The sequence below is a fragment of the Nicotiana tabacum genome, chromosome 11 (genome assembly GCF_000715075.1).
Source record: "Nicotiana tabacum cultivar K326 chromosome 11, ASM71507v2, whole genome shotgun sequence".
Taxonomy (NCBI): Eukaryota; Viridiplantae; Streptophyta; class Magnoliopsida; order Solanales; family Solanaceae; genus Nicotiana; species Nicotiana tabacum.
Genome location: NC_134090.1, coordinates 139,174,620 through 139,246,708, shown reverse-complemented (window position 1 = coordinate 139,246,708; position 72,089 = coordinate 139,174,620).

The following is a 72,089-nucleotide window of genomic DNA, read 5'->3' as shown; positions in this document are numbered from 1 at the left end:
ATTCGGGATAGGCCGTTTATTGAATTTCATGGCCTTCTACAAAAATAATAACGCGCTAGACTCTTTAGGCGCGGCTTAATAATTTGACCTTCTTAAAAACGGGTGCACATTGATGTGACCCAAATCCAAATCTCAACGGAGTCAAAATGTGTCGACAACCACGGGTGCATTGATTGTGACGTGGTTCGAGATGCATTTTCACGACGTTGCAATTCTATAAAAATAAATGATAATAATAAAAGCGGTTTAAACTTAATAAAGGCACGTAAGTCATAACATATATTTAAATCAGATATTTAGCCATTATAACAATTTAAGCGACCGTGCTAGAACCACGGGATTCGAGGGCGCCTAACACCTTCCCTCGGGTCAACAGAATTCCTTACTTAGAATTTCTGGTTCGCAGACTTCATTTGGAAAAGTCGAATATTTTTCCTCGATTTGGGATTCAAGATAAACCGGTGACTTGGGACACCAAAAGCCAAACCTTTCCCAAGTGGCGACTCTGAATTAAATAATCCCATTTCGAATATTGTCACTTAAATTGGAAAAACTCCCTCGCGCATTTAATCCTTCGGGGCGGGGCGCGCAAAAAGGAGGTGTGACAGCTCTGGCGACTCTACTGGGGAATAGTTACCCAGAACCTCCGGTTCAGTGTTCAAGAATTCGAGCTTAGAATAATTGTTATATTTGGCTTTATTATCTGATATTTATTACATGTTTTGACATAACGTGCTGCACTGTTTGTTTTTTTTACTGCTTTGATATTATCTGAACTGTATATAAACTGTGCCGAACCCTTCTCTCTTCACCTCCAGGGAGAAGCTCGCTGGTCGAGGCTCCCTATTCTATTAGTGTCGATACATGAAATAAGAAAGAGGACGGATAAGTTATGAAGCCGGACGACCATTTGGTTCCCGGTAAGTTGCCCCTCCTCGACTCGAGTTGTCCGCTCGGGTACACAGTCTAGAACATCTACCCAGGTTATAAACCTAGTATAACGAAACCTCATGCCGGATCCCTAGTAGGAACGCTTATCTGCATCATGTTGCATTTGACATAGGGGACTCAACACAGGGGTTGGGTCCGTCTAGGACATGCAACCTGGAATGAAAAGACCATCCTGCTGCATCCCGTTTGTTGTGAGCATCTATTTGCTTCAGATCTGCATGTTGACCGGTTTCCGAAAAATTTTCAAAAAAAGAATAGCAGGATAGGGAGATAATTACTTATTCTTTTGAAAAAAACCATGTCCGAGTGATGTCAAACCTAACCGGAATTTTCTAAGATAAAAAAAAAAAAGCTCGCCTTTCAGTTTGACTATTCCTTTTAATCACTTTCAAAATCCAAAAAAAATATATAAATAAAAAATCAAAAAATATTTATTGTTTCATTTGTAGCACCGCTTTAAATGATTTTCAAAATTTCATTAAAAAAAAGGGAAGTTTAAAATGTGTAAATATTTCCTTGGTCTCTTTTCAAAAATAAATAATAAAATGAAAAACAAAACATATAACAAAATTTCAAAAAAAAAAGGTTATTCTTATTTTCTTTAAAGGATTTTATTTTTGTTTCCCCAATTTTGATCTGACTGAACTACGCCGGCTTGATTCTCGCACGGGGTGAGATACGTAAGCAACCCTCGGCGGGTCCAACCTCCCGTTTTTGCAAAAAAAAAAAGAGAATCTAGATAATTTTAATTTTTGAGTCTAATAAAGTTTATCACCCTAAATAAATGTGCAGGATGAGCACGATACAAAACGAACCGTTTTCAATAATGACCAAGATCCCTTTTGAGTTGCGATTATGGTGGAACGACTTAGGCAAGGAGGGGCAAGGCAAAGTGAGGAAATATCTGAAAAATCTCCCGGATTTACTAGACATTCAGCCTCGGGGCGATATTATCATATCATTGGTCACTTACTGGGATTCGACGCACAATGTATTCCATTTTTCAGACTTCGAACTCGCCCCGACATTGGAAGAAATAGCGGGATACATTGGGGGTGATGAAGCTCCGTTAAGGTTCAAGTACTTGATTGCACCTAGGGCCGTCACGATACACCGGTTTTTGGATTTTCTGAAAATACCCCGAACATTTCACCATCCAGATCTTGCCAAAGGTTTCTGCAGTCTCCATCTCATGTATGCTAGATACGGTCATGAAGGCGGTTTCAATAAGCCGGATTTCAAACTATGTAGTAAAGGCAACCGACAAAAGTGGGACGAACACAGGCAGTTAGCTTTCATGACGGCCTTCTTAGGTCTTATAGTGTTCCCGAGGAAGGACGGCAACATCGATCTAAAAATAACTGGGGTTGTCAGTACTTTGCTCACCCAAGATAAGAGTACTCTAGCGCCTATGATTATGGCTGACATTTTTCGGGCTCTCACTGCTTGTCGAGCCAGGGGCGACTTTTTCGAAGGATGTAACCTACTGTTGCAAATATGGATGACCGATCACTTATGCCGCCGCTCTCCGCTCTTGGGTTACGGTTCGCCTGAGAAGACTTGCATTGGAGAATTCTACACTAGAGTCAAAGGTTTCAATCTACCTGAGGGCGTCACATCATGGACCTCATTTTTCCGAACTCTCACTGCTAGCCAAATCCAATGGATGCTCGGATGGTCGCCTGTTGAGGAAATCATATACATGCCAGCAACCAGGCCCCACTTTCTGTTAATGGGACTTAAAAGCATCCAACCCTACGCCCCATATCGGGTTCTGAGGCAACTTGGGAGGTATCAAGTGGTGCCGAAAGATGAAGATCTGAGTACCCAAGTGATTGAGATCAGTCCAGATGGTCGTTTCCCCGAAGAAGAAGTTCGCCAAATCTGGAGTGAGTGCCAACATCTGACGGCAAGAACTTGTGTGATGGATATAGCAAAAGGGGAAGTTGCCCCAGGGTATCACGCTTGGTTCAGAGGCGACCTGTCTTGCGAAAGACCAGCTAAGAGACCGCATCTCAAAGACTTTGTAGAATCATCCCAAGGGCAATGGAATTGGTTAGCGAAAGAAAAGGAGTATCGGGTAGAGATCGGTGATTTGAAGCTACAAATTGACAGTCTGAAGTTCAATAACAGCATACAAATCGCGGCGGATCAAAGTGAAAAGAATAAATTGGTCCAAGAGAATGAAGAACTTAAGGCCCAAATCCAAAAATTGAGATTGTCTCTTGATGAACAGCCCAGAAGTCGATCAGACCAGCAGTTGATTAAGGGTTTAAAAAGAGAAGTCGCGGAGTGGCGAGATAGTTTAGAAGAATCGGGAAAGATTATGGCAAAGCTCAAGGCACAGTGGGGAATAAGAATAGAGAAGCATCGCCGACATTTGAACCAATCGAAACGCGACCACGAGAAAACTGTTGCCAAAATGAAGAAAGAGATGGCTATACTTGAGATCAAAGCAGCTGATCAGGCCAAGAATTTCCAAATTGAGAGCAGATACTGGTATGACTCATTAGCCGAGATGAAGTTAGAAGTACGGCGACTGAAGAATCAGCATATGCAGGATGCTCAGGTATTCAAGATATGTAGCGATCAGATAAAATGCCTACTCGTAGAGAAGAAGCAAACCAGGGATAGGATCAAGGCCATTGCCCATGCCATCACCAGACGATGTCTACGATGTGAAAACATGACCAGCGTTACCTTCCTCTCGGCGGTGATGGGTTATGTCAAGCAGACTATGCATGAGTTGGAACAACTTGAGAGGGATCTCACGCCTAGGACCGCGGCGAGGCCGAACGATGCCCCGCGGACGCCAATTTTCAAAACCATAATGCACTCATAAGTCAAGTTTGTATCTTAGCATCTTCTGCCTGTTTTTCCCATCAGGGTGATTTTTAGTCTATTTTGAGTCTATGTTTATTTTCAAAGTTTGCTCTTTCTTTTGCAAAATGTAGTTTGTAATAGACCATTTCAACAATAAAGACGTTGCTTCTTTTACGCTCATTTGTGTTTTTCGAACTACGTAATGATCTGATTCACGTAGGCATCGTGATACGTAGGCAATCCTCATCGGATCCGGTCGCATTTCCTTTACTGCAAAATAAAAATAATAATAATAAAAAAAAATAAGTAAAAAAAAAAACTAATAAGAGGAAAATGCCGGAATGACGCATGCTCTCGTAACAAACATGTAGTAATCCACTTAACTGTATAGGTGCATCATGCCCAACGTGAGATTGACTATCTGTTATTTGTTGCAAATTAACCGTGCGTTTGTCGTTGAGTAATTCAGGGTTTTTGAAAAGACGGTTGGTTTGGTGAAAGTCTGGCCTCGCACTCATACTTCACGAGGTCAAGAAGAAGTGTTCAACTACCTGTTGTTAGGACCAGAAGCAGTACTCACACTTACTTCACCAGGTCAAAAGGAAGTGTGGAAATGTCTTCAGAAATTCCATTGCAAACAATCCCTATTTCCGAGGAGAGCTCGATCTCAGCCGTCCTCACACCTGAATCCGCAACTGCGGAGGAAAATAGAATCCTACGGCTCCGCATGTTGGAAATGCTGGACGACTGGAATAATGGGAAAGAGCCGCCAAGTTGTCGTCCCCGGGTTCCCTGAATTATTCTCTAGGTCAAGTGGGACTTCTAATGTCCCCATAAATTATCCTGCTACCCCATTCGGGTACCCAGCCACCTCAGCCTTCTCTACTGGATCGCCTTCTGAGTCTCATCCCCGAATGTCAGCCACCGATGCAAGCATGAACATCTTTACTGCATCACTTTGCCCGATTACGGCACAGCCTGCCCCGTACAAACCAAACTTTGACTCATCCTCTTTTACATTCCAAGCACCATCGTTCTCAATGGAACCAACTAGGTTCGCTACCAGCACTAATCCTCTACCGCCTCAGTGCGAGCTTGCACCCGGGCAGGATCAGAACCCCAGAATTGCAGAACAAAATGAGATTGCCAAGAGAATGAGAAGCCTTGAACAAAGTTTGAAGAATATGCAAGGATTGAGCGGACAGAAGAGCATCTCTTACGCCGACCTATGCATGTTCCCTCACGTGCACCTGCCAGCGGGTTTCAAGACCCCAAAGTTCGAGAAATACGATGGGCACGGTGACCCCATTGCACATCTTAAGAAATACTGCAACCAATTGCGGGGAGCCGGCGGAAAAGAAGAACTGCTAATGGCATATTTTGGGGAAAGTCTAGTAGGGATAGCCTCGGAATGGTATATGGACCAGGAAATGTCCCGATGGCATATATGGGATGATCTCGCCAGAGATTTTGTGAAACAATTCCAGTATAACATCGACATTGCGCCAGACCGAAATTCTCTGTCGAATTTGAAGAAGAAACCGTCAGAAAGCTTCAGAGAATATGCTATTAAGTGGCGTGAACAGGCGTCAAGAGTGAAGCCTCCCATGGATGAAATGGAAATGGTCACTACTTTTCTCCAGGCTCAAGAGTCTGACTATTTCCAAAACATGATGTCAGCCATGGCTAAGCCATTCGCGAAAGCGATCAAGATTGGAGAGATGGTGGAAAATGGTCTGAAAACAGGTAGGATTCTGAGTCAAGCAGCCATAAGGGCAACCTCCCAGGCCGTCCAAAGCGGGTCCGGAGGAATGACAAGAGGGAAGAAGAAAGAAGAAACGACTATGGCAGCCTCGGAAGCAAGGGAGTATCGTCATCCCAGGCCCCGTTTCCCGGAAAGAACCCCACAACACTACTACCCCCACTCAAATTTGGCATATGCTCATCAACCTTATATGGTCATGAATGCCCAGCCTTATGCCCATCCACCACAACAAGCCAACCGAGGCCCAGCTCCACCTCCCAGAAATCAGCCTCCTTACCGCAACCACTATAACCCACAACCCCCGCAAAATAACTTCCGCCCTCAAGAGCCACCCCGAAGGCGGACTTTCACGCCCATCGGTGAACCATACTTAACTTTGTTCCCAAAGCTAGTCCAGTTGGGTTTCTTGCAACCAATCCCTCAAACAAGGCAAAACCCGACGTCACCTTCTTACAAAGCTGGAGTCAGATGCGCCTATCATTCAGGGGCCGAGGGACATGATACAAATGACTGCTGGTCGTTGAAAAGAGTGGTCGAAAATTTGATAGAGCAAGGGAAAATAGTGCTAAGGGACGAGGAGATCCCGAATGTAACTAACAATCCATTACCTGCTCACAATAATGGGCCGCTGATCGGAATGATTTGTGAAGACAAAGAGTTCGACCCTGCTCTGAAAGCCATAATTGCCATTGTCGACACGGGGAAGAGGCCCGAAATAGACCAGAAACTAGAAAAGGGGGAGGAGGCCAAAGCTATAAAGAAAGAGCCTGAAAAGAAGGTGGAGAAGAAAATGTTATCGGTAAAGGATGGAGTTCTTTACATACCACGAGGTCGAGCTGAGAAGACGCAGAACTTCGGAATCAAAAAGATAAAACCTATGTACGTGCCGAAAGGGGCCTATGTGGTCCAGGGGACGATTCAACCACCTCGGCTGAATGAGCCAGTGGTTATCGGACGCGTGCCACAAAAGCCAATGACCAACCCGTCCACAGTGCCGTGGAATTATCAAAAGACTTTGGTAATGTACAAAGGTAAAGAGGTCATGGGAGAACTTCCAGAAAATACTTTCATTGGAAGGTATTCAAATACCCAAGAACTGAACAACGCCACACAAAGGCGCTTCCCGCCAAAGAAGCCCGTAAGTGTTGAAGAAGCGGAAGTGTTCTTCCAACAAATGAAAATGCCGGATTACGAAGTGATAGATCAACTGCACAAGTACCCCGAGCAAGTGTCCATGTTGTTATTGTTAATGAGGTCGACCGAGCATCAAAAGATCTTACTAAAGACCCTGAATGAAGCATATGTGCCAGTTGAAACCTCGGTAGAACAATTAGAGCGGATGACAGAAAGATTCTTCGCCGTCAACCAAATCTCTTTCAGCAAGAACGATCTACCCCCGGAAGGAGCGGCACACAACAAGGCTTTGCATCTAACAGTTAAATGCGAAGACTATTATGTCAAGCGGGTAATGTTGGATGGGGGCTCAGGCGTTGACATTTGCCCGCTCTCCATGCTACAAAGAATGGAAATTGGGACCGGAAGAATCCGACCCAACAATGTCTGCGTATGGGCTTTCGACGGCATCAAGAGAGATACCATGGGAGAAATAGACCTGTTGTTGGTCATAGGACCAGTCGAATTTCAAGTAACCTTCCAGGTGCTCGACATGGATACATCCTACAATTTTCTCCTTGGCAGACCTTGGATCCATGCGGCAGGAGCCGTGCCTTCTACTCTTCACCAGATGGTGAAGTTCGAGTACGAAGACCGAGAGATCGTGGTCCATGGGGAAGATGAGCATGCCATTTATCGGGACCCATCCATCCCATATCTGGAACCGAGAGAAGGGAGCGAACATACGGTCTATCAAGCTTTTGAGATTGTACTGGCAGAGCAGCACGAAGAGGGAATACCCTTCCCCCAGCCTTTCTTGTCTAACGCCTCGGTTATGGTGGCCAAAGAGATGATCCGGCACGGATTTAGGCCAGGAAAGGGGCTTGGACGAACCCTTCAGGGAATAACGGAACCCATTACCTTGCCAGTCACCAAGAAACGTTTTGGACTAGGCTTCAAACCTACTCCAGCAGACGAAGAGTGGGCAAAGAAAAGGAAAAATTAGGGTTGGAGGTTACCTCGACCATTGCCGGATTTATATGCAACTTTCATCAGGCCAAGGTACGCTGAAGAAGAAGATGATGAGGTCTTCACAGCTGAGGGAATCGAGGAGATATGTGGGGCGATGAGAGAGATGCTCTACGAGGTACACATGGTTCAACCAGGTGAAGGCACAAGCATTGCTGAGATGATGTACGTGGGGCCGAACGCCAAACTTCAAAACTGGGAGGCCACTCCATTCCTGACTAGACGGAAGTCCGGGTAGACCTGTCCTGCCACCTTTCCTATGTCACAAGTTATCTCCAGGACATAATTTGAACATTTTCTTCCTTTCAATTGTTGTTTTGAATTCCTAAGTTATAAACATTGTTGTCTTCCAACTTTCCAAAGAAAATAAAAAAATCATCATTGCTTTCCCATTCTTTCTTTTGTTCTGATTTTTGTTATTTTTCCTTTTATCTTTCTTTTCAGTTATAATAATGCGGCTTTAAATATGACATGCTTGCAGACTTCACGCCCAGATCACAATGAGCTATTTAACTGCGAATTAATGAACCCAGAACCAGAATATGATGCGGAAGAAGCTTTTAGGGAAATAAACCGAGAGTTGGAATATTTTGAGAATAAACCTAAGCCAAATCTAAATGACACCGAACCGGTTGATCTAGGAACTCCTGAAGAAATCCGGGATACCAAGATAAGCATTCACATGGACAAGAAAACGCGAGAGGCGATAATTCAACTTCTTTTTGAATTTAAAGACGTGTTTGCTTGGTCATATGATGACATGCCGGGACTAGGTGTTGATCTAGTGGTTCATAAATTGCCGATTCATCCTGATTGTCCTCCAGTTCAACAAAAGCAACGAAAGTTCAAAACTGAGGTCAGTGACAAGATTAAAGAGGAGATCACCAAACAACTGAAAACGGGAGTGATTCGGGTAGTCCAATATACAACATGGTTGGCGAATGTGGTTCCAGTACCAAAAAAGGACGGGAAAACTCGGGTATGTGTAGATTACCGAGATCTGAACAGAGCAAGTCCTAAAGATAATTTCCCGCTGCCCAACATCCACATCCTCGTTGATAATTGTGCCAAACACGAGATACAGTCTTTCGTAGATTGTTACGCTGGGTATCATCAGGTATTGATGGATGAAGAGGACGCCGAGAAAACTTCCTTCACCACGCCTTGGGGCACCTACTGTTACCGGGTCATGCCATTTGGTTTGAAGAATGCTGGGGCTACTTACATGAGGGCCATGACTGCCATTTTTCATGACATGATGCATCAAGGAAATAGAGGTGTACGTGGACGACGTGATAGTCAAGTCTAGGACGCAGGATAATCACATCCAAGACTTGAGGAAATTCTTCGAGAGATTAAGGAAGTATGACTTGAAGCTGAACCCAGCCAAATGTGCTTTCGGAGTTCCGTCGGGCAAACTTTTGGGCTTCATCGTAAGCAGGAGAGGTATCGAGCTAGATCCAACTAAGATAAAATCCATCAGAGATCTGCCTCCCCCGAGAACAAAGAAAGATGTGATGAGTCTGTTGGGCAGGTTGAACTACATCAGTCGGTTTATTGCCCAGCTGACAAGCACGTGTGAGCCCATATTCAAGTTGTTAAGGAAAGATGCGGCTATTAAATGGACAACTGAGTGTCAAGAAGCCTTTGATAAAGTCAAAGAATACCTTTCGAATCCCCCAGTCTTGGTCCCTCCAGAACTAGGGAGGCCACTTTTCTTGTATCTGACAGTCTTGGAGAACTCTTTCGGTTGCGTCCTTGGGCAACACGACGTAACCGGAAAGAAGGAGCAAGCAATCTACTACTTGAGCAAGAAATTCACCGGCTACGAGGCCAAATACACTCTGCTGGAAAGGACATGCTGCGCTCTCACGTGGGTTGCTCAAAAGCTGAGACATTATCTCCAAGCCCACACTACGTTCCTCATAAGCAGGTTAGATCCTTTGAAGTATATATTTCAGAAACCAATGCCTACTGGGAGACTGGCTAAATGGCAAATCTTGCTTACGGAATTCGACATAGTCTATGTCACTCGCACGGCAATGAAAGCCCAGGCGCTAGCAGATCATTTAGCCGAAAATCCGGTCGATGAGGAATACCATCCATTGAGTACCTACTTTCCAGATGAAGAAGTAAACACCGTAGAGGTGGTCTCAGAGGACACTCATGTTTGGAAGATGTTCTTTGATGGAGCCGTGAATGCCAAAGGTGTAGGAATTGGGGCAATTTTGATCTCGCCTTCCGGTCAGCATTATCCCGCCACAGCTAGACTGTGTTTCTTTTGCACAAATAATACAGCTGAGTATGAAGCCTGCATCATGGGCATGCATATGGCAATCGATCAGGATGTCGAAGACTTACTGATTATGGGAGATTCTGACCTGGTTATCCGACAAGTCCAAGGTGAATGGGAAACTCGGGATGTCAAACTTATCCCATACCGACAGCATGTGGAGGACCTCAGCAAGCGCTTTACATCAATAGAGTTCAGGTATATCCCGAGGTGTCACAATGAACTGGCAGATGCACTTGATACTTTGGCTTCAATGCTACCCTACCCGGGCAACGCCCACGTCGATCCTTTGGAAATCCAAATCAAGGAAAGACACGGTTACTGCAATGTAATTGAAGCGGGATCAAATACGCAGCCTTGGTACCATGACATCAAGAGGTTCCTGAAGACACAAGAATACCCCGAGCATGCTACTGGAGATCAAAAGAGGACCATTAGGCGACATGCAAGTGGTTTCTTTCTGAGCGGTGAATTGTTATATAAGAGGACCCCAGACCTCAATCTCCTAAGATGTGTCGATATCGAGGAAGCGAGGAAGATCATGCACGAAGTACACGCAGGTGTGTGCGGTCCTCACATGAACGGGTATGTCTTAGCGAAGAAAATCCTTCGAGCAGGCTATTACTGGATAACCATGGAAAAGGATTGCTTTAGCTTCGTTCGGAAGTGTCATCAATGTCAGGTGCACGGTGATCAGATTCATGCACCTCCCACAGAACTGCATCCCATGTCTGCGCCTTGGCCATTTGTCGCTTGGGGCATGTACGTCATTGGACCAATCGAATCAAAGGCTTCGAATGGACACAGGTTTATACTGGTTGCCATAGACTACTTCACAAAATGGGTAGAGGCTGTCACTCTCAAGTCGGTCACTAAAAAAGCTGTAGTGGATTTTGTACACTCAAATCTTATCTGTCGTTTCGGTATTCCTGCGACTATCATTACAGATAACGCAGCAAACTTGAACAGTCACTTGATGGGAGATGTATGCGAGCAATTCAAAATAACGCATAGGAATTCTACTCCTTATCGGCCAAAGGCCAATGGCGCTGTAGAAGCGGCAAACAAAAACATCAAGAAGATTTTGAGGAAAACGATCCAAAGTTCCCGACAGTGGCATGAGCAGTTACCATTTGCATTATTGGGGTATCGCACTACGGTACGCACATCGGTAGGAGCGACTCCTTATCTTTTGGTTTATGGGACCGAGGCTGTAATACCGGCAGAGGTAGAAATTCCTTCGCTTCGAACCATTGTCGAAGCGGAAATCGAAGACAGGGAGTGGGTCAAGACTCGGTTAGAGCAATTGACTTTGATTGATGAAAAGCGAATGGCCGCGGTTTGTCACGGACAGTTGTACCAACGAAGAATGGCCCGCGCTTACAACAAGAAAGTCCGACCCAGGAATTTCGAAGTAGGTCAGCTGGTACTGAGGCGTATTCTGCCGCATCATGAGGAAGCCAAAGGGAAGTTTGCTCCAAATTGGAAAGGCCCATACATCATAAGGAAGATATTGCCAAGAGGAGCGTTGTATTTAGGTGATATCGAGGGAAATGACCCCGAAACAGTAGTAAATGCAGATGCAGTCAAGAGATACTACGTCTAAATTATACTCCAGTGGTCCTGACACATTTGAAAATGACGAAGGTTTTATTCCCCACTACTCCCAAACACTACCCAATTCTCTCTACAAACCTTTGGCCGTTTACGAAAAAAAAAAAAATTGATAGAGGCCTGAACTACGTTTGACTTGATTCCGAAAGGATACGTAGGCAGCCTCTCCCTGAGGTTCAGTCACACCAACAATAAAATCCCATTCACCCTGAAATTGAAACCGGGGCACGTCGAGCAGTTTAGAAGTTAGTATCATCTACCTCCCTTTACCAAGCACAAGCCTTCAGATCAATTACCAAAGATAGTGGGAAACCAATAAGCGTCACAAATGGAGACCGCCACACTCTGAATTGAGAGAGATAAAATGAGAGAGTCTCGTCGGTGAAAACCTTCGGGCAGCACGAGGCGACGGGAGTAGAGAAACCAAAATGAGAGAGCTTGTTTAGTAAAAACTCACAAAGAGTGCTATCAAGCGATGACAGGAAGAGAAATGAAAGAGGTCAGCCGGCGAAAACCCGCAAAGGGCGCTGTTGGCCGAAAGAGTGACCCCACCCAAGGAGGTTTCGGCAAAGTTCCACCAGGTTTGGAATCACAGATCCGTTCTGGTTGAGGGAAACGCAAGCTCATGGAAAGTCAGGCGTCCAGTCCAAAGAGCATGTCATGTCATTTAAAGCCAGCATTATCTTCTTCAGATAAGTCTTTCTCATCCCGAAGGGGGCACTCCTTTTCTGAAATTCATTTTATCTTTTCTTTGTTTTTCTTCGAATCTCTTTTATGTTTAAGCCCAAGTTCAAGATGTACCGGAAAGGACAGGTGGCAGGTTTGGTTGCACGGAATTCCGTTTCATGAAGGAAAACGCCTCGTTTCGTTGGTACGTTTGTCCAAGCCTGATGAATCATGATGTTTGATGGCGTTCAAAGTAAAGAGGAAAAAGAGAAATTTCCCCAAGCAAGTCCGCCTTCGGACAAATCCCCACAGAGTCTCCCTTTGTACAATCCCCCACAAAGTCTCCCCAATATATAAAAAAAAATAAAAAAAAAATACACGTTGGAATTTCCCCAGCACATCCCCAGCGAGTCCATTTGTAAAAATTCCCCAACAAGCTTACCCCAACCAAGCCTAGAAAGCCCGCTTCGAAACAAATCACCAGCATGCCCCATTGTACAAAAATCCACACAAAGAATCCACTTTGTAAATATTCCCCCATAGGGTTTCCTTTGTACAAATCCCCACAGAATACCTTCAATAAAATCCCCGTTGAGAACCTCCAAGCAAAACGGGACACAAAAAAAAAGAGAAAAGAAAAAAGAGCCTTACGAGGCTAATCATCACAGAATCTGGAAATACAAGCCTGAGCGGTCTAAAGGGTTTCGGCATATGAATCAAATCAATGGCGGGACTTCGCAACAGAAATGTAGACGCAACAAAGCAACCGGGAACGATCAAGGTCACCAAACCGACCGTCACTTCCGAACTAACAATTGTTCTTTGTCTGAAAAGTTGAAACAGGTGTAATCCAAGACAACCGTGCAAGAAGCAGGTGTCGCCCAAAGAAGAAGGTACATTGGTACAAGAAATATTTTGGCAATAAGGAATTCACTCGAAAGGTAAGTTTCCACGAAACTCCCTTTTATTTTCTACTAAAACAAGAAAATCCAAAAAAAAAAGGTTAGCTAGCATTCTCGAACTTTACCCCCAACCAGTCAGCAATAGGGTTTTAAACCCTAAACTGAACTTTTTCAGCCAGCATTAGGGTTTTAAACCCTAAACTGAGCTTTCCCATGCAGTCAGCATTAGGGTTTTAAACCCTAAACTGAACTTTTCCAATCAGTCAGCATTAGGGTTTTAAACCCTAAACTGAACTTTTTCCTTTAATCAGCATTAGGGTTTTAAACCCTAAACTGAACTTTTCCTTTTAGTCAGCATTAGGGTTTTAAACCCTAAACTGAACTTTTTCCATTCAGCCAGCATTAGGGTTTTAAACCCTAAACTGAGCTTTCCCATGCAATCAGCATTAGGGTTTTAAACCCTAAACTGAATTTTTTCTTTAATCAGCATTAGGGTTTTAAACGCTAAAACTGAATTGTTCCTTTAGTCAACATTAGAGTTTTAAACCCTAAACTGAACCTTTTTCCATTCAGCCAGCATTAGGGTTTTAAACCCTAAACTGAGCTTTTCCATGCAATCAGCATTAGGGTTTTAAACCCTAAACTGGATTTTTCCTTTAATCAGCACTAGGGTTTTTAAACCCTAAACTGAATTTTTCCTTTAGTCAGCATTAGGGTTTTAAACCCTAAACTGAACTTTTTTCCATTCAGCCAGCATTAGGGTTTTAAACCCTAAACTGAGCCTTTTCCTGCAATCAGCATTAGGGTTTTAAACCCTAAACTGAATTTTTCCTGCAATCAGCATTAGGGTTTTAAACCCTAAACTGAATTTTTCCTTTAATCAGCGTTAGGGTTTTAAACCCTAAACTGAATTTTTTCTTTAGTCAGCATTAGGGTTTTAAACCCTAAACTGAACTTTTTCCATTCAGCCAGCATTAGGGTTTTAAACCCTAAACTGAGCTTTCCCATGCAATCAGCATTAGGGTTTTAAACCCTAAACTGAATTTTTCTTTAGTCAGCATTAGGGTTTTAAACCCTAAAACTGAATTGTTCCTTTAGTCAGCATTAGGGTTTTAAACCCTAAACTGAACCTTTTTCCATTCAGCCAGCATTAGGGTTTTAAACCCTAAACTGAGCTTTTCCATGCAATCAGCATTAGGGTTTTAAACCCTAAACTGGATTTTTCCTTTAATCAATACTAGGGTTTTTAAACCCTAAACTGAATTTTTCCTTTAGTCAGCATTAGGGTTTTAAACCCTAAACTGAACTTTTTTCCATTCAGCCAGCATTAGGGTTTTAAACCCTAAACTGAGCCTTGTCCTGCAATCAGCATTAGGGTTTTAAACCCTAAACTGAATTTTTCCTTTAATCAGTTTTAGGGTTTTAAACCCTAAACTGAATTTTTTCTTTAGTCAGCATTAGGGTTTTAAACCCTAAACTGAACTTTTTCCATTCAGCCAACATTAGGGTTTTAAACCCTAAACTGAGCCTTTTCCTACAATCAGCATTAGGGTTTTAAACCCTAAACTGAATTTTTCCTTTAATCAGCACTAGGGTTTTAAACCCTAAACTGAATTTTTCCTTTAGTCAGCATTAGGGTTTTAAACCCTAAACTGAACTTTTTCCATTCAGCCAACATTAGGGTTTTAAACCCTAAACTGAGCCTTTTCCTGCAATCAGCATTAGGGTTTTAAAACCTAAACTAAATTTTTCCTTTAATCAGCACTAGGGTTTTAAACCCTAAACTAAATTTTTCCTTTAATCAGCACTAGGGTTTTAAACCCTAAACTGAATTTTTCCTTTAGTCAGCATTAGGGTTTTAAACCCTAAACTGATTTTTTTTCTATTCAGCCAGCATTAGGGTTTTAAACCCTAAACTGAGCCTTTTCCTGCAATCAGCATTGGGGTTTTAAACCATAAACTGAATTTTTCCTTTAATCAGCAATAGGGTTTTAAACCCTAAACTGAATTTTTTCCTTTAGTCAGCATTAGGGTTTTAAACCCTAAACTGAACTTTTTCCATTCAGCCAGCATTAGGGTTTAAACCCTAAACTGAGCTTTTCCATGCAATCAGCATTAGGGTTTTAAACCCCTATGCTGAGCTTTTTCCTTGCAATCAGCATTTGGGTTTTAAACCCTAAGCTGAACTTTTCCCCCAGCTAGTCGGTATTAGGGCTCCAACCCTGAATTGAGTATTTTTATCTTCCTTCATCAATTTTATGAACTTTCTGGCGAATAATTCACGAAATTTTCCTAGTGAAACTGGGGCAGAAAATTTCGTTCGTTTGTTTGTTTTTCTCCCGCAGGTCTAACCTCGAGCCACACGGATCGAAACGACCCACGAAGTGAGTCTCAACTCAGAATCAAAAAAGAAAAGAAAAGAAAAAGACAAAAAGAAGATGTCCCGAGATATCAGAGTTAAATGGAAGGCGGATCGACTACAACATTGGATTAAGATTCAGAACTCTGACAGTCACGCCTCACTCAGCATCCCAGAGAATAAGCAAGCACCTACAACTCGCAAGCATCAAGATTCGGATCGAAGTCTCCAAGCAAAATCAGCTAAGACCCATGATCAGGTCGCAAAAGAATCATAGATAGGGATCTTGTAACTAGCAGTTGACATGCATATAAGTATTTAAGTTCAGTTTCAATTTTTCTTTGGTTGTAATAAGGCGGTCAGTAAAGCAGTGGTGACTACAGCAACAACAGTAACAGCAAGCATTGCAGTCCCATGGTAGTCCCAGCTACCGAAACTTCCCGAACTACATTGACCTGATTCCTGTTTAGCCCGGGATATGTAGGAAATCTTTGAAGCAAGATTCGGTCAAAACTTTCAAAACATGCTTCACACGGAGTAGTCCATAGGCAAAAATCGCTTATATCCGCTCACTTTATCTTTGCACGAAAACTCTTCGTGTTTCCGAACAAAGAGGGGCAGCTGTGAGCACGTGATTTTTGTTTTACGCGACAATCGCTCCAAAAGAAATAAAAATAATAACAAATGGTCCTATTGTACAATTTTTGAAATTTTGCATGGCACTTTGTAATTATTTATGATATTTTTGCCCATTTTTTATTTTATTAAAACAAAATACAAAAAATGTATGTGTCATGCGTAATTTGAACCGTAATCCGGTTGTTAAATGAGAAAACCATAAATAGGCATTTTTGTCCATGATTGTTGTTTTGTTTGATTTTACCTGCTTCAAATATTTTAATATGTGTGTGCAAATAATTGTATTAAGTGTCTATTTAATTTTAAATTTGATTTACTTAGTCTTTGTTTTTTTAAAAAAAATGTAATAATAATAATAAAAGATAAGTGTAGAATTGGTTTGAAAATCAGTTTGGGCTGATTTTCATTTTAATTCAGGGCCCAAACGAACAACCCAACCCAAATTACCCGGTCCAGTCCAGTTCAGCCCCTAACCATCCAAACGACACCGTTTAATCCAGTATGATCTGGGCCGTTGATCTCAGATTGATCAATGGCCAAGATCTCACACCCCATAACCCACTAATGAACCCGACCCATTCCACCCGAACCAACCCTGACCCTTACTAAGCCAAACGACACCGTTCCACTTAAGCCCTCAGATCCAGGCCGTAGATCTCGATTGATCTAACGGTTGAGATCAAGCCATCCACCCCGTATATAAACCCTTCCCCCTTTCACCCCGCGCCCTAATCCAAACCCCCCTGCCTTAGGTCATCTTCACCAGACCCTTCCCCTCCAAACCCTAGCCGCCCCTGTATTCTTCACCATGAAAGCCGGCGGTATGAACGCCGGTGACCTCCACCTTAACACCATAGAACCTCCCCACAACCCTGAACATGGATCTATCAACCGCATAACTCGAATCCCTTCCCACCTTCTCGAATATTCATTTGAAGATTCAAGTCGGAACCTAACTTACACCGTTTGACCCCAGTTTCGCATCAAACACTCCCCAGACCCCCCTCATGACCAAACCATGCTTGGTTTGGTCCGAATCTGACCAGGGAAGCTGAATCCCGGATCTAATTTTTGGAACCTTAGGGTTCCTCGTCACTGGTCCGTGTCTCGTTTAAACCAAGAGATTAAGGTCTAATGGACCTTAATCGAAGTGTTTCTCATCTGAGAAACACTTCGATTAAAGTCCGTTCAGCCTTAAGAAAGGTCTGTTCGAGTCCAAGCTAAGGTTTTTGATTTTTCGGATTTTAAGGTGAGTTTTGCTTTCTTTTCTTTATTTGTTTTAGTCCATGTGATTGTTTAAAAGGCTGTTCATGTTTTGTGAAATTTGTGTTTCGAATTTTACCAACTGTGTCCTGTCCACCTTTCCTGAACCTCTGCGTTTGATTGAGTCCTTCTTCTACTTGTTCTGATAATGCGTATGTATGTATGTGTTGTGCAATTAGCTGAATTTCAAATTTGAACCGATTAACTGACTCCTCGAGTACAATTCTGTTTGGTCAGTACAATTCAAATCATGTGTCGATACTGTTAAATGTCTGATTTTTGGCTACGATTGTGCATGTTATGATTAATATAGTCGAGTCGACATGTGTCGTCAATTAGTTTCAACTGTCTGAACAATAACAAATCGATTTGCTTCTGTTAAACATTGCCTGAATCAATTAAGAACTAAGTTTAGTTACTTATAGTTGTTAATTTGATTTCAGAAACCTAAGGTTTGGTCTGTAATTGCAATCTGAATTGATGGCATGTGCACTTGTGCACAACATGTGCATAAAAGCCCTTTTTGAATTAAAATAGTTTTGACAGCATATGCTGTCAGATTACATTCTGCTGCCCATATTCTGCTTTAGTTCAGAAATATTAAACCTTACTTAAAAGTAAGTCTGCCAGGGAATATCATGGGGTTGTGTTATTATTTAAATAGTAAGTGGAATCTGAAAATAGGATAGCACGTGGGAGGGTGTTCTGATTGTCTAAAACAGGTTGTTAAAAAGGTGATTGGAGGCTTATAAAAGGGAGGTCTTCCATCAGTTTAAAGGGAGGAGAAAGAGGGACACCTGATATTAGAGAGACATTAGGAGATTTGAGAAGAGGGAAAGGATAATATACAGACACACAGAGAGATTGATAAGAAAAAGGGGGAAAGAAAGATTGTTGAGGACACACACACAGACAAAAATAGATAGAGAGAGGCATAACACAGGAAAGAGGAACTGCATTTTTCGTCTTTGTCTTGATTCTCACTGGCCTGGATTTCCCTGTTCCATATTGATTTCTTCTGAGTCCTGTTTGAGATTGTTAGTTGTGTGTAGCATCAGTGCATTTCTAGATCTGTTCTGCCTAAATTCTGATTCATATTACTGGGAATTTGCCACACCCTGCCATTTTTTATTGGCTCCAAACTGCATCTTGCACTGGGATTTTGTTTCTATTGGTTACCTGCTGTTGCTGTTGCTGCTATTCTGCCTTCTGCTGCTGCCGACCTTTCTGCTTCACTTCTTCTTTGCCTTTCAGTATTCAGGTACACATTTTGAGTCCCATTTTGGTGTCAACTGTAACAGTTCGAAAGCATGAAATGAAAGGAGTTTGAAGAAATTTAAATGTCTGTTTGTAATGCTCATGGTATATTGACTTATTTTGTATAAATTGATTAGTGCGTAATTCAGTAGCGAAAGATTAGTTAGTTAATACTTAACCAAGTTTTAGCTTCTTGCATCTTGGTTTATAGTTGTTCGTTAGTACGAGATGTAATGGTACAATATGTAGAATGCATGGATAATTGACATAGAATTTTCGACCGGATTCTTGTTTAACTATAATGACATGCATAGGATAGAATATTTCCACCTTACACAATGATGTTCTGTTTTATTTTAGTTCTTTTATCAGGACCCGCTAGGCAGTATATAGAAGCACGTTCGAATTCCCATTAGTAATAATGCCTAGTGTTCAATTCCCTTAATCTAGCCTAAAATAAGGCTAGTTAAGTTCAATTCAAGAAATATTTGGATATAAGTATAGCATTTGGTCAATCTCGCATGTTTCACAAGGTATGACGCCTCTTCACTTTGTAAATAATTAATCAGAAATTGATAAGAATCCGGGTTAGGCCAAAGCATATAATTAAATTAGCATGTACCTTTTTCTTTTAGTTTTAGAGACAAATGCATTAGAAATGTAGCCACTTTAGGATATCCTTTCTAAAATAGAGACGAGCCGCGCCAAATAAAAAAAAATGCGAAATTGCGGGGCCCTCAATAAATAACCATAATAATTTTTTTAGAATTCGGGATAGGCCGTTTATTGAATTTCATGGCCTTCTACAAAAATAATAACGCGCTAGACTCTTTAGGCGCGGCTTAATAATTTGACCTTCTTAAACACGGGTGCACATTGATGTGACCCAAATCCAAATCTCAACGGAGTCAAAATGTGTCGACAACCACGGGTGCATTGATTGTGACGTGGTTCGAGATGCATTTTCACGACGTTGCAATTCTATAAAAATAAATGATAATAATAAAAGCGGTTTAAACTTAATAAAGGCACGTAAGTCATAACATATATTTAAATCAGATATTTAGCCATTATAACAATTTAAGCGACCGTGCTAGAACCACGGGATTCGAGGGCGCCTAACACCTTCCCTCGGGTCAACAGAATTCCTTACTTAGAATTTCTGGTTCGCAGACTTCATTTGGAAAAGTCGAATATTTTTCCTCGATTTGGGATTCAAGATAAACCGGTGACTTGGGACACCAAAAGCCAAACCTTTCCCAAGTGGCGACTCTGAATTAAATAATCCCATTTCGAATATTGTCACTTAAATTGGAAAAACTCCCTGGCGCATTTAACCCTTCGGGGCGGGGCGCGCAAAAAGGAGGTGTGACAGCAGCTGCTGTGATTAGAAGTTATCGCTACGAGTGGGAGTTATGTGGTATATCATGTGATTACATCTTGGGTACGAATATGGTTTGATACAGCTTGTTCAAACTTATACAGTGTATAAATGTGAGATTCTGATCTTATATATGATTTCGGAAGGGGAAATGTAGTTCTAAGGTTTATGTGCTAGGATGGATTGCGAAATTTCAGTTATGTTGTGCATTAGACTGATATGGGATAGGGTGACGTGGGATCACCCCCGGGTATGTGCATAGTAAGGATACATGGCAATTTGTTAGCTTTTGGAATAACTCTGGGCACGTTCGAGGACGAACATATGTTTAAGTGGGGGAGGATGTAATCACACGACTAATCGTTTTGAGCACTTGCACTTTTCTCACCAGTTCTCGGGCATGACTAGCCCCGTATGATGTATTATGACTTATGTAAATTATCAATTTTGGTTTTCAGATTAATCGGAACAGATATGGAAGAATGATTCGCAACTTGAAACTTAAAATTTGAAAGGTTTGACCAAGTTTTGACTTTTTAGTATTTGGCATCGGATTTGAGTTTTGATGACTCTGTTAGCTCCGTTAGGTGGTTTTGGACTTAGGAGTGTGTTCAGAATGTAATTTGGAGGTCCGTGATAGATTTAGGCTTGAATTGGTGAATTTGGAATTTTTGTGTTTCCGGTCGGCAGTGAAAATTTTGATATCGGGGTCGGAATGGAATTCCGGGAATTTCTGTAGGTTCGTTGTGTCATTCAGGACGTGTGTGCAAAATTTCAGGTCATTCGGACGAGGTTTGATAGGTTTTTGGATCGGTTGCGGAATTTGGGAGTTTGGAAATCCTTAGGCCTGGATCCGAGGGTGATTCGGTGTTTCGATGTTGTTTCGAGTGTTCCGAAGATTGGTACAAGTTTGAATTGTGGTATATGACTTGTTTGTATTTCTGGTTGAGGTCCCAGGGGCCTCGGGATGATTTTGGATGGCTTTTGAAAGTTTAAACTTGAGAAAAATGCAGTTGGTGTTGATGCTTCTGTCATAACCGCACCTGCGGATTGGGGACCGCAGGAGCATGAGAAAAGCCGCAAATGCGGAACTTTTGGGACCAGGCAAGGCCGTAGGTGCACATTAAGGGCCGCATCTGCGGGACCACAGATGCGAGTTTGGACCGCAGAAGCGGAATTTCATGGGTTAAGTGGAAATCGCACCTGCGATGAATTTTCTGTAGGTGCGGCATCGCAGAAGCGACTTGGAGACCGCTGGTGCGGGAATCACTGTGTAGAAGCTATATAAAGGTCTTTTCGTGAAATTTTGGTTATTTTCGCAATTCCAACTCAGTTTTTGGAACTTTTGAAGGGTTTTGAAAAGGAATTCAAGGGGAAACCAGTTAAGGTAATGTTTTTGAACTCAATACTCGATTCTATGGCGATTATTCCATTGTTTAATCATGAAATTTGTGGGAAAATTATAGAAGAAATTGGAAAATTAGGGCTTGAAATTGGAGAGTTTAAATTAGGGATTTGAGAGGCCATTTGAGGTCCTATTTTGATATTCTTGGTATGTATAGACTCGTGGAAAGATAAGGATTCTAGTGATGTGATTTTTATCGGATTCTGAGACGTGATCCCGGGGGCCGGGTTTGAGCCGATTTCGGGATTTTTGATGTAATTTGATGATTTTCGCTTGGGCTTTGTTCCTTTAGCGTATATTGATGATAATATACTGATTTTGGTTATATTCGGAGCATTTGGAGGCCGATTCGAGAGGTAAGGGCATCGCGGGATAGAATTTTATCCGGTTTGAGGTAAGTAATGATTGTAAATGTTGTCCTAAGGGTATGAAACCCTAGATTTTACATCGTGGTACTACTTTGAGGTGACACACACGCAAGATGATGAGCGTGCGGTCGTGCACCGTTGGGGATTGTGACTTGGTCTGTCCCATACGACTGTTAAGTCGCGTATTTCATTGAAAACTATTTTATATCATTGTGTTTTGGAAAGTATTACTATATTTTGGGCTGAATTCCATATTTGGGCATAGCACCAACTGTTTGGATCCTTAGGGGCTTTTTACTACTGTTCTTCCTCACTGTTTTTGATTGAAAACCTTTACTCAGTCATGTTATACTCATTGATTTCATAACTGAGTTTTTACTATACTGCGTTGAAACATATATGAAAATATTGTTTTGGGCTGAGCACCCTATTTTTACTGATAGCCCGAGTGGCTTGAGAGATTGAAGACTGAGTAAGGCCGAGAGCCTGATTTGTAAGGATATTATGGGATCGGGTTGCACGCTGCAGCATGTTGTTACTGATTCACGATTATGAGGCTGAAGGCCTGATTTGTTATGCCACGAGGTGGCTTGTTTTGAGGCCGAGAGCCTGTTTGATTATGCCACGAGGTGGATTGTTATAGCGCTTGGGCTGTAAGAGCCCTTCCAGGAGTCTGTACACTCTCAGTGAGCGCAGGTATGTGATAACACGTGAGTTGTCCGTGCAGATTGTAGCGCTTGGGCTGTAGGAGCCCCTCTTGAGTTTGTACACCCCCAGTGAGCGCGGGTACCCTAAGTGAGTGATATGATGTTAGCCTGAGGGGCTGGTTATGATATGATATGTTGCCCGAAGGGCTGTTTTTGATCCATGTTTTGCACGAGGGGCGGTTCTTGATTAATGTTATGCCCGGGGTGCTGGTTATGAGTGATTGTGAGGTAGCCCGATGGGCTATTTCTATTGATATTATGCTCGAAGGACGGTTTATGGTACATGTTTTTGCCGGAGGGACTGCTTATGTTTCTATCATTTTTATTCACCGTTTTATCACTCATTTGAAACTATTGAAAAATGTTTTTAAAAGAAAGGGTTTTACTGAAATTGAGTTTAATTTATGAGACAATTGATTTCTGGACTATTTTTGGAAATGTACTGTACTTGCTGTAGTGTAATGACGTGGATTACGTATTTTCCTACTGTTCAGTCTTTATTTACTTTGATTACTTACTGAGTTGGCGTACTCATATTACTCCCTTCACCTTGTGTGTAGATCCAGGAGTTGCGGGTCGCGATAGTGAGCATTGATTGTCCATTCAGCAGGATTTCAAAATCGACAAGGTGGCTGCATGGCGTTCGTAGCTCTGTTCTTCTCCCTCATATCTTCCCTAGCTTTATTTAGTACGATTTTCCAGTCTTGTTTGTACTTTAGTGTATTGAGGCAGAGTTGTAGTTGCTCGTGACTTGTGACACCCCGATGTCGGGCTTGTGTATTTATTCCGCACTGGTTATTTAGACTCGTATCATGAGATTTCTTGTTAATTAATTGCTTAAAAATGACTTTTATAGAATAATGGCTTCATTTGGGAATTGTGTCAGCTAGCCTAGTTTCACGATATGCACCATCACGACCAGGTCAGTTTTAGGGTCGTGACATTTGAAGGCATGTATATATTTTGAAAAAATATGAGGGCAAAATTGGGTATCAACATACACACCATTCAATGAGTGTTTTATATTGCACCATCTCCATCTTCACTACTAAAACCTTCATCGTAGTCATGGTTCGAAGGATCACGATGAGAAGGATTAGCACATGGGGAAAGCTTACAAGACTGGGGAATGGGGAAAGCACCATTAGCCAGAAGATTGACCAGCTGACCTTGAAGGAGATTAAATCATTCGTCCCACTTTTCTAGCTGAACTTGAAGGGTACCAAATTGTTCATCTCTCTTTTGTTCTCTAGCCTTTATCTCTTCAAGCTCTGATGCCAGCTTTGCGATCTTCTGTTCCATAGACAAGATAGTCGACCTATTAATTACCTCGCTTTGGGCGGAAGTCCCTATACCTTGCAATCCAGCCCTGTAGCGCCGAAATGATCTCTCTGGAAGGCCGTATGCTATCCCCTTTTTGGGACTACCAACAACATCCAACCATATTCTCTGCGCTTCTTCGTCTGAAAGGGGTGGTCGCTCGCCTTGCTCATTCGGTGGCAAGCTCTGAGTGTACTCCTCCACATTAATCTTGTAGCGACCCTTTATTTAGAAGATAGAAAATTATTAACTATATAATATTATAAATTTTATAGTAGTTATAAAACTTACATATGCAGTCTCCAGCCGGTCCTCGACCTATCTACTTGGATCTGCCAGTGCCTTCTTCTTCTGGATATGAGTCTCCATGAAGAACTCATCATGAGTCATCTTCCTCCCATATTTTTTTCCTACAAATATAATAAAACGTGTTAACTAAATTAACATATATAAATATAGTTCGATAAAAATAGATGTAAATATTTTAAGGAATTACCAGTAGTCTCCTCGTAGCCCCCATGCTCCTTGCACCCACACAGTGCAAGGAGCTTCCCTTCTCAGATTCTCGAGCCTTCTTTCCCTATTCACTCTTCTTCTTGAATTTCTCGGTGGTCCAATGCCTCAGCAGATCCTCCCATAAATGCAGTAGAACTCATGAAGGCTTCTTGCTCTTCTTTCGAGCAGAGAAGAAGGAATCAGATAGTCTCTTACGACATTTGAAAACAAAATTTGCACAAATTTCACTGTTATACAGGTCCTCCCAGGCACACTTAGTCTGCAAATAAAGTATGTAACATTAGATGAAAATATTGTTAATATAATGCTTAAATAGATAAGAGTTGTATTAAAACCTTAAATTGGTTGAAAATTTATTGCATGAACTCCGGCGGAAAGTCACTCCAAGTCGGATAGGGTGCATTATACAACCGGCCAAGAATTTCTATGATTATCTTTGTAACCCGATTATTAGGTATGAACCTGCAACATAGCAAATACATTAAACAAACAAGAGTCACTGTTATAATTCAGAAAAAATAAAGAAGTAATAAATAAATCTTACCCATTGCCCTCAGGCCTGATGATCATCCTTTGACAACTGTCATACTGCACTTCATCTGGATCATCATCCTCCGATGAATCTAATGTGTGCGTAGAAGGGGAGGCATCTGGCTCAGCAAACTACTATCCTGAAGACGAAGTCTAGAAATGCTAGGAGACGAACTCCGTGGAGAGGGAGACAGGGTCCCTAATGAAGATGGTTGCGATCCACCCCTCTGCATCGATCTAGACCCCTGCTGCAATCCGGCCAGCTGAAATCTAGATGGATGTGATCCAAGTGGTGATGAAGCAAATAGAGCAGATGACGGGCATACCATATGGCTCTGTGACTGCTAACTCGATGGACCCATGTAACTACATGCAGGATCATATGAAGGAAGCAGGGTATAGCCCTGTGGCGGAGAATGGTAATAATACTGCTGGGAGAGCGAATGGTGGGTAGTCTGATGAAAAGATGGATGTGGTGGAATAGATGTGTGCCTAGAATATTTCTGCCGGCCAACAGCAGAGGGTTGCAAGTGTGGAATGGAAGGAAGCGAGGGTGTAGCACCATCATCATGATCAATAGGCCTTTTATCCTTCTTAGACCTACCTCGACCCCTACCGGTCATCTGCATAAATTAAAGAAAATGCTAGAATTGAGAATATAAATCTATATAAGTCGATAGCACTTGAAAATACTAACATGCTAGTCGTCTTCGTCGACGCATCTATAACAACCCGACCGATCATTTTGAGAATTTGATGATGGCATGAATAGCTCCGTATGATGTATTCTGCCTTATGTGAATCGTCGGTTTTGATTTTTAGATTATTTGAGATTGATTTGAAAGAATGATTCTCAGCTGGACGCTTTTAAATTTGAAAGGGGTGATCAAGTTTGACTTTTGAGTATTTGGCCTCGGGTTGGACTTCCGGAAGTTTGGGCTAGGTCCGTGGTGTTATGTATGACTTGTGTGTAAAATTTGAAATCAGACGGACGTGATTTGATAGTCTTCGACACTCTATATTGTTTTGGCACTCTTGGCAGTGCGGACCGCAACAGTTTATGTGGAACGTAGGAGAGGAATGCGACCGCATCAGTTTTATGCCGACCATAGGAAAGGAGTGAGGCCGCAACAATTTTATGCAGACCACAGCGGAAGAGAACTAAAGAGTGCAGCCGCACAATTTTTGTGCGGCCGCAGAGCTTGGCAGAGTGCGGCCGCAGCAGAATTATGCGGACCGCACAGTGGAGATTTAGAGGATGTACTATATAAGCAAGGCTTAGAGTTTTATTTCACATTTTGGACTTTGGGTTCTCGGCTTGTGACGATTTCTCATGGGATTTTCAATAAATTCATTAGAGTAAGAGATTCTAACTCGGATTTGGTTAATATACATGGATATATCACTTATTTCATTTTTTAATTATTATTTTGAGGTGAAAATTGGGGGTTTTGGCCTAAAGTTTCATAATATGAATTTTGAGTTCTGAGCACCTATTTGGAGTTGGATTTGAGTGAAACAAGTATAGTTGGACTCATAATTGAATGGGTTGTCGGATTTTGTGAGTTTGTCAGGTTCCGAGGTGCGGGCTCAGTTGTGACTTTTGACCGGATTTGGGATTTGACTTAGGATTCGATCTTTATCATTTGTAATTGTTTCCTTGGGCTTTATCTTATGTATTTGAATTGCTTTTGGCTAGTTTTGAGCCATTCGGAGGTCGCTACGCGTGTGATGGCATTCTTGGAGCATCGTTTCGCTTGCTCGACATTTGGAATTGGCTTGTTTGAGATAAGTAACTCTTTTAAACTTAGTGTTGAGGGTATGAAACCCAAACTTACATGCTATATGATTGATGTGGAGGTGACGCACATGCTAGGTGACGGGCATGTGGGCATGCACCCTATAAATTGTGACTCTGTTGTCTTTAGGGCACTGTGTAGTGACCATACTTGTTGAGATCTGTGTTTTTCACCATGTGATAAAGTAATTGAGTTGTACATCATGCTAGACATCCTGTTTAGGCTTTATGCTAATATCGTTGGGACCCATAGTGGTTGTTTATTGCTGTTATCTCATCGATTTCATTGATATTTCATACTCAATCGCATTCATGCATTCATATCATATCTCAGTCTCAGTTGTTACTTATTGATACATCATATCATTATTCAGGGTCAATTTTCATGACATTGTGAGCCAGTAGGTAAGACTGGAGAGATTGATGACTGAGTGAGGCCGAGAACCTGATTATGAGTGTCAGTTATGGGATCGGGCTGCACGCCGCATCATGTTTTATTGATTTATGACTGATTTAGGCAGAGGGCCTAATTCATTTATGCCATGATTGGCTTGTTATAGCACTTGGGCTGAAGGAGCCCCTCCGGATTCTGCACACCCCCAGTGAGCACGGATGATATTATTGAGGGATGGATTTCTCTAGACATGGATTTATCCGAAATATTTGATATCTGGAGATGGATTTCTCCACAGGATGGATTTCCCCTTTTCTTCGGTACTAGGTGACTTCTAGTCAGTGTTGTATATGTGTCGGTATGGATTTCCCTGGGCCGCATGGGCCATTTATAGTACCCAGTGGTTGAGCATTTATGTATTATTGAGTGATGGATTTCCGTGGACATAGATTTGTCCGAAGTAGTTGATATCTTGAGATGGATTTCTCCACATGGTTGGATTTATGTTTTTCCTGGGTACTAAGTGACTGATGGTCAGTGATATATATATTCCGGGATGGTCTTCCCTGGGCCATATAAACTATATACAGTACCGAGTGGTTGAGCATAATGTGTGGAAATTGTGAGACAGATAGATTGAGTACTCTAGGAGTGTGATTACATGTTTCATCTCTGGGATACATGACATTGGCATGCATATATGACATACATGCATATAGATATAATTTCCTCATGCTATACCATATCACGTCATTCATGACATTTTTACACACATTGATATGTGATCATAGAGAGGTATCTCACACTTGCTATCTAGAAAGAAAATGAAACTTCTTATTTATGGTGAAAAGGACTTTTGAAAAAGAAATATAGTTTTTCAAACTATCTCATGTTTCACGACAATTTCAGTAAAGGATTGAGTTTTTACTGATATTCTTGGAAAGCAGAACTATTTTCGGAAAGATTGTGATAAAGCTGAGCATTTTATCTCTGAGTTACTTCCTTATTTATATGCTCTATGTTGTTATGAATTTTTGTTGGCTTCTGGTATTGGACCTGACCATGTTCCAGCTCGTCACTGATTTCAACCTAAGTTTATAGTTTTTACTTATTAAGTACATGAGGTCGGTTGTACTCATACTACACTTCCTGCACATTGCGTGCAGATTTCGGATGTCGATGTTGCTGTGTTCGATGGGAGCTAAATTTGAAGATGTATCTACATTCCGGTTGTGACTGCCTCTTATTCATGGTAGTCATAGACTTATAAAGCTTTGTTTATGTACTTTCAAATAGAAGATGTATTTACTTTATATCAGCTTTGTAAACTCTATTCTTAGAAGCTCGTGATTTGTACTAACAGTCCTTGGAAAATGTAAAAGATTCAGAAAACTCCTTTGTTTAATTGTTTAATTAATATTATTGAAATTGAATAGTTAGAAGTTGGCTTACCTAGTGGGATGGGTTAGGGGCCATCACGACTAGTGGATTTTGGGTCGTGATAGATTGGTATCAGAGCCCTAGGTTCATAGGTTCTACAAGTCATGAGCACGTGTCTAGTAGAGTCTTGATGATCGGTATGATGACGTGCATACCTATCTTCGAAAGGCTACAGGACATTTAGGATATACTTCCCATCTTTCCTTCCTTATTGTGCGGCTTTGATTCAGCTTGAAGCATAACTCTTTGAATTCCTTCCACGCATTCGTATGTGCACATGAGTGCTCGATATCAGCTCTGCATTGACGGCTTGTGATTCCATGGATGAAGTGGGAGATGTGATTTCGGTATGCTGATGATGGGCCAGTTTGGAGGACTTGAGGCCAGGTTTTGATTGTATCTTGAGCACAGAGATGTTGGGTGTATGAGCACATGCTTTTGGATTTATATTTTCGGGAGTGTCCTTATTAGTGGAGTTTGTGGCTGGATGGCTACGTGACGAGTATGATGTGACTGCGGGAAGTGTTTAGATTATTCGAATATGACGAAAAGAGTTGATTGGGATGTAAATTGGGTGTTTTATTTCTTTCTTGATGTGATGTATAGTCCCGAGTCATGGGCGTGTTGAAGGATCTTTTTATGTTGTTTAGTTGAGGAGTGGAGTAGATTTTCATGTTGTGATATGAGTTCAGACTCAGGAAGATTATATGATTGTGTGATAGTTATAATTGTAGAAGGGTATAGAGAGATGTCAGTTTGAGGCAAAGCAATTGGGTTATCTCCTACGGGGTGCCCTGAGGTTTGTGTGATCTATATGTTATTTTGTAGAGAGTTCTTTTTACTAGTGAATTATACGTGTTGCAATTTGAGTTTGGATTGCTTATGAGAGTTGGCTTGGCTGTTACAAGGGTGAATGCGAAATGGTTTGCAGATAATTTGAGGTATTAGAAGGGTTGTGTTACATGAGCTTATAGAGGAATTTGTTGAATTTCACCGCATTATTATGGCAATAATAGAGTATGGGAATTGTGAGTTATTGTGTGTTTTGATCTGTGGCTTTGAGCCAAGTGGGGGAGTCTGCTATTGATAAGTTGATTGCATGGTGATGTGTTGTATTATTTTCAGTTTGAGTTATACTTGTGAATCAGTTGTGACATGCAGAGCTCGAGATCGAGGATGAATCGAGTAAGGGAATTTCTATATACGAGTTGTATTACATTCTATGAGTATACGGAAATCATGAAGTGATTGAGTGGTTATTCGTGAAGAATGTAGTGTGCATGGAGTAGGGAATTTTCTTGGTTGCTTAGAAGTGTGGATTTCTTATTAGGGTGTTGGTGTGCAAATGGGACACAAGTCGTTCAGTCCATTTGATCAGTTTAATTGAGATTTGAGTAGAGTGGATGACTCTCGAGAATGGTCCTAATGAATTCAAGACTTATATGTAGCAATTGAGAATTTTCAGGATGTGTATATTGCTAGAGACTGAGATTTACATTGGATGGTGTCAGGACTTGTGGCATTTTTATATCCCTATGGATTCTACATTTCAGTATCAGGAAGGGGAAGTAAGCAGTTTTAGATTCGCAGAAGGTCTCTTTAGAGTGGGTATCTCAGTTGTGGTACTTTTGGGGTACTTAAGAGGGAATTCAGTGACTTATGAGCCTTAGGATGGTGTGGTTCTATGCTAAAGTTCATGGGGCAAGTTTTGGTTAAGGTTAGTAGTGTTCTAGCAAGGAAAAGTATCAATTTGAAGGAAATTTGGAAGGAACTCGAAGAATTAGGACAACTTGGTAGTAGGTTGGATCAGCACGGTAATGGATATGCTCAGTTCTCTGGGTGCTGATGATGTGGTGGGTTTCTACAGGTGCTTCGTGGCAATGCTATTGGGTTTTGGCAGCCTGCGTGGCTTGGTTGAGTTAGAGAGATTTAGTTCTGATGGCTTGATTAGGTGCTAATGGATTCCGAAGAGTTTCAAGGGTTACTACCCTGGTTCGATGTAACGACCCGGCCAGTCGTTTTAAGAGTTAACACCGGGATCCCCTATTAACTGCTTTCCCCATATTTGTTTCTGCTATTATGAGTTGCCGGGAGGATTCATTTTGAGTTTCGGAGTGTTTTGAGACACTTAGTCCCCAAATGAGAGCTTAGCTTTATAATTTGGACCGTAGTTAGAACTGTGGGAAGATGACCTTATAATGCAATTCCATCAATTCCATTAGCTCCATTGGGTGATTTCGGGCTTAGGGGCTTGTCCAGATTATGTTTTGGAGGTCCGTAGCTTATTTAGGCTTGAAATGCCGAAAGTTGAATTCTTGAAGTTTCTAGATCAAGGGTGAGATTTTGATATTGGGGTCGGAATCCGATTCTGAAAGTTGGAATAGCTCCGTAGTGTGAAATGTGACTTGTGTGCAAAATTTGGGGTCAATCGAACATGGTTTGGTTGATTTTGACATCGGTTTGAGATTTCAAGTTCATTAGGCTTAGATTGGAGGGTGAATCGTGGTTTTAGCATTTTTTGATGTGATTCGAGGGTTGGATTAAGGTCGTATGATATTTTAGGATTGGTTGGCATGTTTGGTTGAGGTCCCGAGGGCCTCGGTTGAGTTTCGGGAGCTTAATGGAGTTGGGTTTGGGATTAGGCATTTCTGATGTTTGCTGAACCTGCTATAACCGCACCTGCGCATGTGGAACCGTAGGTGCGGTGCCACAAAAGCGACTTAGTAGCCATGGAAGCGAGTTTGGCCTTGTGCTTCAGGGACCACAAATGCGGTTGGGGAAACAGGAAATACGGGACCACAAATGCTGCCATTGACCGCAGATGCGGCCCCAGCCCGGATAAGTGAATTCCACACCTGCGATGCTTTTTTCGCAGGTGCGGGACCGCAGATGCGGCCCTATGACCGCAGAAGTGGACTTCGCTGGGAAGAAATAGAGAAATCGAGGGTTTGAAATTCATAACTTCGAAAATCAAATTTGAGCTAGGTGGAAGGCGATATTTCGAAGGTTTTTGAAGGAGAATCATTGGGTAATGATTTCTATCTTGATTTTGATCTTAGAACTATAATCTATTGTTGTTTTCCTCTTCTAATTAAGGAATTTGGGGGATAAAAGTTTGAAAATGGGAGAAAAGTTCCCCAACTAAGTTTTTGGGATTTGATTGGGTTTTAGTTGTCGGATTTGAGTGATTTTGGTATGGTTAGACTCGTGAGTGAATGAGTGTTCATAATTTGTGATTTTTACCCGATTTTGAGACGTGGGCCCGGGGAGGATTTTGGGCGTTTTTCTATCTTCTTACCATAGCTTCAATTCCTTTAGCTAATTTATTGTTTATAGTTATATTTACATTATGTAAATGATTTGATTAGATTTGGGCCACTCGAAATTGGATACTCATGGCAAGAGCGTGATACCAGATTGATTTTGAGCTAGTTCGAGGTAAGTGGATTGTCTAACCTTGTATGGGGGACTTCCCGTTAGGATTTGGTATTGTTGTTATATGAATGCCATGAACGTGAGGTGACGAGTGCGTACACGTGCTAGTTGTTGGAAAACCCCATTTTCATTAAGTAAATATCTGTGTTTCCCTTTTTGTTGAACATTACTTGTATCTTAAAGTCTACTTTTTAGCTTAGGAAAGCATGCTTAACTGACTTAACTGTTCTATCTGTTTAAATTGTCTACTTGAACTCTGTGCAGCATGTATAGAATAGAATTCTCTAATTTTCTTGGTATGAATTTGGATAGAATTGTAAATTCTTTCTTGAGACTGTTGTGTGTTTACTTTGGGACTACGGGACAATATCCCGGGAGATCCCCCTGCACGTTTATATTTGGGACTACAGGATGACACCCGGGAGATCCCCCTGTACTGGATATTTACTTTGGAACTACGGATTGGTATTCCGGGAGACCCCCTTGCACATTTATGATTTGGACTACGGGACGATATCCTGGGAGATCCTCTGCATATTTACGTTTGGGACTACGGGACGATATCCTAGGAGATCCCCTATTGCTATCTCTATGTACTGAGTTGTGTTCTTCTGTGATTTCATTCTTTATTGACTATTAGTATTCTATTTTACTGTCGTATTCCATTCTGTTTTAACTTGTTTTATATACATATAACTAGTAGGACCCTGACCTTCCTCGTCACTACTTGACTGAGGTTAGGCTTGGCAATTACTAGGTACCGTTGTGGTATACTCATGCCCTTTCCTACACATGTTTTTTTGTGTGCAGATCCAGGTTCTTTGGCTCAACTATACTATCAGTGAGGCGAGGCGAACTTCAGAGACTTCGAGGTATATCTGTCGCGTCCGCAGACCGAGGAGTCCCTCTCTATTCTCTCTTTTAACTATAAACCTTCTGTATTTTCCTTGATTAGACATTCTGGAGTTAGAACCATGTATAGTTTTCTACAGCTTGTGAATTCATGAGATTCCGGGTTGTGGGAGTTGATTCAATTTTGGGAGTGTGTATTTGTATATGTCGAGCGATATCTTAAATAGTTTTATTATGTCTTATTTGCAGTTTTGCTAGTTTTGTATTTTGTTTCCTTTTTCTTCAAATTTTTAGGCTTACCTAGTCGTAGAGACTAGGTGCCGTCACGATAGTACACAGAGGGAGAACTTGGTTCGTGACATTTGAGGTGTATATTTTCTACCAGTGTGTGAAAGATGTTGCGAATATGGATTTTCTCCCGGATGAGATCAAATGTAAGGGTTCTAACTGGTTGAGGTTGTAGTTTGCTGCGACTCAAAGATGATTATGAGATTCTCGTATTTCCGTATGATGGCATGATAGATGCGGTGTGTTGTGTAGGATTGAGATTTGGATGTGCAAGTCACGGTTCAGTTTTGAAGGGAAAGTCTTGAATAATTAGACAACATGGATGGTTTCCGATACTTATATGAATGTTATAGCTGTTTGGTATTGCTTGAGGAGAGTGTGAATTTCAGAAGGTGCACCGTGTTTTGACTTCGGATGCTTCAATGGTACTGTGACACTTTCCTGGTTGATCAAGTGTTGATATTTAAAATTTGCTATGTGGCATGGAAGAATTATAGAAGTACTCCTCATGGGATGATCATGTATGAGAGATGTGTTAGGCATGCAGGAAGTGGAGTTGAGATCAGATATGTTGATTCGTATATTCTATGGGTTTGGAGAATGGGAGTTCTCATGAGTAGATTGTTTCGTGGTTGTGGACTGTGAGAATGTAGCCAAGGTTAGTCAGAGGATAGTATGAGTTGTAATTCATTCATTGTGGACTTTCGGAGGGTTATTTATCTATAGTGGGTGATCAGAGTTGATTGGGGTTCATTGGTAGGCCCAATATGGATGTATGTTCTGTATCGAGTCATATTTGTTGACTCCAAACTGCTATTGTTAATGAAGGTGTCATTCGGTTGTTGTTGAGCTTATTCGTGTTCTAAGACTATTTGTAAGTTACTCGTGTAAGCTACGTGGGATTCTGATTCATTGATTATGTGCACAAATGATATTGGTCTATTTAGGCTTTATAGCGGATGTTAGCGGAAACGTAAAAGAAAGAACACAAGATTTAACTTGGTTCGGATCAAAATAATCCTACGTCCACCAGAGAACAGTTGCCTTTTTAATATTAACAAAGGAAGGGGAGAGTTCTCAATTACACTTGAGAGAATTTCTCTCTTAACTTTCTACTCACTACAATGTGTTGTATTATTTTTGGGATGGTTTCTACAAATGAAGGAGTGCATCTATTTGTAGAGGTAAAGACCTCCTCTTGATATCATTGGTGACATCAAACTACCTCCTCTTGATGTCATGGGTGACATTAAAGGAGGAAGCTTCCTCCTAGCATCCACACCAACTCTTTCCACCAACTCTTCCAATTGGCATGTCATTGTTGACTAAACATAAACAAACACATTCAATCTCCACCTTGGTTTGCATTTCGAGCGTGCGTGTGAACAACTCTGGCCAAAACTTCTAAGCTTACTAGGCAACCCCGTTGTAAGAAACAAGAAGAATCAAACCATTGTTGAACATACCACCTCCACCTAACAACGGTTCTCTTCGGAGTTGCATCAGTTGATGCACACCCCCGCCAAGTCCTTGCAGTGTGCAAACTTAGCGAGTGGGACTATCTTGGTCAACATATCTCCAGCATTATCGTCTGTGATAACCTTCACGACCTTGATAGTTCCCTCTTCAACAACATCTCGAATAAAATGAAATCTGACATCAATGTGTTTAGTGCGCTCATGAAATCTCTGATTTTTCATTAGATGAATAGCACTCTGACTATCACATCTAAGAGTTGATTCCAGCTGAACCAAACTCAATTCCACTACTAAACCTTTCAACCAGATAGTTTCCTTCACCGCCTCTACTGCTGCCATGTATTCTGCTTCTGTCGTAGACAAAGCGACAATCGATTGCAGAGTGGACTTCCAACTAACGGCACTGCCAACGAGGGTAAAGATGTATCCAGTTGTGGACCTTCTTCTGTCAAGATCTCCTACATAGTCAGAATCTACATAACCGAGAATTGAAATACCTCCACCACTTTTTCGAAAGGTCAGACCAACACCAGAAGCTCCTTTGAGATATCTCAATATCCACGTGACAGCTTCCCAATGCCTCTTTCCTGGGCTGGACATGTATCTACTTACCACAGTTACAGATTGAGCAATATTTGGACGTGTGCATACCATAGCATACATAATGCTACCAACTGCACTGGCATAAGGAATCTTTGACATATGCTCCACCTCATCCTCGAACTGAGGTATTTGTAACTCTGAAAGTTTAAAATGAGGAGCTAATGGTGTGCTTACAGGCTTGCATGTATGCATATTGAATCTCTTGAGAACCCTTTCAATATACCTCTTCTGAGAAAGATGTACAACACCGTCTTCTCTTGAAATCTCCATACCAAGGATTTTTTTGCAGCTCCTAAATCCTTCATGTCAAATTCCTTACTCAACAGTTTCTTCAAAGCATTTATCTCTGTAATGTTGTTAGCAGCAATAAGCATATCATTAACATACAACAGTAAATAAATCATTGAGTTACCAGACATCTTCTTGTGATACACACAACTATCAAATGCACTCCTTGAGAATTCATGTGTAGTCATGAATGTATCAAAACCTCTTGTACCATTGTCTAGGGGATTGCTTCAAACCATACAAAGACTTCTTTAGTTGGCATACGTGATCTTTTTTTCCCTCAGCTAGGAAACCTTCAGGCTGATCCATATAGATTGTGTCTTCTAGATCACCGTGTAAGAAAGCAGTTTTGACATCAAGCTATTGAAACTCCAAGTCAAATTGGGCAACCAATGCTAGTAGCACGCGAATTGAGCTATGCTTCACGACTGGAGAGAAAATCTCATTGTAGTCAATTCCCTCCTTTTGACTGAATCCTTTTGCAAACAATCTCGCATTGAACCTAGCATCTTCCACTTCAGGAATTCCCTCTTTCTTTCGGTAGACCCACTTGCATCCAATTGTCCTCTTCCCCTTTTGTCTTTTCACTAAGACCCATGTATGATTCTTGTGAAGAGACTCCATCTCTTCAGTCATGGCTAACCGCCATTGTACATCATCCTTGGAAGAAGTTGCTTCAATATACGAGGAGGGCTCCAGATCCTTAATCTCTTCTTGTGCAGCTACGAATGCATATGCAATCAAGTTTGCTTGATCTATAAGGCGTTCCGGTTCTCGTGTTTGCCTCTTCTCCCTCCCCTTTGCAATTGTGTATGGTTTATTGACAGCAAGTTCTTCAAGGTCTATATCTTCTGACTCGTCTTTAACCTGAGTCTCTTGATCCTTTTCCTTGGCAAGCTCCACCGGAAGCTCCATCTGCTCGTCGTTCTTGTTTCCTGAAAACTGCACAGAAACTTTACGGGGATTAAGTATAGAGGATTCATCAAAGGTGATATCTCTACTAACTATAAATTTGAGTAAAGACAAACACCAAAGTTTGTACCCTTTTACTCCATCCACATACCCTACGAATATGGCCTTCTTATCCCTTGGTTCAAGATTTCCTTCATTAATGTGATAATAAGCAGGACACCCAAATACTCGTAAGTATGAATAGTTAGAGGGTTCACCTGACCATACCTCATTCGGAGTCTTAAAGTCAATTGCCGATGCTGGAGATCGATTGATAATATGAGCAGCAGTGTGAACTGCTTCAGCCCAAAATACTTTGGAAATTTTAGCTTGTAGGAGCATACAACGAGCCTTTTCAAGAAGAGTTCTGTTCATTCTCTCGGCAACTCCATTCTGCTGTGGGGTATGCCTGACAGTCCTATGTCTTGAGATCCCATGAACCTTGCAGAATTCATTAAACTCTTTATTGCAAAACTCCAAGCCATTGTCTGTGCGAAGATACTTGATTTTTCGCTCCATTTGATTTTCAACCAAAATCTTCCACTCTTTAAATGCTTCAAAAGCATCACTTTTTGCCTTCAAAAAATGCACCCAAACATTTCGTGAGAAATCATCAATAAAATTGAGAAGATACCTCTTTTTGCCCTTCGATGGAAGTTTAGAGGGACCCCATAAATCTGAATGGATGTAGTCTAGCACTCCTCTTGTCTTGTGTTTGCCAGTGCTGAAGCTGGCCTTCTTTTGCTTCCCTAGAATGCAGTGCTTAGTCAAGTGTGCTGATCTTCTCACCTTCCAAAAGGTTACGATTGCTCAACATCTCTAGTCCACGTGCGCTCATATGACCCAGTCTCATGTGCCATAGTCTTGCCTTGTCATCATTAGATAACTGCACTGTAGATGCATTTGCAGAGCCAACAATGTTGCTTCCGGCCAATGTGTAAAGGCTGTTCTCCAGCTTGCCTTTCAACATGACTAAAGAACCTTTAATCACCTTTATAGTTCCTGCTTCGCTCATGTACCTGTAGCCTTGTTCATCCAGAGTACTCAGGGAGATCAAATTATTCTTCAGATCAGGAACATGATGGACTTGTGTAATAGTCCTCACGACTCCATCATGGCAGCAAACCCGAACTGAGCCAATGCCAACTATTGCACAAGTTGTATTATTGCCCATTACTACGGTTCCTCCACTTTTCTCATAGCTGCTAAACCAGTCATTTCAGAACGCCATATGCAGAGTGCAAGCAGAGTCTAACACCCATTTGTTTCCATAACTACTATTATTATTACACGATGTTGTTAGTACATAATCATTATCAAAATCATGTACCTATTCAACTGTGGATGCACTCGCCTTTTTCTTGGACTTTGACATTGGGCAGTCTCGTTCAAAGTGCCCCTTCTTGCCACAACCCCAACACTCTGTATTCTTCTTGTTCACACGAGACTTTGATCTGTGCTTTGATTTTCTCTTTCCCTGTTGGCTAGTCCGGCCTCTCACAAAGAGCCCACTTGCCTGGTCATCTCTATCTCCTTCAATGTGCCTTTCCGCACATCACTAGAGTTAAGTGCCTGCCGCACTTGCTCAAGCTTGATAGGCTCCTTGCTATACATCATTGAATTCTCAATATCACGATATCCTGAAGTTAATGAAAATAGCAAAGCACATGCAAGCGTCTCCTCCTCCTTTTTAATTCCTGCAATCTGTAAGTCCATGACAAGTTTATTGAACGCATCTAAATGATCTTGTAACGAAGTACCTGACCCCATCTTAAATGTGTGAAGACACCGTTGTAACAACATCCTTGTTATCACTGATCGGTCTTGGTATAGCCCTTCTAGCTTTTCCCATAATTGTTTGGTCGTCTCTTCGGTACTCGTACTCACTTCACAAAGCATGTTAGGTGCAAGGGATAGTTGGATTGCACTCAATGCATCCCCTTCAATCTTCTCCTTGTCGGGAGCTGATATATCCTTAGGATACTTTCCGTCAATAACATGGATTGAACCTTCCCTCCATAGTAACGCCATCATCTGGATCTTCCAGATATTGAAGTTGTTGTGTCCACTGAATCTATCAATTTCAAACTTCATGGAACTCATCTTTGCTTGTTCTTCCTCCTTGGATCATTAAAGAATCATGTTGCTCTGATACCAATTGTTAGCGGAAACGTAAAAGAAAGAATACAAGATTTAACGTGGTTCAGATCAAAATAATCATACGTCCACCAGAGAACAGTTGGCTTTTTAATATTAACAAAGGAAGGGGAGAGTTCCCAATTACACTTGAGAGATTTTCTCTCTTAACTCTCTACTCACTACAATGTGTTGTATTATTTTTGGGATGGTTTCTACAAATGAAGGAGTGCATCTATTTATAGAGGTAAAGACCTCTTCTTGATGTCATTGGTGACATCAAACTACCTCCTCTTGATGTCATGGGTGACATCAAAGGAGGAAGCTTCCTCCTAGCATCCACACCAACTATTTCCACCAACTCTTCCAATTGGGATGCCATTGTTGACTAAACATAAACCAACACCTTCAGCGGAATTTGAGGGAGATGGGCATTTGGATGTTGCATGATTGATTGCACATTGGTTATGTTCTTTCGATCTTGTGTGGCATTGCGTCATTTGCTTCTATGTGGTTATGGTGATTCACTTTTTGTACTAGACATCAAATTGCGCGTGGTTGTTGATTTTATGCATTGTGACTTGAGGTATTTCATGTGGATCAGTGTTTGGAAGGGGTCGCGCATTGCAGCGAAGTTATGTCGGGATATGATCCTTTGTGTTAGATTCATGTGTTTTGGTTCTATAGTGTGTGATGGGTTCTTAGCATTGTGTTGTGGTGCTACTTGTTGAGTTTGCAGTACGGTTCTCTCATTGGAGTCATTTTCTATGTTTGGGTACATTTGAATTGTTGCGTATTGGTGCAAGGATTGCATGATTTGTGTCTCTTGGCAGTATTGGTGTGGCCTGTCAGCAGAGTAGATTATATTTGATAAGATGAGGTCGTTGGGCCTAGAATGGGTGCTATCAGATTTAATTGTGGTATATTTGGAAGGATAATATCGAAAGTCGCCTTAGAAATTGGTTATAGTTCTTGTCGAAAGATAGGGAGCTCCATGACTTGTTGATATGATGAATAGTTATGATTTTCTACGTGTTTCTTTCATCATTGGCAATATATGAAGGTGTTAGAACGAGGCTTTGTTTGATAAGAGGTTTATTATCGACATTGGGTTGTTTTGAGTAGCTCTTGTGATTAGAAATATCGCTATGAGTGTTTGAGTCATGTGGTATATCATGTGATTTCATCTTGGGTTATGACTATGGCTTGATAAAACTTGTTCAGACTTATACAGTGTGTAAATGCGAGTTTCTGATCTTATAGAAAATTCCGGATGTTGGAAATTGGATTCTAAAGCTTATGGGCTAAAGCTGAAGTAATGATTTTTAGTTATGTTGTGTTGTCGGCCTATATGGGATAGGGTGACGTGGGATCACCCCCATGTATGTGCATGGTAAGGTTATACAATGATCTGTTGGCTTTTGGAACAACTCCGGGCACGTCAAGGAGGAACGTATGTTTAAGTGGGGGAGGATGTAACGACCTGATCGGTCGTTTTGAGCATTTGCACTCCGCTCGATTGTTTGATGGTATGAATAGCTCCGTATGATATATTCTAACTTATGTGAATCGTCAGTTTTGGTTTTCAGGTTATTCGAGATTGATTTGGAAGAATGATTCTCAATTGGACGCTTTTAAATTTGAAAAGGGTGATCAAGTTTGACTTTTGAGTATTTGGCCTCGGATTGGACTTCCGAAAGTTTGGGATAGGTCCGTGGTATTATCTATGACTTGTGTGTAAAATTTTAAGTCAATCTAATGTGATTTGATAGGTTTCAACACTCTATATTGTTCTGGCACTCTTGGAAGTGCGGATCGGAACAGCTTATGCAGACTGCAGGAGAGGAATGCGGCCGCAACAGTTTTATGCGGACCTTAGGAAAGGAGTACGACCGCAACAATTTTATGCAGACCGCAGTGGAAAAGAACTAAGGAGTGCGGCTGCATGATTTTTGTGCGACCGCAGAGCTTGGCAGAGTGCGGCCGCAGCAGAATTATGCAGACCGCACATTGGAGGATCAGAGGATGTACTATATAAACGAGGCTTAGGGTTTTGTTTCATATTTTGGACTTTGGGAGCTCGGCTTGTGACGATTTCTCTTGGGTTTTTCAAGAAATTCATCAGAGTAAGTGATTCTAACTCGGACTTGATTAATATACATGGATATATCACTGATTTCATCATTTAATTAGTATTTTGAGGTGAAAATTAGGGGTTTTGGCCTAAAGTTTCATAATATGAATTTTTTAGTTTTGAGCACCGATTTTGAGTTCGATTTGAGTGAAACTAGTATGGTTGGACTCGTAATTGAATGAGTTGTTGAATTTTGTGAGTTTGTTGGGTTCCGAGGTGCGAGCCCGGGTGTAACTTTTGACCAGATTTGGGATTTGACTTAGGATTCGATCTTTGTCATTTGTAATTGTTTCCTTTGGATTTATTTGATGTATTTGAATTGCTCTTGGCTAGTTTTGAGCCGTTCGGAGGTCGCTACGCGCGTAATGGCATTCTCGGCGCATCATTTGGCTTGCTCGACGTTTGGGATTGGCTTTTTTGAGATAAGTAACTATTCTAAACTTAGTGCTGAGGGTATGAAACCCGAACTTACATGCTATGTGATTGATGTGGAGGTGACGCACATGCTAGGTGAAAGGCGTGTGGGCGTGCACCCTATGGATTGTGACTCCGTTGTCTTTAAGGCACTGTATAATGGCCCTACTTTGCTGATATATGTGTTTTTCACCATGTGATAAAGTAATTAAGTTGTACATCATGCTAGATATCATGTTTAGGCTTTATGCTGATATTGTTGGGACCCATAGTGGTCATTTCTTATTATCATCTCATCGATTTCATTGATGTTTCGTACTAGTCACATTCATGCATTCATATCATATCTCAGTCTCAGTTGTTAATTATTGATACATCATATCATTATTCTGGGTCAGTTTTCATGACAGTGTGAGCCCGTGGTAAGACTACAGAGATTGATGACTGAGTGAGGCCGAGAGTCTGATTATGAGTGGTAGTTATGGGATTGGGCTGCACGCCGCAGCATGTTTTATTAATTTTTGACTGAGTGAGGTCGAGGGCCTAATTAATTTACGCCACAATTGGCTTGTTATAGCGCTCAGGTTGAAGGAGCCCCTCCGGAGTCTACACACCCCTAGTGAGCGCGGATGATATTATTGAGGGATGGATTTCCCTGGACATGAATTTGTCCGAAGTATTTGATATCTGGAGATGGATTTCTCCATAGAGTTGGATTTCCCTTTTTTCCTCGGTACTGGGTGACTTCTAGTCAGTGTTGTATATGTTTTGGGATGGATTTCCCTAGGTCGCATGGGCCATATACAGTACCGAGTGGTTGAACATTTATATATTATTGAGGAATGGATTTCCTAGGATATGAATTTGTCCGAAGTACTTGATATCTGGAGATGGATATCTCCACAAGGTTGGATTGCCCTTTTTCCTCGGTACTTAGTGACTGATGGCCAGTGATGTATATATTCCGGGATGGATCTTCCTTGGGTCGTATAGGCCATATACAGTACCGAGTGGTTGAGCATGATGAGTGAAAATTGTGAGACAGTGAGATTGAGTACTCTGAGAGTGTGAGTACATGTTTCATATTTGGGATACATGGCATTGGCATGCATAGAGACACATTTTCCTCATGCTGTATGGTATCTCGTCATTCATGACATTTTTACACACATTGATATGTGATCATAGGTAGGTCGATCCCACAATACAAACTTTTATTCAATTCTATGGAAAACTGGAACAATGCCTGTGATCCTGGCGTTGGATAACTCGCCCTCAGGCCTAGCTGGGAAACCATAAAATCAGGGCTGGGCCCACCACTCTGAACTACATCTCTAAGACAGGCCCTAACTGGATGGCCTACACCTCTAACAGTCTGACCTCTATCTATAGCTACCTGACCCCTGCCCCTAGCTGGCTGGGCCGACGGTGAAGCAACCGGTGCCGGTATGATGGCACGGGAATCCTGCTGAGATTTGCTGCTCAACAACCTAGGGCAATGCCTCCTGATATGACCAATGTTCCCACATTCATAGCACCCACCCTGCTGCCATGGCTGCTAAAGCTGAAGATGACTTGAACGGGCCGGATAACAATTGTAGTGACTCTGGAGTGGTGGTGCACTAATAGAAGCTGAATGTGCACTAAATGCTGGCTGTCTAAGGTAAGGCAAATAAGGACCATGACTCCCTGAAGCACCGTGAGATGCCTAAAGTGCTGAATAAAATGGCTTGGGAGGATGACCCCTACCATAAGTACCCCTGCCTACAGATGAAGCGCCTTTAAAATTACCGGAATGATGGGGCATCTTATCTGACACTAGCCCTCTCTCCTTACCACAAACTAACTCAATCCGTCTAGGAATATTCAAGCCACTTGGAAGGAAATATCACTCTCTGTCTCCATGGCCATTTGAAGCCTGATCATATAAGTGAGTCCATCAATGAATTTCCCCACTCTCTTCCTTTCAGTAGGAAGCAAGACGATGGCATGACGTGCTAAGTCCACAAATCGAGTCTCATACTGGGTGACAATCATGCTACCCTGCTGAAGGCGCTCGAATACCCTGCGGTACTCCTCTCTCAGAGTAATAGGAACAAACTTCTTTAGAAACAGTTGTGAGAACTGCTCCTAGGTAAGTGCAGGCAAACCAGCTGGTCTAGTAAATACATAATCTCTCCACTACCTCTTGGCGGAGCCAGTCATCTGAAACACAGCAAAATCTAACCCATTGTTCTCAACTATACCCATGTTCCGCAATACTTCATAGCAGCATTCCAGATAGTCTTGTGGGTCCTCAGAAAGTGGGCCACTAAAATAAACTGGAAATAGCTTGGTAAATTTGTCCAAACTCAACAAAGCCTTAGAGGACAAAGCGGGCCTATCATCGGCTTGTACTGCAATAACTGGCTGAACTACCCCAACTGGCGGGGCTGCTAGACCCTGATACTAGGGAGCTATCTGCTCTGGAGTGGGAGTAGTGGGAGTTCGTGCTCCTCCCCCATCTTGTGAGACGGTTGGTGCCACTGGAATTGTACCATTTTGGGCCACACCCTTTCTAAGGCTCACCAAATAGACTAGAGCGTACTGAACCCCTCCGGGACCTGAGATGCTCCAATGGGTATAGTCTGAACTAGAACCTCCTCTTCAAAAACCACCTGAGGTTCCACAACAAGTGCTGATGTTCGAGCTCTAGACTGAGCTCTGCCTCTGCCTCTACCTCGGCCTCAGCCTCTTCCCCTAGTCATAGCTGTCACTAGGGGCTCTGGCTCTTGTCTGGCTGTAGATGCAGTGCGTGTTCTCGCCATTTACGAGATTACCAGATGTGAAGAGTTCAACCATCAATGGTATAATAAAATCGCACTCCATATCCTCTAAAAAATAAGTGTAGACGTCTCCATACCAATCCTTCTGACTATACTAAGCTTGATTGTGACTCGTGAGACATAGGTAACCCTGTGCTCTGATACCAACTCGTCACGACCCGAAATTCCCACATTTGGGACTGTGATGGCGCCTAACATTTTACTTGCTAGGCAAGCTAACGTTAGAATAATTTTAGCCATTTTTTAAATATTCAATTTAATTAAAAAGAAAGAAAACAAATAACTGTAATAAAATCTGAACGAAAGTGAATAAACCAAAACAATAGCGATGTTTAAATACTATCCCAGAACTGGTGTCACAAGTGCACGAGCTACTAGAATAATATAAATAAAGATCTGAATAAAAATAAAATTGTCTGAAAGAAAATACACAGCTAAGATAAAGCAAAAGGGGACTTCAGAGCTGTGAACGTCGTGCAACTATACTTCAAGTCTCCTCTGGTAGCTGAATCCGAGCAAGTCTATGGTATACCACTGGGACCAACTCTGGTATCTGCACAAGAAGTGAAGAGTGCAGTATGAGCACAACCGACCTCATATACTATGTAAGTGCCGAGCCTAACCTCGACGAAGTAGTGACGAGGCTAAGGCAGGTCGTTTACATAACCTGTACGCAAAAATAATAGTAATAACAGGAATAGAGGTAAAACAGGTAAAACATATCAACAATCGAAGCCAATTCGACAGTCACAATCAATTATTACTATAATCATTCTGTTGCGGCGTGTAACCCGTTCCCACAATATAATCTTTTAATCAATTCTATTGTAGTGTGCAACCCGATCCAATAATACAATCGTTTATTCAATTCTGTCGCGGCATACAACCCGATCCTCAATATATCTTTCAATCCATTTTGTTGCGGCGTGCAACCCGCTCCTCAATATATATATATTATTTTCATTTCTGTTGCAGCGTGCAACTCGCTCCTCAAAAAAATATATATCATCATTTTCATTTCTGTTGCGGCGTGCAACCCGCTCCTCAACAATATCAATTAACAACACTTATGCGTAAGACTACTTCAATAAATGTCACAATTAATATGAAACTATAATGCAACAAGGTATACAACAATTTTGATTTATGTAGGAAACAAATAGAGACAAGTAACAAATAAGTGTGGATATGTAATGCTAAATGTCAAGTACCAATTATGACATAAAAGTCAAATAAGCATGTAACAATGAAGGCATAAAATCAAGGCATAATAGTAGGCAATGAAAATAAGATAATCAATTAATATAACAATTAAGTCATGAAATAAGGCAATTAGTAAAATACGTAAAAGCATGGAAACAAGTAATTTGACAACATATAGACACTCGTCACCTTGTCTATACACCACTACACATGAAATTCATGTAACACATAGTTCAAGGGTTCTATTCCCTCAAGTTAAGGTTAACCACAGTACTTACATTGTTTCGCAATTCAAGTGATCACTCAACCACGGCCTTTTCTTTCGAATTAGTCTCCAAATCAATCAAACCTAGCAATTTATTGGTCAACAATTCAATTGGAGCTTTAAAAACTATTCACAATTCGAAAGAGACTTAATTTAAGTCATTTTCGAAAAAGTCAACCGAAAGTCAACGTGAGGCCTACTTTTCGAACCCGTCAAAAATTTACGAAATCCGAACACCTATTCTGATATGAGTTCAACCGGATAGTGAGTCAAATTTAATTTACGTTAAATCTCATGTTTGTCTACTGCCAGCAGAGCATAGAATTGAAGAATACTAATTCAATTAATGACGATCAAACTGTCGCGCATATAACTGAAACTTTGGATAAGAATTGAAAGAGAATTCAACGGGAGAAAGGGAATTAAGGGGAAAGTGGGAAAATAAAAATGCAAATATATCTTCAATCTTAAAATAGAATTTAAATAGAAAATAAAAATAAAAAATCTATCTATATAAAATAGGAAAGGCAAAACAATATTAGAATGCCAAGTGGCACAACCACAATTCAACATGTGTTAAATTTTAGGACAAACCTCCAATACATTTGAAAATTAAAAAATAATTTAAAATATAAAGTAATTTAAAATTTTTAAACCTTCCCATACAACATGGACTTCCACGTTGGATTAAAAAAAAAATTGCGCAATTTTTAAAAATTATTTACTAAACCTTCAAATAAAAAAAATAATTACTCCAAGGAAAAATCGATAAATTTACTTTTTAGAATAGGAAAGGCAAAACAATATTAGAATGTCAAGTGACACAACCACAATTCAACATGTGTTAAATTTTAGGACAAACCTCCAATACATTTGAAAATTAAAAACTAATTTAAAATATAAAGTAATTTAAAAAATTTTAAACCTTCCCATACAACATGGACTTCCACGTTGGACTCAAAAAAAAAAATTGCGCAATTTTTAAAAATTATTTACTAAACCTTCAAATAAAAAATAATTACTCCAAGGCAAAATCAATAAATTTACTTTTTAGAATAGGAAAGGCAAAACAATATTAGAATGCCAAGTGGCACAACTACAATTGTGTTAAATTTTAGGACAAACCTCCAATACATTTGAAAATTAAAAAACAATTTAAAATAGAAAGTAATTTAAAAATTTTAAACCTTCTCGCTTAACTACAACATGGACTTCCACGTTGGATTCAAAAAAAATTTGCGCAATTTTTAAAAATTATTTACTAAACCTTCAAATAAAAAAAATAATTACTCCAAGGTAAAATCAATAAATTTACTTTTTCAGGCGTTGCAAGAATATAGTGAAATAGTTTTTAAAAATTAATATACATATTTGATATTGTACGTTTTAAAATTATTTATTAAACCTGAAAAATTAAGAAAATAATAATTGCTACAAGTTTAACCCATTAAATATACTTTCTCAGACATTGCAAGAATGTAGTAAAATAGTTTTAAAAATTATTATACATATTTGATACTCTATCTTATCGTGGAAAAAAAAAAGATACGGCAATAAGCTTAATAGCCTGTTTGGGGTTTGTGTTCATTCTCCTTTAAAAAAATTTATTTTATACCATCCCAAAATCTCCCAAGTTTGTTGGCAATGGGAGAAATTTATTCATTCAGTTACTTTATTTTTTATAAAACTTGGCAATTACGAAAAACAAAAAATACTTCCTTCCATTGTTGGAATCGGAAGTTTTTACAATTTATTTACGAAGAAAAAGGAAAAAAAATATATCTATATATTATTAAAATGAGATAAATCCTTCACATTAAGTTATGTGGCAGCCTTAGTTAGGTTAGATATTGATAATCTTTTTTTTTTTTTAGAATTTAAAAATTAAAAAATTAAATTATGTATTATGTGTTGTTAATGATTAGTTACTCTTTTTGAATTTGAATTTAAACATACTTAATATTTCTTTTACGGAAAAATAATTTTATATATTGTAAATTATTTATTCTGAAACCTTATCTGTTTTGAATTGGGAAGTTGCTAACACATAATATAACTTCATATATTATATTAAAAGAATGATAGTGAAGCATGATGTCAAGCTAAGTGTTATATAAAGAAAATGCTACTTTGCGCTTTAAATGTAAAATTTAACTAGATTTTATGACTATATCTAATCTATACATATATTATATATTTGAGTTAATTTAAAAAATACAATACATTCTTCTCTTTTTCCCTATTTATTTTGGTTTCACAAGTCATAATATTCACACAAAATAAAAGTTATAATAATGAATTAATAACAAGAAACATAGTACAAAATGTAAAAATTAAAACTTTATATTAAAAATAAAATCTATCTTTTCTATCTATATATAATAAGAGAGGCAAAATAAGGATAGGATGATAAGTGTTATCACCAGAAAAATTCTAATTTTTAAAATCAAAATATATCTTATATAATAAGAGAGGCAAAACTGATTGGACAATTTTCAATTTTAAAAAAGTAAAATCTATCTATATCAAACAAGGATAGGGTGACAAGCGTCAATACCAAAAAAATCCTAATTTTAAAGAGCAAAATAAATAAATTTAGGAGAGACAAAACAATGGATATCGAATGCATTTACATGTTCATAAAATAATATCATTTACATGCTTCTTTGTGTATATCGTATTTTTTCAAGTAATATTTTTTAACGAAAAATTATATTTAATATTTTTCGCGCACCACGCGGATATGAATACTAGTATATAGTAAAATAGCGACGGTTTTCCGATGAAAAATGGAATTTGTTGCTTGTTTTTTCGCTAACATATAGCAAAAGATTTAGAGACGAAATTTCTACCGCTAATATTAGTAGTATTCATGTTAACTTTAAGGTTAATTACACTATAATATCACTCAATTTTTAGATAGGTTTAGAAAACGTACTTCCCCTGTATTATAAAAATCCTACACTTTTACACTTTCTATGGAGTAAATCTGTAACTAAGTTTATTAAAATATTATTATTAAATGATAAAATTTAATTATAAATAATTATTCATGTACTTTCCAGCGACATGAAATTTAAACTGGATCGTCGCTTGAGAAAGAAGGATATCCAGAGATAGATTTATTTCCCGCCACATCTGAAGAATATGTTGTTCGAATTTTTCATATTGTTAACTTATAAATATGTCCATGTCCACACTGACACTAAATAGTGCAGGGCAGGGAAAGATTGGGAAGGGGCGGGGCAGGGCTATTTTTTTTAAAAAATTTAATGGGACAAGGCAAACTTTATTTTGGAATATCTGAAAGTTGCTCCATTAATCTATTTGGAACATTATTTTCAAAAAGTATGGTAACAACAAGCCTCAACTATCTGTTACTATCTCAACCAGTTAAAACAACAACAAATGGCCTGATTAGTCAACTTTTCTTCTTCTTTTTCACCTTGCAAGTTATCTTAGTTCCATTTTACCTTCTTTTTAAAATCTTATATAAAAAACACATCATGACCAAATGTTGTCACTAGTGTATTGGGAAAAATTAAGTTTATATATGGAATTCATTATAAGATGATACGTCATGACACGTGAACCAGTTAAAGAAGAACAAGTGATGAAAAATAATCAAAGAGGCACGAGCTTCAATAGGCACGGGCAGTCATTCAGATAAAAGGCAAGGAAGGCAGGTGCTCGAACCTCTTTATAACGGAAGAGAATAAATCTGATAGAAAATAAGGAACAAATACGAACTATTGGGCATTAAATACAGAAACGTTAAGGAATCTGTATTGAATCAAATATGATTGCTGATTGTAACGTTACATTAAATGTCATTAAATGCCATTAATTGACAATAATGACTCAATTATGAAAGAAACGAAACGTACCACTTAGAAATAGCTATAAAAGGAGAAGATTGATTAATTGTAAGAACACGAAATATCACCGAAATATACTGATTTACTTTGTTTTCTTCTGTTCATCTGATTATTATCAAAGCCAATTTCTTTTATTCATTTTATATATTGATTATCAGTAAACCAAGTTCTTCTAAAATAAAGCTTTGACCGAAATTACTATTTTTGGTTAAACAAATTGGTTCTGTTATCGGGAATCTAATAATTGTTTACTTTCTTAATCAATTCTTTCATCAAAACTTACCATGTCGAATAACAACGACAACAACCAAGATACTCAACATTAGGAGAATGATGCGGGTGATAGGACACCACTTCCCTCATCGCGTGATTCACAATGTCAGTCACGAGAAGGAACTCTAGATGGCTCTGAAACAAATAATGGGGTTGCAAACGAACAAGCACTTGATGATGCCTTAAAAAATCTCATTGCTCAACAAGTCAGCAATGTTTTCTGAGCTTTTACCAGCCAATTGCCAATTGCACCACCACCACCAACTCCGAATCAGAATACTTTGGAAAACCCACGTTCTGGGCTCATTAACTCAGGCACTGGTGGAACTCCAAGCGAGTCTCGCTATGGCGAGCCAGGTAACATAGTTAATTCTTATTTACAAAATTTAGTTCTAACCTTGCAGAAGCAGCTCAAGGAGCAAAGCGACCGTATAGAGTAAATACCTGGAGTACCACATTTAATCAAAGGAATAGACATGGATAAGTACTCACAACAACCATGGAAGCCTAGTGCAGCTCTGGTGCTAATCCCGAAGAAGTTCAAAATGCCTGATATTCCAAAGTACGATGGCACAACTGATCCACAAGACCACGTGACTGCATTCACAACTGGTGTGAAGGGCAACGATTTAACCAAACAAGAAATTGAATCAGTATTGGTCAAAAAATTTGGTGAATCACTCACCAAGGGTGCATTAACATGGTATTCCCTTTTACCCGAAAATTCTATAAATTCTTTTGCTGAGCTTGCAGATTCTTTTATCAAAGCACATTCGGGAGCTCAAAAAGTTGAAAAAAGAACGGAAGATATTTTCAAAATCAAGCAAGGAGATTCCGAGTTGCTTAGGGAGTTCGTGGATAGGTTCCAACGTGAAAGAATGATGTTACCACGCGTACCAGATAATTGGGCAGCTATGGCTTTTGCCAGTAATTTGAATGAGAAAAGTTCAGAAGCCACAAGACGACTCAAGGAAAGTCTGCGTGAATTTCCAGAAACAACCTGGAATGATGTTTTGCAACAGATACATCACGAAGCTGAGGATAGAAGAAGACACTATCTCCCGATCTCAGAAAGAGGAGAAGGTGAGTTCAAGACGTTCAGAAAACGAAAAAAAGGTCCGGTAAAAGTAGGTACGAACCATATATGGGCCCAGCAGGAAAAGACTCACGATCAAAGCAGGATAATTCAAGGTACGATCGTAGATCAAGAAATAGAGAGTCGGGTTAGTCATCGAGATTTGGGAACGATCGAAACTCAAGGGAAATTCAAGATGATAATAGGAACTTGAAGGCAAGATTTGGCAGTTACAATTTCAATGTCAGCACTTTAGAATTGGTAGTGGTGCTAAGAGGCATGGGCGATAAGGTGCGTTGGCCAAAAGAAATGAGATAAAATCCAAACAGGCGCAATCCTGATCACTTGTGCGAATTTCACAATGATCATAGTCATAAAACGGCGATTGCAGATTGCTACAAGGCGAAACTGATCATCTATTAAAGCAAGGGTATCTCACTGAATTATTCAGTGAGAAAGGTAAGCAAGCATACATGAAGAACAGGCAGGAGCCCCCTAAACCTCCTTCTCCCAAAAGGACCGTTAATGTTATAAGTGGGGGCGAAGAAATCAATGGTGTAACATACACAACAGCCAATAAAGTTTCCAAAGTCACAATTACCCACGGGAAGCTGGTGCGACATGTCTTAGAGGAAGAAAGCATACGTTTGATGATGCAGATGTGGATGGCATGTTAACTCCACATAACGATGCACTGGTAATATCTCTACTTGTACATGATACTAATGTGAAACGAGTTTTGATTGAACCAGGTAGTTCCGTGAACATTATTCTGCTGAGAGTACTGCACGAGATGCAAGCTAAAGATAAATTAGTACCAAAGGTGCATACTTTGTCTGGATTCGACAATTCCAGCGTTGTGACGAAAGGGGAGATAACACTTACTACATTCGCAGAAGATGTTGTCAAAGATACAGAGTTTAGGTGGTAGAGATGGAGATGGCTTACAATATGATTCTTGGGAGACCATGGATACACGACATGGATGTCGTTCCATCTACCTTACATCAAATTATTATATTTCCATCACCATGGGGGATACGTCAAATCCGTGGGGATCTGCAGACATCCAGGAGCATCAACTCTGTAGCATATTCAAATACGATAAATGAAGAAAAATAGCAGTTACATAATCCAGTTGAGGATACCACAACACAAGCCTCAACTGAACAAGGGTGAACAGATGTGGACTCAAGTCACGATTCCATTCAAGAACCAGAGGAAAATGAAAATATCAAAACAACGATTGAAGAACTGGAGGCTGTAGAGTTATTTACACAATGGCCTGAAAGGAAAGTCTACGTTGGAGCTAACCTAAGTCACGACATGAAAGGTAAGTTGATTAAGTTTTTGAAAACTAACGTAGATTGTGTTGTTTGGTCCCATTCCAATATGATAGGAATACCACCGGAAGTAATGAATCACAAGTTAAATGAAGACCCATCATATCCACCTGTCAAACAAAAGAAGATAAAGCAAGGGACTTTCAAAAATCAGGTGATTCAAGATGAGGTCCAAAAATTACTAAAAATTGGGTCTATCCGCGAGGTAAAGTATCCTAATTGGTTAGCTAATACTGTTGTAGTACCAAAAAAGAATGGTAAATGACAAGTTTGTGTAGATTACACAGATCTTAACAAAGCTTGTCCTAAAGATTCTTTTCCATTACCACATATAGATCAACTAATTGATGCTACTGCAGGACATGAATTGTTAAGCTTTTTAGATGCGTATTCAGGATACAACCAGATTAAAATGGATCTCCTAGATAAAGAAAAAACTTCATTTATAACAGACAGGGGGACTTACTGTTATAAAGTAATGCCTTTTGGTCTCAAAAATGCTGGTGCAACGTATCAAAGATTGGTAACCAAAATATTCCAAGAACATTTAGGAAAGACTATGGAGGTCTACATAGTTGATATGCTCGTCAAAACTCAACATTCAGGGGACCATATATCGCACTTGTCTGACACGTTTCAGATCTTGCAAAAATTCAATATGAAACTAAATCCTTAGAAATGTGCATTCGGCATTTCATCAGGTAAGTTTTTGGGTTTTCTTGTTTCTAACCATGGTATTGAAGTAAATCCCTCGCAGATTAAAGCCATTGAAGAAATTCCTGACATGCTTACGAGTAAAAAAGAAGTGCAAAGGTTGACAGGAAGAATTGCAACCTTAGGGAGATTTATTTCTCAATAATCAAAAAAGTGTTTTAAATTTTTTTCAGCTCTTAAAAAGCAATATCAGTTCGAATGGACTAAGGAGTGTCAGCAAGCACTCAAAAACTTGAAGACATACCCGTCAAATCCGTCGTTGCTCGCAAAACCAAAGGTTGGGGAAAAATTATTTGTTTATCTTGTTGTCTCCGAAGTAGCAGTAAGTGTTGTTTTAGTTCGTGAAGACCAAGGTAAACAATCTCCAATTTATTATGTCAGCAAATCATTATTAGATGTGGAGACGTGGTATCCTCAAATAAAAAAGCTTGCACTTGCACTAATCATGGCATCTAGAAAACTAAGGCCTTATTTTCAATCTCACTCTATTGTCGTAGTAATTGCTTATCCATTACGCAATATATTACATAAGCATGAGTTGTCAGGTAGTTTATCCAAATGGGCTATAGAATTAAGCGAATATGACATCACATACCAGCCTAGAACCGCGATAAACTCTCAAGTGTTAGCGGATTTTGTGGCTGATTTTAGCCAAGGAATGCAATTAGAAGCAGAAAAAGAATTACAGGTGTTCAACGGATCAAATCCAGGAATTTGGACCTTATTTACTGATGGCTCATCTAATGTAAAGGGGGCAGGCTTAGAAATTGTTTTGGTACCACCTACGGGTGAAACCATTCGACAAGCCATTAAATGCCATTCTATAACTAACAATGAGGCAGAGTATGAAGCTGTGATTGCAGGTTTAGAACAAGTACTGGAACTCGACACTAGTCAGATTGTAATCAAAAGCGATTCGCAACTTGTAGTTAACCAAATGCTGGGGACTTATACAGCCAGGGAAGCACGAATGCAACCGTATTTAGATAAGGTACGAGATTTGATTAGGCGATTTCAAACCTGGAAGGTCACACAGATACCAAGAGATAAAAATGTCGAGGTAGATGCCCTAGCCAATCTTGCATCCGCATCAGACGTGGAAAGCAATGAAAATGCTTCCATAATTCATTTGTTTCATTCAATACTCGATCCAAAAAAAATGAGGTAAATTTTAATAACCTAACCTGGGATTGGAGGAACGAGATTGTTGCTTTTTTGCAGTATGGACCGTCACTGAAGACAAGAAAAAGCTCACGCGCTTCGAAAAAAGGCTGCTCAATATTGTTTAAAGCAAGGTAATCTTTATCGAAAAATGTTCGGTGGTCCCTTAGCAAGATGCCTCGGGACTTCTCAGATGGAATATGTAATGAGAGAAATACACGAGGGGCATTGTGGGAATCACGTCGGAGGAAGATCACTGGTAAGAACCATGATTAGGGCAGGTTATTACTGGCCTAAAATGGAAGAAGAAGCAAAAAATTTTGTGGCTAAATGTGATAAATGCCAAAGATACGGTAATAACATACATAGACCAGTGGAGTTGTTACATCCGGTCATTGCACCGTGGCCTTTTATGAAATGGGGGATGGATATCGTGGGTCCACTACTACAAGCAAAAGGACATGTAAAATTCTTGCTTGTACTCACTAATTAGTTTACTAAATGGGTGGAAGCAGGAACATTCAAACAGGTGCAAGAAAAAGAGGTCAGAGATTTCATTTGGAGAAATATCATATATCGCTTCGGTGTACCAAAGGAAATTGTATGTGATAATGGCCTGCAATTTATAGGCACACAAATCACAGAATTTTTTCAAAGTTGGCAAATCAAAAGGATTACATCTACGCCTTATCATCCGGTGGGTAACGGACAAGCTGAATCAACAAATAAAGTTATTAACAATTTGAAGAAGCGATTAGAAGAAGCTAAAGGCAATTGGCTAGAATTGTTACCTGGTCTTTTATGGGCATACCGCACGACAACGAAAACAAGCACGGGAGAAACACCATTCTGATTATTATATGGAACTGAAGCTTTAATTCCAGTTGAAATAGGGGAGCCAAGCGTGAGGTATACGCAAAAGTCAGAAGAATCCAATGAAGAAGAAATGCGCATAAACCTTGATTTACTTGAAGGAAAAAGGGAAGCTGCACTAATAAGAATGACAGCACAAAATCAAGTCATAGAACAATACTACAATCGAAGAGCACTATTAAGATACTTCAAGATTGGGGACTTCGTACTCAAGAAATTTTTTCAATCCACGAAGGCGGCCAATAAGGGTAAATTAAGTCGAACCTGGGAAGGACCCTACAAGATTCATGGTATTGTAGGGAACAAAGCATACGAGCTGGAAACAATTGATGTCAAGATATTACCTTCACATTGGAATGTCGTTCACCTGAAGAGACACTATTTCTAAGAAGTACCCACGGTCAGGTATCCTCAATTTAAAATTCTATTTTTGAATTGTTAGAATTTTACTAACGATTTTAGATGATAGGCAAAAAGCTAGTCCGTACTAAATGATGAATCACGACCTGCAAGGCACGTGGAATAAATTAAAATTCCCGGTCTAGGGTTACACCTATTCTGATAGAAATTGATACGGGTTAAGCAGTCTTCATCTATTATCGTACCTTCGAGTCCCGTATGTTTTATTCCTTTACAGGAAAATGACCGAGTAAGAGGAGTAATCAAGTGCTCGAGACTTCATACTTCAAAGCTCAAACATTTGGGGGACTATATAATATACATGGACATATGTATAAAGAAGGCAAAGAAGATTGGGAGATAATCAAAGTTCAAGCTTGAAAAGTTTACTCATTGAATGAGTCAAGCGCAGAGCAAAGTTACGAGCTAAGAGCAAAGTTACAAGCTAAGACCAAAGAAAAACCTTATCATAGTTAGGTTAAAGGCAATGTACTGAAACAAGTTATAAATAAAAACCTATGTGTTATTTTCTTTTTTGAAATCTGTTGTAAGGAAAACAGTTACGAAAAAGTTATAGAAGTTACTTAAATACATGTAAGGGAGAAATTGACAAAGTTCAAATAAAAACTTGTCGAGGTTATTCCAAAAAACATGTGTATTCCTATTTCTTTTATCGTACATTAACACCATATGAAGATGAGACGTCTTCTTCATTAAGTGTCGAATATAAAAGGGCCCTCTTTTATAAAATTTATGACTGATTTAAAACATTCATGGAATTAAGAACGCATTTTACAAAATAAAAGTGCAAATTATCGAATAAGTCTTTAAATATAAAGGCAAGATAGAAGTTGAAAAATAGCTACGAAAACTTCTTAATATTAAAAAGTTTAGACTAAGTATAAACTTAGTCATAAACTAAGAGTTGCTTATACAAAATACCCTGAAAAAGGTCTGGGGACTTAATGTTTTCAAATCCTCAAAAAAGACCAAGGGTTGCAACCACATTCCACCAAAGAAAAAGAAAAAGAAAGTCACACATCATTGACTTGTCATTGAGGAGTTGAAGAAGGAACCAAAGCATGGTCTTCAGCAGCAGCAAGCTCAATTTGACATAAAGGAATTGGGGTACCCATATCATCTTCAACATCGCCAGAAGCTTCAGCCACGGGAGAAAGAAAGTCTTGGCTCTGCTGAGTCTTTTTAATAGTCTCTTTGATTTGGCTTACTCAGATTCCAAGTTAAAATTCTCCTGGCGAACTTCAACAAGGGTATCATGACGAGAATTTAAAAATGATCAACACACTTCAATTGCGGTTTTATCTTCAAGAATCTCGTAATCTCTTTCCCAGTCAGCAATTTCATTTTTTAGCTTCTCATTCTCAACCAAGGTAGAATCATAAGAAGTTTGAAGAGAAGCATGTGAACTTTCTAAGGAACGAACTTTATCAGAAGATACCCGGAGATCTTCTTGAGTTTGAGTCAGAGTTTTCACGAGTTCACCAGAATATGCTTCTTTCTTACCTAAGAGATCCTTCAACTCTCTGATCTCTTCACTTGCCTTGGAGAGTTGCTCAGAAAAAGAGGTTTCAAGAAGATTCTTCTCTTTACCTGCTTGATTTGATGAAGCCATTTCAACCGCCAACTCTGCAGTTAAAACCCTTACCTACTGCTCTAAGGTACATTTACTCTCTTCTAATATTTCCATGTCGATTTGAAGACTTTCAAATTGCTCCTTCCAATTATCCGCCTCCACTTGGTAGTCACGCACTAATTGCTCTGAGAGGGAAACCCTCTTCATCATCTTTGTGCCAATTAGATTGACCTAAAAAGAGGGGGGGGGAGATGAGAACCTTGAAAATAGAAAAAAGGTAAAGTAAAGTTTGAAAAAGGGATACCTTTAAAGAAGCATGCACTATATCGTTCATCAAAGTCAAGGAACTGTGGCCATCAAGTTTAGCTCTTTCAACTGGACCAATCAAAGTTTCAACCATACGTCAGCTCGACCTGATTTCCTTAAAAGGTTACCCTCAACAAGAACTTCAATGGTAACTTGCCTCATAGCTTCACCTATACTTGAGGAACCAACCTCGGTATGATGGATAGTTGAAGTAGAAATTGAAGAAGGAGGAACTGTAGAAGGAGTAAAAACAGCCTGGGGAGTAGAAACAACCTGGGGAGGAGCAGCAACGGTAACAGTCACGACTGACAAAGAGGGTATCAAAGGAATGGGTGTAGAAAAAGAAGCAAGGGGTGCTACATCAGAAATTGGCCTAAAACTTTCACTACCAAACTCGCGGGCAAAAAGCCGTTCAGCAGGAACATGAGCAGCAGCGGGAGTATCATCATAAGAAATCACCAATGAGGCATCAACAAGCTCGGTGGAAGGAATAGAATGAGGGGGAGATGCTTCATCATCTGAAATAATTCTTCTTCTAGCCCTTGGCCTTTTTATCAAAGAGCCCTCATCTTGTTCTTCTTTCTCCCCAGAGTCTTGATCAACAGAAGCTTTCCTTTTTGATGAAAAACCCAAAATTATCTCTTGGGCCCTTTCCATAGAAATTCTGGAAGCTGCGACGGCCTCAGCACTTACGCCTCGAATGGGAAATCCTGACAAAAAGAAGGATCAAAATAATTTCTAAAGAAAACAATGAGTAAAATAAGAAAATCTCTTACCGTGAGTTTTTACTTTCCAGCCAAAATGATAAGAAAGATTTTTCCAAGATCTACCGTCCATCGGAGCAGTACGTAACAATTTTCCTACCTAACCACGAAAATTGGGAATTTCATCAACAACTCCCATGGTTGCTGGAAAACAAAAGGAAAATTAAAATAATGATCATCAAAATTGAGGAAAAAAGGTACGGGAAAGTTATTAAAAAGAAAACTCACGTGCAAAATTCCACTTCTCAGGGAAGGGAACATTTTCATCACCCACTAAACCAACAGTGGGGGCAGCAACAAACTGGGCATACCAGCCACGGTCTTTGTCATCTTTTGGACTGACCAAAACTCTTTTGCTTCTTGCCACTAGAGTAAAGACTCCTTGGCGAAAGAGTTTAGGAGAATAGAGGTGGATGAAATGATAGAAAGTAAAAGGCACGCCAGCCATGTTGGTCAAATGCCTCAAACAGGCAACAACCCTCAATACAATAGGGCCAATTTTACCTAAGCAAACGTAAAAAAATGACAGAATTCAAGTATAACAGGGTCAATAGCAGGCTTAAAACCCAATGTGAAAGGGTAAGTGTAAACAAAAGAAAACCCAGTTAAGTAGGAGGTTATTCTTTGGTTCGCATTAGGGATAATAATGGGAAAATCATGGCCCCAATGGCAATCTCTACGAACTATTGAAATCAGACCTTCAGTGATTTGAGTCGGATAAGTATTACCACGATCTAAAGAGGACAATTGGTTTTTAAGGGATTCTCTATCGTTATAGAAAGATAGTTCCGCAGTGATTATTTCCTCTACTAAAGGTTCATGAAGAGGTTCAGAGGGTTCTTTACCTCTAGAAGAAGACCTTTGAGAAAGGGAACCTCTAGTTCTAGACGGAGGAGTAGAACTCGATGAAGGAAGAGAGGGGATTCGTGATGAAGAAGACCCTAAACTACGTAGCCTTCCTCCCCTCCTACTTCTAATAGGAGAAAGAGAAAGGTTGTCAATAATCAGAACTCTCCGAGGGTTAGGGTTTGAAGAAGACATAGTAGTACGAGGAAGAAGAAGATTAGAATTGAATATTCTGAACTTTTGTGAAAAGGACAAGAGTAAAAATTTATATTTATAGTCAGAAGCAACCGTCAAAAGGAAAAGGTGCAATGATGGAAACATCATAATGAAAACTGATGCTTCGTAATTGGTGAAGCCGTAAAAAAGCCTTAAAAGGCGCTGAAAGGTTGCAGAGCCAACCATGAGACTCCACGTGTCATGGACATTAAATGGAAGAGATAGTTGAAGCATCAGTTCCAGGGAAAAATTAAATGGCGGCAAATATTTTCGTTTTAATAAGGTCCACTTCCCAAATATTCTATTGATGAATATTTGGCAAGTAGGGGGACTATCTATATTGGGAAAAATTAAGTTTATATATGGAATTCATTATAAGATGACACGTCATGATACATGGACCAGTTAAAGAAGAACAAGTGATGAAGAATAATCAAATAGGCACGAGCTTCAACAGGCACGGGCAGTCATTCAGATAAAAGGCAAGGAAAGCAGGTGTCGAACCTCTTTATGAAGGAAGAGAATGAATCTGATAGAAAATAAGGAATATATACGAACTATTGGGCATTAAATACAGAAACATTAAGGAATCTGTATTGAATCAAATATGATTGTTGATTGTAACATTACATTAAATGTCATTAAATGCCATTAATTGACAATAATGGCTCAATTATGGAAGAAACGAAACGTACCACTTAGAAATAGCTATAAAAGGAGAAGATTGATCATTTGTAAGGACACAAAATATCACCGAAATATACTGATTTACTTTATTTTCTTCTGTTCATCTGATTATTATCAAAGCCAATTTCTTTTATTCATTTTATATATTGATTATTAGTAACCCGAGTTCTTCTAAAATAAAGCTTTGACCGAAATTACTATTTTTGGTTAAACAACTAGAGAAAGTGAAAGGATAGAGAAAAGATAATGTTGGTAAGGCAGGATCAGAATGTTCTTGTAACGGGGAAAGAGAAATACTTAAGTATGTAACAGTAAAAGAGAAAAGCGTTAACTAGATTATGATAACAATCTCTTTACTGATTATAGCTGGATGTTTGAAACTGATTGTGCAAGTATTAGTTCAATTTTTGCCCATTAAATAGTATTCTTCAAGTTTGTCTATGATCTTTTCACCTTATGAATAGCAAGAATTCTTTAATTGGTAAATATATATAGATATATAGGTCGTGTAATAGTAAAAGATAGTCCATTCTCAAAAGTAGTAAAAGATAGTAGGAAATTTTGATTCAGGTTATAATATATGCTTGGAGAGAATTTTTAACATAAACTCGTGGCAAATCTTTATCATAAGATAAAAACATCTTGAAAATTGCTCAGGGAGCATGAGGGGCATACAACACCTTGTATACAAAGGAAACAAACAAACATTGAGCGAACATTGTCCACAGGGAACTGATAAAAGAAAAATATATCAGAAAATAAATTAACAAGATTGCTCAACTTTAAGTTAATTTTGTATTGTTATGGGTTCACTCATGCAGAATTTAAGGAGCCCTTAAAGGGTGCACTACCATTTACTAAAACTTTTTGACGTCTGAATATTTGACTTTGTATTCAATAAGAACTTTAAAAGTTTTGTTATTTGGTATGATATATGATTTTTAAAAAGATAGCTTAAAACCAAACTTTAATAAGTGGTTTGCATTTATACTATACATTTTTATCTAAACTTGTTTTTAACGCTAGGTGTTCAAACCATCTTGCGTGTATCTATACCGTTTACAAAAACTTATATAATGTTTACAAAAATATTTAAAGTTAACATAATATTATTTAAAAATTTCATCACCCAATAATTTCTAGTTTAACATACCACTAAATAAAGTGTCAAAAACAATTCCAAATAATTTTAAACACTTGAATAGTACAAATATAGTGTAATAATTTGGTCCACTTGGGGAATTTAATTTTTTAGGTGCAGCAATTGCTTTAATGGCCTTAGGCTTGAGCCTACATATTTATTTTACATTTAGTAGATTGCGATATTTGGCTTCTAAAACTACATTATGTGTGATTTTTTTCTCTGCTATTCTTTTCAAGTAAAGAACAAAACTCTTGTTGTGAGTGAAACATCACTAATATTTCGGTTTAATTTGTTCTGTTCTAATATTTTAGATCTTTTTTTTGATGAAGTGGACATTTATTTCATAAAAACAGAACTAGGGATTACAATAATTATGATCCTGTGGATCATTAGTAGATTATAACCTATGCATGGCATGCTAATTATCAATCCTTGCTAGTTGACTATAAGTAGTTATAGAGATAGTTTTTACAAAATCATGTCCACCCTTGTCTGCCAGCATCCTGGTCATAACAAAGAGTGGAGGAAACAACAAAAGTTTAATTTTATTGAATGCTGAAAAGGCTCCTACATGCTTTGCCAGGATGTGAGCTACTTCATTTCCTTGCCTGAAATTATGGTGCATCACCACCGTGTCCATTTGCGACAGAAGCAACCTGTATGAGTTAATAATTGAGTCATAAAATTTGCATCCTTCTTTGATGAAGGTAAATACCTATGTAGCGTCAGTCTCTATTTCCAATGAAAATAGTTTCCTGTCTTTGGCAATACAAAGTCCTTGGTAGAGTGCCATGAGTTCTGAGTGGATTGGGGATCTAGACATTATTTTTGAAGTGAATCCTAAGATCTAGTCTCCATTTGGATTTTTAAAAATTTCTCCTATGCCTCCAGTTGCCTTGTTCTTATTAAAAGCTCCATCGATGTTAAGCTTGTACCAACCAGGAAGAGGTTTGGTCCAACTGAATTTTAGTTTAATTTTCCTATCCCAATTGGATTCACGTTTCGTTAGTAGTTTATATTCAATGGACTGATTCATGGTCCATTTTAGGGAAACTTCATTGAAGGAGTTGTTTTTGTTATTATTATTTCTAGTTAACCAAATGTTCCAAATTATGAAGGAAAACAAGGTATTCCTAGAAAGGTGCTTATTAGGAATATGCGGGTTTTTCTATTTGAGGTAAAGAAGCCAATTGTTGTTGCTTGGTAGGAAATAACTTGTGTTGATACCTAATTGACTCCATAGTGACTGAATTATAGGACAAGAGATGAAGATGTGACTAATTGTTTTTGGCTCTTTTCTACATATTGTGCATTGCTCGTCTACGTTCATGCCTATGTGTGATAGATAGATTCTACAGGGTAATCTATTATGGCAATATAGCCATAAAAAATATTTTATTTTATTAAGGTATTGCAAGTTCCAAACCCAATTAAGGTTTATTAGAGAGGGCATGTTACCATCTATAAGGTTGTAACACGATTTTTGTAAGACTTATGTAACTTAAGCTCTGATACCAACTTGTCACGACCCCAAATACCCGGTTGTGATGGCGCCTATCACATTACTAGGCAAGATAACCCAAACCATTAACTACAACAAATTCCTTTTATAAAACCATTTTCTAACACAGGTTTAAATATCAAATTTCCATAATAAGTGTTTAAAACACAATTACATATGCGAAAGTCAAATAAACATGAAAACTACACAGCCCCAAATATTTGGTGTCACGAGTCTAGAGCCTCTACTACATAACTAACTGTCTGATACAACATAAGTTTAGAAAATATGGAAAAGAACAAGATAAGAAGGAGAAAACAGGGTTGCAGACGCCATGCAGCTACCTTGAATTCTCCGGCGACCTCTGGATTAGCTGAGGACCCTCACTGTGCCACTCGATCACCTGGATCTGCACACAAGGTGCAGGAAGTAACGTGAGTACGCCAACTCAATAAGTAACTAAAGTAAATAAGGTCTGAAAGAAGGCGAACAGTTAAAACTCACATAATTGAATAAACAACAGGATAACAAGTCAACTTCACAGTTTAAAAACCAGTTCCGTCGTAAAATCATCAATTTCAGTTTAAAACACTTGAAATCATATACTTAGAAATTTTCCAACAGAGGCTAATTTTAAAAGAAGAGTGAAATCAATGAAAATATCATAACGGGGCCCCTCGGGCAAGGTATCACTCAGAATATGGCCTCTCGGGAAGCCTCTCAATCACTCGTGACTCACTCTCGTCACTTAGTACTCACTCTCATCACTCATGCTCATTAATATCTCATAATAATAGAAATCATAGTAACTGCTGAGGTGTGCAGCCCGATCCGTAATTTATAGTCGACTACGCTCACTAGGGTGTACAGACTTCGGAGGGGCTCCTACAGCCCAAGCGTCATATCGTTGCGACGCGCAGCCCGATCCAATATCTATCACTGTGGCGTGCAGCCCGATCCATATAAGTATCGCTGCGGAGTACAACCCGATCCATACTATATACATATAATATCCTCACTATTAGGTTCTCAACCTCTCTCAGTCATTAACCTCACAGCTTCTCGGGCATAAAAATAGAAATTAGGGAACTCAGCCCAAACAATCCTCACAATTAGAAGTGGAGTAATAAAACCAGTTTTAAACATTTAAACGGGTAAAACATGACTGATGATATGCTTTCAACAAGTAGAGTGAGGAAAAACAGTAAAACCGCTAAGGGTCTCAACAGGTCGGCACAAGGCCCCAAACATGGCGTACAACCCATAATACAGTATAAATGACTAAAGTATGGAATAATATAATATTCCAAATCAAATACGCGGCTTAATAGTCGCTACGGGACGGACCAAGTCACAATCCTTACCGGTGCATGTCCACACGCTCGTCACCTAGCATGTGCATCACCGCATTTATCAAAACAAGTCAAATACCGGGGTTTGTACCCTCAGTTCCAAATTTACAATGGTTACTTACCTCAAACCGGTGAAAAATACTACTCTGTGATGCCTTTGTCCCTCGAATTGGCCTCCACTCACGTCGAACCTATTCAAAATCAGAATTACAACGTCAAAATATGCTAAGGGAACGAAGCTCAAGCAAAAACAATCAAATAATACCAAAAATCTCGAAATTGGCCGAACCTGACCCCCCGGGCCCATGTCTCGAAACTCACTAAAAATCACATCAACGGAATATTTATCCTCCCACGATTCCATACATACCAAGAACACTGAAATCAGAGTCCAAATGGCCCCTTAAATTCTCATTTTAAAGTCTCTTAATCTCAAGCCCTAATTCCTCAATTTTAGGCTTAGATTCTATGCTTTATTAGGTAGATTTCACAATAGAATCTAATTTTAAGTCCAAAATTCTTACCTCCAAGTGATTCCTCTTGAATCCCTCTTCAATCTCCTTCAAATAGCTCCAAAATCGACCAACAATGGAAGAAATAAACCCCACATTCGCAGACAATTTATCTGCCTACTAATGTGAGCTAGGCAAGCCAATTATTAGACAATTTATCTTTTTACAAATTTCTATTCTCTTTAACATTATATAAAACAATAACGTGTAAACATAGGAAATTCAAAATAAGAAGAAGAAAACAATAGAATATCTGAACATGTGTCTATTACAATAGCTTAAACCTTAATCACCCAAAATTGGTGTCACAGTTTCACAGACGGTCTAAGAATACTACAAATAAAGGTTCTGAAAGAAATAAATACAACATTGTCTCTAGAAATGAATGAAAGAAACAAGAATAGTAGATAAAAGGGGACGCCAAGGCCTGCGTACACCTGTAGGACTACCTTGGGTCGCCTGATGATCAAGAATCAGCTATCTCACTGCAATCCGAAGTCCACAACATTGGGGTCTGCACAAAAGAGTGCAGAGTGTAGTATCAACACAACCGACCCCATGTGCTAGTAAGTGTCTAGCCTAACCTTGGCAAAGTAGTGACGAGGCTAGGACCAGACTACCAAATAAACCTGTGTAGTTCAAATATATACATCGGAAAAGAAATACAGAAATAAACAATTAAAACTGGGGAGGGGGAAACATGCTTCGTGGAAAAACAGGTAAAAAAAGAATATCAATAGATTATAAAGGAATCAAATTTAACCACTAACAAGATTAAAGAAAAACAAAGGCAGATTTCACTTTCTTTTTACATCTTGTTGCAGGCGTGCAACCCGATCCTATTTCTCATATCTTGTGGCAGGCGTGCCACTCGCTCCCATTTCATGTATCTCGTGGCAGGCGTGCCACCCGCTCCCATTTTATTGTATCTTGTGGTAGGTGTACCACCCGCTCCCATTTCATTACATTTCATTATATCTTGTGGTAGGCGTACCACCCGATCCCATTTCATTGTATCTTGTGGTAGGCGTACCACCAGCTCCCATTTCATTGTATCTTGTGGTAGGCATACCACCCGATCCCATTTCATTGTATCTTGTGGTAGTCGTACCACCCACTCCCATTTCATTGTATCTTGTGGTAGGTATACCACCCGCTCACATTTCATTGTATCTTGTGGTAGGCGTACCACCCGCTCCCATTTACAAGCCAACAATAATCACAAGGAATCCCAGCAAGGGAACAACAATATCAACAAACATCCCCGTAAGGTAACAATGATATCTCACAATATCCCGGCAAGAAAGAAACAACAATAACTGACTTGTTACAACATCTAACTACCTCAACTATAACCAAACTTATTACAACATCTAACTACCTCAGCAATAACCAAACTTGTTACAACATCTAACTACCTCAGCTATAACCAAACTTGTTACAACATCTAACTACCTCGGCTATAGCCAAACTTGTTACAACACCTAACCTAAAGAATCATCAACCTAAGCATCCGTAATATAAATTAAGAATACAATGCAAGGGAACCACAACTCAACAATAGCCCGGCTAGGGGGAAACATCATAATCTCTTCTCTTTCTCACTTTTACTTCACAATTCACTTCACAACTCGAACCAGTACTCTAGAGTTTCAATTATCATTTATAATTTCACAATTCGTTATACAACTGGAGCCAACGCTCCTCAATGTTCATAGGTCACTATTCTTTCCACAACTTTACACAACAAATAGAAATCTTCACCATGGCATGAATAATACAACGAAGTCATGAAAATCCCAATATAAGACTCACTGAAATGCTTGACACCAATGTATAGATACTCGTCATCATGCCTATACGTCGTACTCAACAAGAAGCAATTAGCAAATAGGACACAACTCTTAATCCCTCAAGCTAAGGTTAGACCAACCACTTACCTCGATGCCTCGAACACAACTCAAGTTTCAATTATAGCTTTACCCCTTGATTCCTCCGCCAATTAGCTCATATCTAGCCACAAGTTACTTAATTACATCAATAAACTCTAAATGAATCAATTTTTACGCATGAAAATGAGTTTTCCAAAGTTTTACCCAAAAAGTCAAAATCACCCCCGGGCCCACGTGGTCAAAACCCGAGGTTCGAACCAAAACCCGATTTCCCATTCCCCCACGAGCTCAAATATGTAATTTGTTTTGAAATCGGACCTCAAATCGAAGTCTAAATTCCCAATTTTTGTAAAACCTAGGTTCTATCCAAAACACCCAATTTCCCCCGTGAAAATCATTGATTTGAAGTTGAAATCATGTTAAAAGATGTTAATGATTGAAAAAAAAACTAGTTAAAAATGACTTACAACTGATTTGGAGAAGAAAGGTTGTTTGAAAAATCGCCTCTTATGTTTTTTGGGGTTTTGAAAAATGCAAAATAACTGAAAATCTCGTCTATTTATACCCCTCTAAGACCCCCTGTGTGGACCGCACGAAATGGACTGCGGCCGCACAGGCCTTCACCGCACACCGCACAAAGCCGACCGCGGACCGCGCTGGCCCCCTTCCACGGTCGCACACGTTTTTGTGCGGACCGCACTGGCGGGTTCAGAGACCTGCAACTTCTCTAAACCTGCCACAACTATGTTTTTAGGCCTAAGACATCCCGAAACCTACCCAAAACTCACCCGAGCCCTCGGGGTTCCAAACCAAGCACACACAAAACCTCAAAAATATCCTACGGACTTATTCGTATAATCAAATCATCAAAATAACATCATGAACATCAAATTAAATCTCGAGATCAATGAAATTTTCTCAAAACTTCTTCAAACATGAATTTTGCGATTTAAGTCCGAATCACGTCATATGACATCCGTTTTTCACCAAATTCCACAGAAATGTCTTAAATCATATATAAGACCTGTACCGGGCGCCATAACTAGAATACGGGTCCGATACCACCATGTTCTAAGAAAATTCCATTTCAAATTTCTTTAAACAATTTCAGAAAGCAATTTTCTTTAAAAAATTCATTTCTCGGGCTTGGGACCTCGGAATTCGATTCCGGGCATACACCCAAGTCCCATATTTTCCTACGGACCCTCCAGGACCGTCAAATCACGAGTCCAAGTCTGTTTTCCCAAAACGTTGACAAAGTCAAATTTATTCATTTTACAGTCAGAACTTATTATTTTTCACAGATTTTCACATTTAAGCTTTCCGGCTCTTTACCCGGATTATGCACGCAAATCGAGGTGGTGCTAAGGGAGGTTTTTAAGGCCTCGGAACGTAGAATTTCATTGCAACACAAGTGATGACCTTTTGGGTCATCACATCCTCTTTCGCGATCGCGACCACCATATCGCGAACGCGATGCTTTACTTAGACAGACCTTCACGATCGTGTTCCACTTATCGTGAACGCGATGAATTAAATCCACTGAAGCTTAGCCGCTCATTTTCTTCTATGTGAACGCGACATTACCCCGCGAACACGTAGCCATCCTTGCAATCGCAAAGGCTTAAATTCCACCTTTCTCAACTGATATCTTCACGAATGCAAGGTCCACTCACGAACGCGAAGAGTAAAATACCTGCAACAGCTGAACAGAAATCTGCAACTTTTCTTTAACTCAAAATGGTCCATTCAACCGATCGTAACTCACTCGAGGCCCCCGGGACCTCAACCAAAGGCATCAATATATCCCAAAACCTTATTCAAACTTGTACCAATCTTTGAAACACCTCAAACAACATCAAATAGACCAAAACACATCGGATTCAAGCCTAAGTTTCAAAAAACTTCTAAATTTCGCTTTTGATAAAAAACCCCAATCAAACCACGTCCGAATGACATGAAATTTTGCACACACATCCCAAATGACACAACGAAACTATTGCAAATCTCGGAATTTCATTCCGATTCTATATCAAAATCTCACCTATCAATCAGAAATCGCCAAAAATCCTAATTCGCCAATTTAAGCCTAAATCTACTCCGAACCTCCAAAACTCATTCCGATCACGCTCCTAAGTCCCAAATCACCTCCCAAAGCTAAACAAATCATCGGAACTCACATCCGAGCCCTCTAACATACAAGTCAACATTCGGTTGACTTTTCCAACTTAAACTCACTCTAAAGAGACTAAGTATCTCAAACCTTACCAGATCCTTTCCGAACTCGATCCGACCGACCCGATACCATGTAACATGGATAAACAAAGCATAAAAAAGTAGAAATAGGGAAAACTGAGTGGTAATTCATGAGACGACTGGTCGAGTCGTCACAGAAAGTGGAGATAATTTTTTGATGTATCTCTAGTGGGATGTCAAAAGATATGGCATTAAGGTTCTACTTATTATTGGATCTAACGTCACATATTTTAAGAGAATTTTCTTGTTTAGTTAAAAGACCTATCACATAGTTTCTAAGGTTGTTTGATTTGGGAATCCATTTGTTTTCCCAGATATTGAGAGAGGAGGAGTTATGGATTGACCAAGAGATTCCTTGTTGGCAAATTTTTCATCCTTTGATAGTACTTTTCCAAATGAAAAACCCTTTTCACTAGGTTTATGAGAACTATTTTAATAGAGTAATGACCCATAAATTAGTAGGATTATTTGATGTTCTCCAAGCTAGGCTAGCTAAAAGAGATACATTTTTTGTTCTAGCCTTTCTTAGTCCTAATCCACCTTGAGCCTCATTTTTTGTTACCAAATCCCAACTAGCAAGATGAAGCTTCCTTTTTTGGTCGATTGTTCCCCACAGAAAATTCTTTTGTATTTAGTTGATTTTTTTGATAGTTTTGGTTGGTAACATTGTATATTTCATGTAATATGCTGGTTGACTAGATAGTGTTGAAGAGATCAAAGTTTTCCTACCAGCTAAATTTAACTTGTTAGTTTTCGAACCAGAAAGTTTGGTTCTCATATTATCAATAATGTGTTGGTAGTCTTTATGGTTGGGATTACCATCAATAATTAGTAATCCTAGATATTTACCAAACGATTTATAAACTTTTATACCAAGAAATAAGGAAATATTAGCAGTAGTGGATTTGCTATAATTTCTTGAAAATATAATTCTAGACTTAATGAAATTAATATATTGCCCCAAAATTTCACAAAAGTGCTTAAGGGCTTTCTGAATAGAGGAGCTAGTTTTGGTATTAGTTTTGCCAATTAGTACTAAGTCATCTGCTAAGAAAATGTGGGACAAGGGTGGACCATTATAGCCAAGGTTGACGGGGTCCCATTTCCTAATGTCCACTTGGTAATTAATATATTTTGATAACATTTTCATGCACAAGATAAATATGTAAGGGGACATTGGGTCACCTTGTCTAATTTCCCTACTTGGATAAAAGAAGTTAGTTTTAGTTCCATTGACTAGAACATCATTGATGTAATAGTTATACAAGACATGATTAATTTGGAAATCTTTGGGGGAAACTTGAAGTATAGGAGTGTCATATATATAAAGGACCATTCTAACTTATCAAAAGGTTTTTCTGGGTCGATTTTGATTAACGTATTGCCAGATTTTCCTTTGTATTTTTTGAATTGATGAATAAGTTCTTGGATAATTATGGCATTGTCACTGGCCCTTATATTTTTTATAAAACTGGATTGAGTAGGGTTTATAAGACTGCTAAGGAATGGTTTAAGTCTGTGGTCACACCCAACTCTAGTCCTAAAAAGGATAAGCGATTGCTGCAAATATAACCTGGCTTATGAGTCTAGGGTCAAATCCCACAGAGAACTAAGGCCTAGCTATAGCTATTTATATCATTAAGAAAGCAAGTTCAAACCATTTTCAAGTTATAAAGATTAAGATTTTTGTTTTAAACTACTTAATTAAAAAAAATACTAAAGTAATAAGATTATCAACTAAAGAGAAATATGTGAATTAAAGTGAAAAAAAGCCTAGGATTATGATTCCCTCAATTATCAGGATGAATGCTTAATGTGTTCAATATAATTACGCCGAAAAATTCTCCATTGATCGTGAGTTATCCTATCACCAAAATTATGTGTCCATCAAGAGTAGTAATTTTCTAGAATTATTCTCCCGAACTAACCCTAGTTAGCAATTCAAGCAACTCACAAAGACCGTGCCAAAGTTTCGTTATCTCTAATTCCACTTTTAAATCCAAGTAATTAATCTCTTAACATACTCAGAAGTGACGTTATTCAACAACAACCTAATCAAGTATTCTTTTTCAAGCAACACATGATAAATAGGCATAATTAATCGATGGCCAGTCAATTAACAACAAGCAAAACGTAGTTGAACAAATAAATTATAAAAACGGTTCAATTATAAATAAGCATGGTCAATAATTCACCCAATAATTAATTCCATCAAAACCCTTGAAGAAAGATTTAGCTACTCATACTAATACTAAGAAAAAATATATAACCCATTGTCAGACCAATATCCATTGAAATAAAGATAGAAAAGTAGAGAAAAACTCTTCAATTCATCTTATGGAATGGACCTGAGGATCTTCTGGGCTCAATGTTACATCAAAAATGGCGTTCCTTGCCTTCTCAGGCCAAGAATGCGGCTGAAATAAGGGTTAGAAGCTTTTCCCTAAGTCAAATGACTAAGTTGTCCCTCAAGATAAAACACAAGCAAATTTGCCCTTGTGCTATAGCTGTGCTTCGCACTGGGTCTAGTTGAGTTTTCCAGATTTGCCTGTGCTTTTCCTGTGCTTTTTGAAGTTACATCACTGCCTGGGTCCGATTTTCCTTTTCTTCAGAAATTTCCTTTCAGCTTCATTATTGCTCAAATCACCTCAAATCTTCATTCTTGGCTTCCTACATAACAAACTTCAATAATTAAGCTCAATTGGTCTTCTTTCAACCTTCAAAACACCTAAAAACACATCAAAGTAGGGGTAAAATATATTCAATTACATGAAAATCTTGCATATTATCACCATCATATACTTAGACTCTTGCTTGTGCTCAAGCAACTTTAAAAATTAAGCACAATGGCAAGAAACACATTTCAATAAAAAAACTCAAATATCGCACTAATGACAATGATTTATATCAACACTTAGAACTCAACATATGCACTCTTCATACTTTTCCTCGAGTTTTAAACTCATGCCAAGATTATTTAAACTATTCATGTGACTCTTTCTAACATCCTCACCTCAAAACTTGACTCCAATGTGTTTCACACTATGACTCGCTCCTTGTGCCAACTTAAAATTCAATGTCTATAGCAATCCTTTGCAAATCATGTGCCCTCACCAACAAACCAAACAGAAAGTAGTCCACTCACTCAAATATAAATTCAAGTATAGTCTAAGGACTCAAATATTGAAAGAATTCGCTCACTCTCATAAAGAAACTCTTATGTCACTCAAGTTCATACCATACGCTTGCCCGTAGTGTAAGACTAGACTAATCTAAGCTTGTAAAGTATAGGATCAAGTAGGACTTTATAGGTTGCAATATAGGCTAAGGGACGGGTAAGATATATTTGATAAAGTATTACCAACCCTCCTAAGCACTTTAATATACTACACTTGTCACGACCCCGGTTCGCTCTCTGTGAACCATCGTGACGGAACCTAGTCTCTACGACTAGGTAAGCTTAATTTGTGGAAGAAAAATCAAAACTTGCGGGAGTAAGCAATTTGAAAACAGAAATAAGGCAATAACAGTGTTTAAATGTGCCGTTCGGCATACACCATATATAAATTTCAAAACCAATATCCAAATCCAGGACCTGGAAACCCACAAATCACAAGCTAAGAAAAAGGAAATACTACATAGCTCTAACTCCGGAATTTGTCTAATAAGAACAGAAAGTACAGAAGGGCCAAATACTAAAAGGCAGGAATAGAAAGGGACTCCTCGGCATGCGGACGCGGCAGATGTACCTCGAAGTCTCTAAGTAGTCGCCTCCCTCAAGGATGGTAGGCCTGAGTAGAAGTACCTGGATCTGCACATGAAAAACATGCGCTGAAGAGGCATGAGTACACCACAACGGTACTCAGTAAGTGCCAAGCCTAACCTCGGCTGGGTAGT